Source organism: Lolium perenne, chromosome 1, assembly GCF_019359855.2.
Source record: "Lolium perenne isolate Kyuss_39 chromosome 1, Kyuss_2.0, whole genome shotgun sequence".
NCBI classification, from domain to species: domain Eukaryota; kingdom Viridiplantae; phylum Streptophyta; class Magnoliopsida; order Poales; family Poaceae; genus Lolium; species Lolium perenne.
In genome coordinates, this window is record NC_067244.2 from 187,434,780 (window position 1) to 187,506,868 (window position 72,089).

A 72,089-nucleotide genomic window follows, 5' to 3' on the forward strand; every position below is an offset into this window, starting at 1 on the left:
CCTCTATCGCCGTTTTCTCTTCTTCGGTGGCCTCTGCGTCCCAGGATCGGCGGCGAAGAATTTCCGCACCCCCATCGAAGGGGGCGATGTTATATTCCAACGAGTCAGGGCATTCCTCGTGGAAGTACAACCATTTTTTGCGCCACCCTTGGATGGAGTCGGGAAATTTGACGTCAAAATACTCGACATCAGGGCGAACGCAAATAACAACACCGCCTATGTTGTAGGCGATGTTGTGGGAGCCATTTCGGCGGAGGCAGGAGATGCGCTTCCACAGAGCCCAATTAGGACGGACTCCGAGGAAGCACTCGCAAAGTGTGATGAAAATGGAAACATGGAGGATGGAGTTGGGAGTCAGCTGATGAAGCTGCAACCCGTACACAAAAAGTAGACCACGGAAAAAATTGTGGATGGGAGCAGAAAGGCCGCGGATAAGATGGTCAACAAAGCTAACCCGATATTCCATAGGAGGCGTCGGGTAGCTCTCCTCGCTGGGGAAGCGCAACGCTTCTTTATACTTCATCAGCCTAAGCTTCTTCATCAGATTGATGTCTTGGTTGGAAATCTTGGATCTTTCCCACTCCGAGGTTCCTAGATCTTGCGCCGCCATCTTTGATTCAGGTGTGCTGTGCCTCGTGAGTCTTGCGCGTGGTGGCATAAAGAGTGGTGCTAGCGGCAGAGGGGCAATGCATGAGTGCTGGAGCTCTGGTGTTTGCAGAGGGGATTTCTGGAAGAACAGAGGTGCGGCGCAGTGAAGGGAAGAACGGAGGAAGAAGAAGGTCTGTTATAGATACCTCGCGAATCGGCGCACCGTTGGATGGAGCAGTAACAAACTTGATGAGTTACACGTGGCTCAAGGGGTAAAATCGTATTTTCACTGAGAAGGAACTGGACAGGCGCTACAGTAGGCGTGCCAGAAAAAGCGGAGGACATGTGTCCCCCACTTGCGTAACGTGTCAACATGCCATAGATTTTGGGTCCACAATTCAGTGACATGACAGAGTTCGCGTGTTTTCGATACAGAGCTCGTGGCTATCGTCAGCATTGATGTCACTTTAACAGAGGATAATTGCGACTGCGGTGATGTGAAGATTGATGATAGAAATAAGTGCTGTTAATTTTGCGAGTTTTTGATCAAATACAAGTTTTTGATCAAATGCTCGGGGCTATTTTAGAATGAAGGAAATCTTGAGTATGGCAAGAAAGAAAAGGCGAGAGCCTATGATCAAATGCAAGCATTTGTCCATAGCCTCGGGGGCTACTCCCATCGGGAGCTGTGGTGACCCAGCGTACCACTGCATGGTGTAGTACACAAGTCGTTGACATAACACAAGTGAAACACCGTTCCACTCATATTACATCTCTCAGAGTGGTACAACAGAAACATATGCGAGTCCAAGGTATGTCTATAGAAGTACACACGAACTGTTTACATAAGATCCACACAGCCTCCTACTTTACAGTGTGGTAAAACTTCAAATAAAGCTCCAGAAGAACGACTCGTAGTCTATCTTATTGCTAACTCAAGCTTAAGAGCTAACTGGCTTGCTATAGAAATCTAGCTACTTAGGTGCTAGGATTAGGGAAAGGTTCCCTTCTATCACAAGTCTAGATTTCCATTATAACTGATGCAGAAGTTGACTCCATTGAATTCTTTGATTGGATTCTTCATCTTGTTGCAGTTGACTCCCTTGTCTTCGAGTTCCACGGTAGTTTCTCCTTCGGTGCATTGATCTAAGAAGGGGGTTCAAACGAGATAGAATGAGTACGAGCATACTCAGCAAGTTCATATTAGGAAATATGTGTATCATGCACTAGCTACAGCCATAGACCAGAAAGTCATAGGCCAATGCAAGTTTTCATAAACATTTCTTCAAAAGGTTTATTTTATTCTGAAAACTATGCCCGTCAGTCTTCACAGGTTGACTAGAACTTCGTGGAGTTCCTTTCCTACCGCGTTCGCAGTTCCCTTCCCGGAACAGGGAGTGACAGTCACAATTCTTGATACCCTCTGCAGAGGTGCGTTACTTTACCCCACAAGAGATCTTAACCATGTTGCCGGCCGAGAGTATGTCCCCGTCCACACTTCCTTTGGTGTGAGGCCCAGTATAAGATCCAAGCCAATCACTGCCTTCTCCGCGACCCTGCAAACCCACCCTTTTGTCCAACCGTAAACCTCCAGTAGACTTCCCCCGATAATACGGCTTTACTCATGGTGTACTCCGGACAATCCATCATAGATCGTAGAGCCATCATCACTAACGGATGGGGATTTAAAAGGCTATCCCAACCTACGGCAGTGCCTCCAACACCCTGCCGGCTCTACCAATCCGTTGGCGTGCAAAAGGGAAAAGATACAGCTGACTTCCCCAGAGCCATTATAGATCTCATGGATAACGCGATATGTACGGCGCTAGAATCACTGGACGGCATTGGTAATTAATCCTAGGGTGATATAACCCATGCAATGGAACCTCCACCATATCAACACATACCATGGTTCCATTGCCCACCACATAGTCATATTCATAATTGTAAAATAATACTTTGCTTTTCAATGCATGAGTGATAAGTATAGTACTTTTCATATAGTTTGATACAAATAATCAAATGACATGAGCAAGCGATGAACTTGCCTTTCTTGACTGCAAGATTATGCAGGCAAAAGCTTCGATACGTGAGAACTCCAAATGCTGAAATACCATCATCGTCCGGTAAGGACAATGTTTAAAGAACTGGCAAAGATGCTATAATGCATAGTATGAGATGCAATCGTCCCGAGCGTAACCTAACCTCGATGATTTAGGATGTATGAGTTGTAAAGATTTCTTTAGGGTTGGTTGCATTTTTAGAATGGTTCTCAAACAAGGTTCTTATTAGGGTTTGGTTATATTAGCATCATAACCAAGTGATATAAGACATCATAACAATCATACACATACAGAATAGTGATGGAATAATATGTAAAGAACAGTTGTCAATTTTAGGTTCTACAGAACATGGTTGATGTTTACTTATACTATACTTCAAAAGAATAACTTTTGAAGAATATGTTGTTTAATAAATAATGAGTATTTCAAAGAAGGATTGGGGCTTCTAAGGTTTGATTGACATTTGTACTTCAAAAGAATAACTTTTGAAGAACAGGTTAAATAAGAATATGAACTACTATACATAGGAGCTATGGCTTTCTAGGGTTTACTATTGGATTCATTTAGTTCTCTAATAGGAACTAGTTGGGTTCTTAAATAGAATTGGTCTATACATAGCAAGTATTAGTAAGTTTATTACTATGGTTGATTATGGGTATCATATCAAAGGATGGTTATTGAGATGGTTCCATAGGTTTGCTATTAGATTTACTATGGCTTCACATTTGCTTTACTAAATAATCTTTAATGGTTTGTAACTAAATGGTTTATCATTTACTAAGTAGGGTTGAGTGGGATAGGAACATGTGTTGTGAATTATTACACAAGGTTGATACTAGGGTTCATAATTATAGTTCTACTAAATTATGATGATTAAGGTTGATCCTAATGGTGTGGTATAATGGAGTGGTGATCAATGGTACTAATCCAATTAACAGGCTAGAGTTTGCATCAAGATGGCACTAGTAAATCATATAGGTTTAAATTGGAAATAGAGACATGAAATGATGACTCATGTGAATTGGTTCTATGTTGGTGGATCCTGACTTGCATTTGTTGGTCACATAATAAGGTTCTCTATGTAAAGTGAAATTCACATGATCACATGTGATAAGCAACTAGGGTTTTAGAGTTACTACTAAAGTGTAATGATCACATGGGTTAAATCCTTAGGGTTTTAGGTTTGCAACTACTATGGATGAACACATGGAATAATGAGATCAAGGTTCTCATTCAAATTGAAACTAGGGTTTCTAAATTATGGTACATCTCCTAAAATGATGATTGGAAATATAAATGTGGTAACTAATTACTTTGAAGCATAATTAGTAATGGTTTGGCATTTTATTAATCTTCACAAGACTTAATAATTAGAGTAACTCCTATTTTAGTTTAATTAAGAATCAGGGTTTAATAATTGTTATTAGGGTTTAAAATAATTAACTTGTTAACTACAGATGTTTAAGTAAATAAGTTTTGATTTACCAAAATAATATTGGCTTATAATATTTTCTTGAGTTATTACTATTTAAAGAAAATAGAAAATAGTAATTTGTAATTAGGGTTTATGAATTACCACTAATAATTAAGTTAATGAAACTATGATAAAGAAAATTAATCTTAACATTTTACTTGGTTACTGAATAGTTAAAATTTAATTTTTAAAACTTCACTAATTATTGAATTCAAATTGCATTTTAAATAAATGAAATGGCATAATTAATCAGGTTAAAAATAAGTGAATTTTTATTTTGACACACATTTTTGTTTTATATTTTATTTGAATAGAGTTTATTTTTATGAGCATTTTGATATATTATTTATATTTTTCTGAGTTGAAATGAATTTTGTAAAATTCTTCAAAGTTTCAGTATTTTACTGGTTTTTAATTTAAAACAGAAAACACTACAGATACCGGTTCGGACTCTAGCCACAGACACTGATGAGTGGGGCCAGGTCCAGCGTGGCAGCCACGTGGGAGTGGACCAGGTCAAAATCGAAAAATGGCGCGGGAGCTCACTCCGGCGAGGCAGTCGACCACGGTGGCGACGCTCTCGGGCTCGAGAAGATGGGCGAGTTGTTTCATTCGAACCAGCATGCGAAGGCAAAGCAGATAGTGGCGGCGCCGCTAGCTATTGGTCATCGGAGCTAGGCCGGCGACGAGATGATGTGGCGGTGCTCACAGGCTCACGGTGCGGAGGAGCTATGATGCGTAATTGAGCGGGCCAAGGAGACCAGCAGAACGAGTAGCTCACCAGGAGCACCGAGGGCTTGACGGTGAGGCTTGCGGTGGTCCGAATCGACGGCGGGGACGGTGGCCGGCGTCGGAGAAGATGGCTCGGTGAAGATGCTGAAGGGCTCTGCGGCTCGATTCCTTGCGTAGGATGAACAAGTCGAGGTCGGGGATGACGATGGTGACCACGGCATGGCTCGGGAGTGCTTCAATCACCGGCGAGAAGAAATGGCCGGCGAGCTAGGGTTTCGGCCTGAGAAGAAATTGGAGGGGAAAAGAAGAAATTGAGAACTAGGGTTCGTTCCGGGGTATTTATAGGCCGCAGGAATGCGCCTCGTCACGCGGCCGCTTAAGGAGAGATCGACAGCAGCGAGGAGGACGTCGTGCTGTCGAGCGCCTGAGAGGAAGAGGATGAGGATGAACTCCCTCCTCTCGCTGATATTTTTGGAACGAAGGGGTACGGTGTCTTGGGTTGGGCTGAGCTGGGCTTGGTTGACATGGTGGCGATGATGGGCTGGTCCTGGGCTGCTCTGGTGTGGCTTGGCCTGGTTCGGTGGACAGGTAAGCCCCTTTCTCTCTCTTATTTCAAATTTTCATTTCCTTTTTCTGTTTTTATTTACTGGTTTGAATTCAAATTGAATTCTGTTTTGTTTTACAGGTTCTAAAATATTTGAACATTAATATAATTTGATAATGATGCTTGCTGCATTGTTTTGTTTTTAAACAACACTTATTAATTGATTAAATTTGTGTTGTTGGAAAGCACAAATTAAAAATTCAACTAGATATGAATTTTAGGGTTCATCTCAATTACCCCTTTAAATTTAGGAATCAATTCTGTTTTAAAGGATCTGGAATTGAGAACATGTAAATAGTGAACATATTCTATTTTTGCAAGTGCTTAACCATATTGATTATTCATATATAATTTAGGTATGACTAGGGTTTAACAAATGGTAAAGGAAATGGGATTGGTTCATGATTTTATGTGTATGATAGTTCTTAGGGTTTAAGAAGAGTGGTGATACAACCTCTATAATCATCAATCCAGCTTTGACTTAAATTATCTAGGATGAATCCTATATTCCTCATGGTTAATTCAATTGATCTTGTGGTGATTCTATTTTATAAACTACTATTTCATTTGGTTCCCAAAGCAAATACTTGGGAAGCAAAATAGAATTGAATATTGGTTCACTCTACTTACCAAATGGCATTTAGTTTATAAGTGTATATGGATTGGTTTATACTTGTGATCCATGATACACAAGTTAGGACCTAATATTCTATGTGGTGTGAATTCTACTTGAAAGGTTTAGGGTTTTGCATAAGCTTCACTAAATTGAAGTATAAATAGGCATGAGGTATGGCAGGGTTCTAATTATAATCCAAGTTAATCCATGGGTTGGAATTCAAATGTAGTTTAGGGTTTAAGTAGTGATTACCAATGTGATACACAACTAGGATTAGAATATGAGCATAAGCTTTGGTTATGTTTCACTAATGGCTCTCATCTACAAGATCAAAGGTTGGTTTAAACAAGTAAGATGTAATACTACTCTAAAATTCTCTAGGATAGACATGGCTATGGTTAGCATCTATAATCTCTCTCACTTCTAAATGTCTTGTAATAGCCTAAGGTCCTACTCAAGATATGATGATATGATCCTCTAAATATATGGTTTGCCTAGGGATTCTACCTTGCAATATTCTGTAGCTTGTTCTTCAGGAAATCTGATAAACCTGCATCTTGTGGTATGCCTCCACCTCCTAGCTTCTTCATCTTGATCCTAGCTAATTCACATGGAGTGGCTCTATGTGTTTGTTCCCATGTATCATGGTACTTGATGAGCAAATGGATGAAGGGTGTGGCTCTATTTATAGGCTTGGGCAAGCCCTAGTATCATGACACATAGGTGGTGACTCTTGTGTTGGTTAGATGAGTAAGGTGCTTGGTTGTCATGCCCTCATCCATAGCAATCCTTTGAGCATGAGGTGGCATAGCTTGGAAAGCAAGTCATGTAGATATTTTCATCCTATGTGGCAAGATCATTATCCTCTCATATGATTTATTTTTGGATAGCCAAGTGGCATTTGTTACTAAATATCTTGTGGATGGTTTTATTATTGTGGATGAGTCACTATATCATATTGGATTGGATTTATATTATAATATTGATCAAAAGATCAAGGTTGAAGGTTATTCCTCAAATTTGGATAGTTGGTTTTGATTTCACCAAGGCATGATCATATGAGTTTCAAAATACTCATAGTTAGTTTTATTCATATAGTTTGAACTATAATTCGTAATGTAAACGGATTTAGTTTTATGATATTCCATGTACTTATTAAGTTATGATTTAAATAATAATGTGTGGCTTTTCTGCACTTTAGACCCTGTGGTTTACCTTATTTTGTAATAAGTTTAGAAGCGAATTAAATTACACACAAAGGTAGTTGCTAACTTTTAAGTGTTAATAAGTTAGGGTTTGATTCTTAAAGAATGTGTTGTTGTAAATATAATTCCATTTGATCTAATCCATAGGTCAAATCATCTCTACCCAAAACAAGGTTTTAACAAAGATCACAGTGAAGTTTATAGCGCTTGACTTGATGATCTACTTCAGTTCCAGCAAGTCAAGTGAAACTTCAGTTACTGTGGTAAGTTTTATTTGAAAGCGCGAAAATCCCCCGGATTTTCTATGCATGAATGCAATGCACACTTTGGTGTTCTCTCATTTTATTGCCTCTAAACCTGGGATATTACAGCCTCTCCCCCTTAAACTGAACTTCGTCCCGAAGTTCGAACGCTCTCATGTTTCGGAATGTTGAAATGTCTTGAACAGATCACCATCCTTCAACTCCATGGTGATCACACTAGATATAGTTGAATATATCCTTGGTCCAGATCCTTCCTGGAGTCTTTTTGATGTCTGGCATGGATACTTTCTTAAATCCTATGATTTCTTCCAACACTCTAAGCTTATAGGCTTACTCTCTAAAGATTCTTGGATTAGGACATTTTCTTATTGTGTTAATGGACTTTACTAATGGCTGTGGTGACATCTTCCTATTTGGGTACTTAAAACTTGGTTCTATCAGCTGCGATAATCCAGCTGCGATGTAATATGGCACTATGGTGTACCAGCTGCGATGTCCAAACCTTAGGTTTAAAGGATTGGTTTAAAGTAAGGTATTGTTTTCCCTTACTACCATAACGAAAGTAATGGTACTTCGTAAGGTATTACGATAGGCATGGTCCTGGTTGTTTAATCCTACGAATGGATTAGACTCATTTAGTCCATCCAATCATGGCTTCTAGTTTATACTAGTTATCCTCTTTTTGGTTTCTTTAGGTTCCTTGAAAGGAATCTTTCTAATAACAATTAGTTTTGGTATGGTCAAACCCTTTTTGTTTCCTTAGGCTTTAATTGTCCTCCGATATCTTCTTCCTCCAACTTCATTATCTTGGACTTACCTGAGCCCTTTTTTACTTCTGAGTAATTATCAATTACCCACTCAAGTTAGGGTCTACCCCTTACTTCCTCGAGATATGAACCTCGGCTTCTGGTCTGACAACCTCCTGAGAGTACTTTTATATGGGTAGTTCCCAACAACCTTATAAAAATAAGATCGGACTTCCTCTCAGTTCAGACCTTCTTCTTGGTCCATCATACTCTGAATATCATATTTTAATACTTCTCCTTCAGCCTTCCTCTCCCCCTTGGAGTTTACTAATGATCTTCAAACTTCCTTTCTTCTAATCATTAAACTCCAAGGTGAGGTAGTTGGTTTAAGTCTGGTTTATATTTTGTACCTTTCTAAAGTCTCACGAAGAATTCTTTGCGGTGTATCCACACAGTTGTGGGTATCCATTATGAATCCTCCGACTAAATATTTACCAACTACGAGATACCAGCTGTGAAATACTAGCTGCAGAATCCCCCTTTCTTTTAGGGTGAAAGAAATGTTCAGGCTGTGGGCTATCTGGTACCAGCTGCAGACTACCTAGTACCAGATGTGACTTATTGGATACCAGCTGTGACTATGTTATGGTTTTTAGGTAATATCTACCTACCAGCTGTGGCTACTTTTATAGTTTTAGTCAAGATACACCTCACTTCACATACTTTCTCTTCATGATTATCCTATATCAGCTGCGGCCTTATTATACCAGCTGCGACTTCACTTGTCTATTTTCCTTCTTCTAGGGTTTGTTTTGCAAGATAACCACTTGTTGATACTATGAAAATAGTATTGTAAGTGACTTCACTTGCATTCCCTTCTTCCATAATGAATACGGCTCCACTTCTACTACTCCATATTCACTATTTTTCTCACTTTCATGATACTTCCATGTTGAAGTACCCCTTGATTAAGGATAAGAGTGAGTTTGATTGGTCCTTCCCTTAGAGTATTGTGGTTGCTTCCCACAATTTGACTTCTTTCTTCCAGTGAACCTTCATCTTGTCTTCAAAATCTTCAGAATTCGTCACTTCCTTACACGAATACCTTTACCCTCTAGACCTATAACATCAAGTAAGAGCTTGATATTGCAACATGCATTTGCATATCAAAGTCAAACTTCATGTATGGATCTAGTCAATCAATGAAGATTCAAGAAAATCCAAGAAGATCCAGCTTTGTGCTTATAATACACATCCTTATATGCCTGAATATAATAATTGGGTAAGACATCCCTAAACATCAGGATCAGATGTGTAGTATATAACACCACATAACATAGGTTTAGGTTGTGATACTTAGCACAATACGTGAGTTTCTACTATTTGTCTCAACATTTATCTTAATTGCACATTTGCAATAAGACAAACTTGAAACAAAATGGCCTGGGATAGTTGAAGTTAACCTAGTTTTCTTTTGAAGTACTAACAAAATAGGCTACCATATATATGTGTTATTGAGGACTACTTCCTATAATACAATTAGTTCTAACATGTCTATTCTAAACAAATGATTGTTTAGAATATACCACATATAACTCTAGGATTTCTCTATGTGATATGCTCTAAATAAGCCTTCTTTTAAATTAAGGACTATGGTTCTAATATTCTTGACACAGTTTCCAGGATTTTAAGGCCTAAGCTTTCGAACTATTCCCTAAATCCTACTCCTTATCATCCTTTTGTTATCGTACTTATGATGTTCTACTCCATCATACCATGATTCTCAAGTGAATCATATATGATTACCTAGTTTATTATTGAAAGTAGACTCATGTAACTCCTATCACTCTTCCTTACCTCCTATGATTGACTCATCATAGACATATACTACCTTATATAACTTATCTCCCTTACTTAACATCAGTCATTTGACATTTTTTAATGACTCTTACTTAACCATAACTTGCGTTGGTATACTACTTCCAATAGGATATCTTCCTTGTGGTTGTATCCTCTCTTTGGACTACCATGTATTGTATACCAACCGTGGTCTACTACCACCACTTATCTTAAGCTCCAATGGTGTTCTAGTTATTTGGAATGAAGCAAGATAACTAATTAACTCCATTTAAGAAATATAGATAAGAAAGATTGACTCAAGTGTGTCAGGATTATTCTCAAGTGAATACCCATCTCAAGTCAAAAGAATAGTTGGTTTAGCATAGTTGGCGTAGTTAAAACACTTCCTATAGACACTACCAAACCTATAGGTCTCCTTAAGGGTTTTAATCCTAGGGTCAAAGCATTTGCTCTGATACCAGCTGTGGTGACCCAGCGTACCACTGCATGGTGTAGTACACAAGTCGTTGACATAACACAAGTGAAACACCGTTCCACTCATATTACATCTCTCAGAGTGGTACAACAGAAACATATGCGAGTCCAAGGTATGTCTATAGAAGTACACACGAACTGTTTACATAAGATCCACACAGCCTCCTACTTTACAGTGAGGTAAAACTTCAAATAAAGCTCCAGAAGAACGACTCGTAGTCTATCTTATTGCTAACTCAAGCTTAAGAGCTAACTGGCTTGCTATAGAAATCTAGCTACTTAGGTGCTAGGATTAGGGAAAGGTTCCCTTCTATCACTAGTCTAGATTTCCATTATAACTGATGCAGAAGTTGACTCCATTGAATTCTTTGATTGGATTCTTCATCTTGTTGCAGTTGACTCCCTTGTCTTCGAGTTCCACGGTAGTTTCTCCTTCGGTGCATTGATCTAAGAAGGGGGTTCAAACGAGATAGAATGAGTACGAGCGTACTCAGCAAGTTCATATTAGGAAATATGTGTATCATGCACTAGCTACAGCCATAGACCAGAAAGTCATAGGCCAATGCAAGTTTTCATAAACATTTCTTCAAAAGGTTTATTTTATTCTGAAAACTATGCCCGTCAGTCTTCACAGGTTGACTAGAACTTCGTGGAGTTCCTTTCTGCCGCGTTCAGATTCCCTTCCCGAACAGGAGTGACAGTCACAATTCTTGATACCCTCTGCAGAGGTGCGTTACTTTACCCCACAAGAGATCTTAACCATGTTGCCGGCCGAGAGTATGTCCCCGTCCACACTTCCTTTGGTGTGAGGCCCAGTATAAGATCCAAGCCAATCACTGCCTTCTCCGCGACCCTGCAAACCCACCCTTTTGTCCAACCGTACACCTCCAGTAGACTTCCCCCGATAATACGGCTTTACTCATGGTGTACTCCGGACAATCCATCATAGATCGTAGAGCCATCATCACTAACGGATGGGGATTTAAAAGGCTATCCCAACCTACGGCAGTGCCTCCAACACCCCGCCGGCTCTACCAATCCGTTGGCGTGCAGAAGGGAAAAGATACAGCTGACTTCCCCAGAGCCATTATAGATCTCATGGATAACGCGATATGTACGGCGCTAGAATCACTGGACGGCATTGGTAATTAATCCTAGGGTGATATAACCCATGCAATGGAACCTCCACCATATCAACACATACCATGGTTCCATTGCCCACCACATAGTCATATTCATAATTGTAAAATAATACTTTGCTTTTCAATGCATGAGTGATAAGTATAGTGCTTTGCATATAGTTTGATACAAATAATCAAATGACACGAGCAAGCGATGAACTTGCCTTTCTTGACTGCAAGATTATGCAGGCAAAAGCTTCGATATGTGAGAACTCCAAATGCTGAAATACCATCATCGTCCGGTAAGAACAATGTTTAAAGAACTGGCAAAGATGCTATAATGCATAGTATGAGATGCAATCGTCCCGAGCGTAACCTAACCTCGATGATTTAGGATGTATGAGTTGTAAAGATTTCTTTAGGGTTGGTTGCATTTTTAGAATGGTTCTCAAACAAGGTTCTTATTAGGGTTTGGTTATATTAGCATCATAACCAAGTGATATAAGACATCATAACAATCATACACATACAGAATAGTGATGGAATAATATGTAAAGAACAGTTGTCAATTTTAGGTTCTACAGAACATGGTTGATGTTTACTTATACTATACTTCAAAAGAATAACTTTTGAAGAATATGTTGTTTAAGAAATAATGAGTATTTCAAAGAAGGATTGGGGCTTCTAAGGTTTGATTGACATTTGTACTTCAAAAGAATAACTTTTGAAGAACAGGTTAAATAAGAATATGAACTACTATACATAGGAGCTATGGCTTTCTAGGGTTTACTATTGGATTCATTTAGTTCTCTAATAGGAACTAGTTGGGTTCTTAAATAGAATTGGTCTATACATAGCAAGTATTAGTAAGTTTATTACTATGGTTGATTATGGGTATCATATCAAAGGATGGTTATTGAGATGGTTCCATAGGTTTGCTATTAGATTTACTATGGCTTCACATTTGCTTTACTAAATAATCTTTAATGGTTTGTAACTAAATGGTTTATCATTTACTAAGTAGGGTTGAGTGGGATAGGAACATGTGTTGTGAATTATTACACAAGGTTGATACTAGGGTTCATAATTATAGTTCTACTAAATTATGATGATTAAGGTTGATCCTAATGGTGTGGTATAATGGAGTGGTGATCAATGGTACTAATCCAATTAACAGGCTAGAGTTTGCATCAAGATGGCACTAGTGAATCATATAGGTTTAAATTGGAAATAGAGACATGAAATGATGACTCATGTGAATTGGTTCTATGTTGGTGGATCCTGACTTGCATTTGTTGGTCACATAATAAGGTTCTCTATGTAAAGTGAAATTCACATGATCACATGTGATAAGCAACTATGGTTTTAGAGTTACTACTAAAGTGTAATGATCACATGGGTTAAATCCTTAGGGTTTTAGGTTTGCAACTACTATGGATGAACACATGGAATAATGAGATCAAGGTTCTCATTCAAATTGAAACTAGGGTTTCTAAATTATGGTACATCTCCTAAAATGATGATTGGAGAAATAAATGTGGTAACTAATTACTTTGAAGCATAATTAGTAATGGTTTGGCATTTTATTAATCTTCACAAGACTTAATAATTAGAGTAACTCCTATTTTAGTTTAATTAAGAATCAGGGTTTAATAATTGTTATTAGGGTTTAAACTAATTAACTTGTTAACTACATATGTTTAAGTAAATAAGTTTTGATTTACCAAAATAATATTGGCTTATAATATTTTCTTGAGTTATTACTATTTAAAGAAAATAGAAAATAGTAATTTGTAATTAGGGTTTATGAATTACCACTAATAATTAAGTTAATGAAACTATGATAAAGAAAATTAATCTTAACATTTTACTTGGTTACTGAATAGTTAAAATTTAATTTTTAAAACTTCACTAATTATTGAATTCAAATTGCATTTTAAATAAATGAAATGGCATAATTAATCAGGTTAAAAATAAGTGAATTTTTATTTTGACACACATTTTTGTTTTATATTTTATTTGAATAGAGTTTATTTTTATGAGCATTTTGATATATTATTTATATTTTTCTGAGTTGAAATGAATTTTATAAAATTCTTCAAAGTTTCAGTATTTTACTGGTTTTTAATTTAAAACAGAAAACACTACAGATACCGGTTCGGACTCTAGCCACAGACACTGATGAGTGGGGCCAGGTCCAGCGTGGCAGCCACGTGGGAGTGGACCAGGTCAAAATCGAAAAATGGCGCGGGAGCTCACTCCGGCGAGGCAGTCGACCACGGTGGCGACGCTCTCGGGCTCGAGAAGATGGGCGAGTTGTTTCATTCGATCCAGCATGCGAAGGCAAAGCAGATAGTGGCGGCGCCGCTAGCTATTGGTCATCGGAGCTAGGCCGGCGACGAGATGCTGTGGCGGTGCTCACGGGCTCACGGTACGGAGGAGCTATGATGCGTAATTGAGCGGGCCAAGGAGACCAGCAGAACGAGTAGCTCACCAGGAGCACCGAGGGCTTGACGGTGAGGCTTGCGGTGGTCCGAATCGACGGCGGGGACGGTGGCCGGCGTCGAAGAAGATGGCTCGGTGAAGATGCTGAAGGGCTCTGCGGCTCGATTCCTTGCGTAGGATGAACAAGTCGAGGTCGGGGATGACGATGGTGACCACGGCATGGCTCGGGAGTGCTTCAATCACCGGCGAGAAGAGATGGCCGGCGAGCTAGGGTTTCGGCCTGAGAAGAAATTGGAGGGGAAAAGAAGAAATTGAGAACTAGGGTTCGTTCCGGGGTATTTATAGGCCGCAGGAATGCGCCTCGTCACGCGGCCGCTTAAGGAGAGATCGACAGCAGCGAGGAGGACGTCGTGCTGTCGAGCGCCTGAGAGGAAGAGGATGAGGATGAACTCCCTCCTCTCGCTGATATTTTTGGAACGAAGGGGTACGGTGTCTTGGGTTGGGCTGAGCTGGGCTTGGTTGACGTGGTGGCGATGATGGGCTGGTCCTGGGCTGCTCTGGTGCGGCTTGGCCTGGTTCGGTGGACAGGTAAGCCCCATTCTCTCTCTTATTTCAAAATTTCATTTCCTTTTTCTGTTTTTATTTACTGGTTTGAATTCAAATTGAATTCTGTTTTGTTTTACAGGTTCTAAAATATTTGAACATTAATATAATTTGATAATGATGCTTGCTGCATTGTTTTGTTTTTAAACAACACTTATTAATTGATTAAATTTGTGTTGTTGGAAAGCACAAATTAAAAATTCAACTAGATATGAATTTTAGGGTTCATCTCAATTACCCCTTTAAATTTAGGAATCAATTCTGTTTTAAAGGATCTGGAATTGAGAACATGTAAATGGTGAACATATTCTATTTTTGCAAGTGCTTAACCATATTGATTATTCATATATAATTTAGGTATGACTAGGGTTTAACAAATGGTAAAGGAAATGGGATTGGTTCATGATTTTATGTGTATGATAGTTCTTAGGGTTTAAGAAGAGTGGTGATACAACCTCTATAATCATCAATCCAGCTTTGACTTAAATTATCTAGGATGAATCCTATATTCCTCATGGTTAATTCAATTGCTCTTGTGGTGATTCTATTTTATAAACTACTATTTCATTTGGTTCCCAAAGCAAATACTTGGGAAGCAAAATAGAATTGAATATTGGTTCACTCTACTTACCAAATGGCATTTAGTTTATAAGTGTATATGGATTGGTTTATACTTGTGATCCATGATACCCAAGTTAGGACCTAATATTCTATGTGGTGTGAATTCTACTTGAAAGGTTTAGGGTTTTGCATAAGCTTCACTAAATTGAAGTATAAATAGGCATGAGGTATGGCAGGGTTCTAATTATAATCCAAGTTAATCCATGGGATGGAATTCAAATGTAGTTTAGGGTTTAAGTAGTGATTACCAATGTGATACACAACTAGGATTAGAATATGAGCATAAGCTTTGGTTATGTTTCACTAATGGCTCTCATCTACAAGATCAAAGGTTGGTTTAAACAAGTAAGATGTAATACTACTCTAAAATTCTCTAGGATAGACATGGCTATGGTTAGCATCTATAATCTCTCTCACTTCTAAATGTCTTGTAATAGCCTAAGGTCCTACTCAAGATATGATGATATGATCCTCTAAATATATGGTTTGCCTAGGGATTCTACCTTGCAATATTCTGTAGCTTGTTCTTCAGGAAATCTGATAAACCTGCATCTTGTGGTATGCCTCCACCTCCTAGCTTCTTCATCTTGATCCTAGCTAATTCACATGGAGTGGCTCTATGTGTTTGTTCCCATGTATCATGGTACTTGATGAGCAAATGGATGAAGGGTGTGGCTCTATTTATAGGCTTGGGCAAGCCCTAGTATCATGACACATAGGTGGTGACTCTTGTGTTGGTTAGATGAGTAAGGTGCTTGGTTGTCATATCCTCATCCATAGCAATCCTTTGAGCATGAGGTGGCATAGCTTGGAAAGCAAGTCATGTAGATATTTTCATCCTATGTGGCAAGATCATTATCCTCTCATATGATTTATTTTTGGATAGCCAAGTGGCATTTGTTACTAAATATCTTGTGGATGGTTTTATTATTGTGGATGAGTCACTATATCATATTGGATTGGATTTATATTATAATATTGATCAAAAGATCAAGGTTGAAGGTTATTCCTCAAATTTGGATAGTTGGTTTTGATTTCACCAAGGCATGATCATATGAGTTTCAAAATACTCATAGTTAGTTTTATTCATATAGTTTGAACTATAATTCGTAATGTAAACGGATTTAGTTTTATGATATTCCATGTACTTATTAAGTTATGATTTAAATAATAATGTGTGGCTTTTCTGCACTTTAGACCCTGTGGTTTACCTTATTTTGTAATAAGTTTAGAAGCGAATTAAATTACACACAAAGGTAATTGCTAACTTTTAAGTGTTAATAAGTTAGGGTTTGATTCTTAAAGAATGTGTTGTTGTAAATATAATTCCATTTGATCTAATCCATAGATCAAATCATCTCTACCCAAAACAAGGTTTTAACAAAGATCACAGTGAAGTTTATAGCGCTTGACTTGATGATCTACTTCAGTTCCAGCAAGTCAAGTGAAACTTCAGTTACTGTGGTAAGTTTTATTTGAAAGCGCGAAAATCCCCCGGATTTTCTATGCATGAATGCAATGCACACTTTGGTGTTCTCTCATTTTATTGCCTCTAAACCTGGGATATTACAGGAGCGCTGGTCGCGCATCCGAGAAAAATAGGAGAACTCAAAAAAAGATGACAATATAGCAACGAAGGGCGTTAAAATGGTGAGCCTACAACCAAGTCCAAGTACTTGGCTGTAGCCTCGGGGGATACTCCCATCGGGAACGCTGTTCGCGTGCCCGATGAATTTAGAAACAACATGATGAGTATATTTCGAGTTATACAAATAACTCTTCATATACTTCCATCGGGAAGACAATATAAAAATATACAAGTCATCCGATTGACTCGAATAAATGTTCTATTCCATCAGCCGAAAAAGGCACTCGACAACATATTCTCAGAGTGCCTCAGTCGCGAATAATCTCTGAATGCCGCAAACTTTGCGAAGGTAAGTCCCCGGATCCGTCCTGAGCGGCGTGGCACCGTCTCTAACGGCGGTTTGCTACTTTTTCCGTATCAACAGATACGAAGAAAAATCCTAACGGACGAGTTAGGTACCCTATAAAACATGACTGGAACTCGACATATGGTAAGACCTTAAGCGGCACGTGTCGAGTTACGCCAGTATCCCGAGATCATGTCCAGGAACGTGATCTTGAAGTAGGTTTTTGCTGATTGCCACTAGAGCAGTTAACTAGTACCTGATGCGTCAGATGAACTAGCCCCAATTACCATTATCCCTGTACAATATATGATTGTTTTATCGAAGATATGTGTTAATTCGAAGAAGTTAGATGATAATTATAAAGTTGGAGATTCTCCCTGATTCTTCGATTCAAGCAAAATCTCGGTGGCTACTGACATAGGCATCCCCAATGGGCCTGCCAAAGATGGTACCCGGGGTTTACTGAAGGCCCACGGGTCGAAGAATATGAAGTTCGGAAGCCCAGTTAGTTATTAAGGAAAGATAGAGTTGTATTAGGAAAGTAGAGATTTGTAACTTTATGGGTTGGACTCAGAGAGTCTCCCGGAATCTGTAAACTTGTGTAGTACGAAACCCTCGATTCCACCTCCTATATAAGGGGGAGTCGAGGTACAAAGAGAGGATCGAATCATTGTTAGAACAACCCTAGTTTTCATAAGTAGTCGAGCACTTTTCCGGCTGAAACCCTCGAGATCTACTTGCCATCTACTTCCAACTAAACCCTAGTCTACAATCCGTAGGTATTGACAAGTTAATCCCTTATCAGTCGCTGAGGCGATTGTACTCAACTGTAACTCTTTTGAATATATCTCTTTTCCCCCCGCATAAAAATCTTTAATGTCTAGGTCAAACAAGCAAGCCTTCCTAACCCAATCCACGAGTGTATAGGAGACGCTTGAAATCGATTGTAGGCCCCCACAAAAATAGACACCCTTGTAGTAGCATCCGCCGCTCCCTATGACCACCAAGCCCCGTCACACGTCGAAACAAAAACTTCTTGAATCCCGACAGAAAACCCAACCGCCCTGACTAAATCTTCTCCCTCTCCCTCTCCTTCCTTCAGAGCTATACCGGGCCCATGGACACCAATGGTGATCCCCTTCTCCACCTTGTATGGGAGACCATCATATATAGCCCATGAGATCCATCTATTTGCTAATGCAAGCAAATAGATGGATCTCAAGGATGATCCAATTAAATTTTGGGTCCGAGGTAAGTTCAATAAAACAATTTACTCTAAATTTTTATACCGATATGTAACTGATTTTATTATACTACTGTTTTAATAGCTTCCTCATACACAGTTAGCATAATTAATAAAAAATGAAATATTACTAATATTAAATTTGGAAATACTTTTGTACACCCACTCATGGGTGTGGGTGTTTCCATCACCGTTCATTTATTCCTCGAGATTTGTGCCCACCATAGTATATGGAAAGATTCCTTTCTCTCTCCTCTTTTTATCTGAATCTCAAAGCACAATGGACGATGATGGAAACACCCACACCCATGCGTGGGTGTACAAAATCCACTCTCAATTAAATTATCATTTTTATTACAATGTACATTTACTATTACACTTAGTTATGCTAAGAAAATGTATTTTAAAACAAAAACAATGTTATTTCTACTCTACATTAACAAAATTGTATGCACCTTTTTATTTGCATCTACATTATTGTTTTAATATATTTAATAGTTTGTTAGATATATCTATTGGATATGCCCTAATAAATATCTTAATAAGGAGATTTCTAGTGTACCATTATGTAAAAATATTTATAGAAACTTTTGGAGTACAAACTGGACCCCCGCCCTTTTTTTACTATCTAACGTTTTTTGTGATCGGATTTTTCTTCCAAGTTAGAGTGTGTTCAATAATAATCTGACAATTCATGCACTAGATATTGAAAATTAATTATTAATCACTAAGTATCATCGATATATTATGAATTCTCCAAATTTCTCGTACACACGGCTTGCTAGGCTTATCAAGATGCCTTTGGTATATACAACTTCATTTTCATGTCAATTTTTCAAATAAATGTGCATACTATTAAAAATGAAAATGTAGTCACCATAACTTTCGCTACAACTGAGGAGCTTCCTGATACGTCCAAATTCCATCACTATTTTATATCATAACTTACTGTTATTCATTGATATATTTCATATTTAGGGATGATACTTATATAATTTCATATATTTTGCATGTTTGATGATTAATGAAGAATTAATTGCCGGAGTCAGAAATCTGATGGAAAAAAGGCCGTCAAGATACCATATTTGTGAAGAACAACAATTTCCAGAAAATACCCAGAAACTCCTATTTTTCCAGATGCCGGAGGAAGCCTGAAGGGGAGCATGAGGTGGGCCAGGAGGGGCCCACACCACCTCTAGGCGCGGGAAAACTTGGTCGCGCCTAGGCATGGTGTGGTGGCCCTGGACCACCTCTGACATTGTTCCTTCACGTATTTCATCCCGAGAACCCTAAGACAAGGGGAGCGAACAGAGAAATATTCCACCGCTGCTACGGGGCGGAAAACCACAGAGAGGGATAAGCTCTCCGGCAGGCAGAAATCTACCGGGGAAATTCCTCCCCGGAGGGGGGAAATCGTCACCGTCATCGAGATGGACTTCATCGGGATCATCATCATCTCCACCACCAGCACCATCATCACCGCCATCTCCACTCCGTCCCGCTGTAACATCTTGGGTTTGATACTTGTCTAATTCATAGGGGAAACTTTCTCGGTGTTGATTACTCCTTGTAGTTGATGCTATTGAGTGAAACCATTAAATTAAGGTTTATGTCCAGATTGTTATTCATCATTATATCAACTCTGATTATGATCCATATGATATCTTGTTAGTAGTTCGTTTAGTTCTTGAGCACATAAAGTCATGATGTTAGTAGTGAAACTATATTGAGTAATATTTAATGGTTTGATATTTAAATTGTGGTGTTAATCTTCTAGTGGTGTCATGTGAACGTCGACTACATGATACTTCACCTTTATGGGCCTAGGGGAATGCATCGTGTATTTGGCTACTAATTGTGGGGTTGCGGGAGTGAAACAAACCTAAACCCCCGTTAGGAAAACAGTGCATGAGGGAGTGTAGGATTTGAAAGTTTAAAGTTGTGGTTAGATTTATCTTAATTACTTTCTTGTAGTTGCAGATGATTGCAAGAGGTATAATCACAAGTATGCATTAGTCCAAGTTGGGGTAGTACACTAGCATAGGTTCACCCACACAACACCTACCAAAACGATAAAGATTATTCAGCTGCGCGAAGCGAAAGCACTTGACGAAATTCCCGTGTGTCCTCAGGAACGTTTAGTCATCATAAGTAAAACAACCGGCTTGTCCTTTGCTCTAGAAAGGATTGGGCCACCTGCTGCAATTATTATTACTGTCTTTTTATTTACTCGTACTTTATTTATTTGCAATACCAAATACCCTGAAAACATGTTTGCTAGTGTTTACAGTGAATTCTTGATCAAAACTGCTTGTCAACACCTTCCGCTCTTTGTTAGGTTCGACACTCTTATTTATCGAAAATATTACGATACACCCCCTATATATACTTGTGGGTCATCACTTCCATCAAAGAGAGTATGAGATATAGCTAAACTTTCCATCATCGATTATTTTGGTTTGCTCCGTTATGTGTGATGTAAGGTTTTTGGTGCCGACTTTCTCCTACAAACAATAGATGTTTAATAATCTATATGAGATACTAGTATAATAATGATGAGAATGCTTTATTTAGGACTTTGCATCTTTAATTATTATTTTCTAGATTTAAATTGCTATTTTGGGACAAAAGATCGAAAATATGCTGCGAATCCATTATCTAGGTGCCCTGCTCGTAGAAGAATTCGATGATCTTTCGCTCGAGCCTCGATTGGAAAGAACCCTAGCAAGGTCTCGATGGGGATATGCTCAAGCGGCGAGACCTTCGTTTAAAGAGGGAGGCCAGGCCCTAGTCTCCGTCTCCGCCATGCAGGAACCAATCGGAGTCGGAAAACCGTTGTTCATCTATCAACTTGTTATCGGTTGCTTAATAATTTTTTTTAAAAATAAATCTAGCATAGATGGAAGCTGCCGCTTCCAAAATGTTGCGGACGTTGCTTCTTATTCAGTTGTGGCAGATCTGCTGGAAATATTAGCAATAGATACATCTTGCTAGATGGGTATTCACTCTTTCTAGCTTCCTATGGATGACTTGCAGCAATTCATCTCGGATCTATGGATAACAAAAATAGTCAAACGTTAAAGTATTTGTGTTTGTGATAACCGCTACAATATTCTGAGAAGACAATTTGTAAGTCTTATGTCTACACATCCATTGGTTCGAGCACCTATCCGTTCTCGTGGATCATCGTTTTTTGCTGCTTGAATATTCAAGATTGTGAGGTGGACGAAAAAGAACAAATCAAAATGACAGTCTTTCTTCAAAAAAAAAAAAATGTTACCGGATGTTTCTGAATGATTTAGTCTTACGATGGCTTACATACCCCTGTTTTCTTTTAGCATCTCCAAATATGGAAATTAAATATTTCACGTATGGGGTATCATCTAGTTTTTTCAATGTTTCTACCGCAACTACGAACAAGGAGAGAATCATTCGGGAACACTCCTATGTTTCTTCAAAATGCAACCAAATGGCATGCATTACAATTTGGGCTATTTTTTTGGTTTTTAATGGCCATACTTCTTCAATTGCATAATAAGTGTCGTGATTTTAGTTTAAATCGAAGAAAGTAGAATTCATGATAACATATTTTCCAAAACAAACTAGTCGTGTATTTTGAAAATCCTTGGAAACAAACATGCATGGTGGCTTTGTGACTTTGTCAAAGTGGAGAGTCCGCGCAAGAGAATGTGGGCCTCTTGAAGGCCCCACTCCATGTTAGTGTTTCTTACAGAGGTGGAAAACTAGCTGGAGAGGGTTCTCCAGACTCCACAGTCCAGACGCCACGTTTGTGTTTTCTTCCTCCTTCTTTCCCCATTCTATTCCCCTCCTTGTTCTTCCGCTCCATGAACCTGCTCATGGAACTCCTTCGATAACTTCTCTATTTGTCCTGAAATTCACCTCTCTCGCATCTGATTTCCAACGAGAAGCCTTGAGAACTACTATTGCTTCACAAGAGAATACTAGTAACTTCTTTTGCCGAGCATTTGCGATGGAAAAAAGGCATCCTGAAATCTAATCCACTAGTGCATAGCAAACGCCTGGAATCGATTATATGGCCCCACTGCAATAGACTCCATCGTAGTGCCATCGTCCCTATAAAGTGACCACCCAGCCCTGTTGGCTGTCGAAACACAAACTGCTCAAATCCCTACCAAAAACCCAACCGCCGTGACTGAATCAACCCCTTTCCCTCTCCTTCTTCAGAGTTGTGCTGGGACCATAGACGACGACGTCCACGCTCCGGCGGGCTTCAGCCCCCATCACGGCCTGTCAAACTAAAATTGGACCCGGGGCAAGTTCAATAAAACAATTTACTCTGAACTTTTATAACTATGTATAACCTATTTTATTAGCTTCCTCATTACACGGTTAACATAGTTAATCAAATATGATATATTACCAATATTAACTTATCATTTTTATTAAAATTTACATATATTATTACACTTATGCTAAACATATGTATTTTAAAACAAAACAATGTTATATCTACTCTACATTAATAAAATTGTATGCACCTTGTTTTTTGCATCTACATTAATGTTTAAATATGTTTTTGGATTGTGCTTCCATAGACCCCCGAAACTGAAACGTTTTCCTAAGCGAAATACAATTACGACTGAAATTAACCGATACATATTCGGGATTAGGAGTAGAATGGTTAAGATTAGACAATACCATGATAACCCTTCAGGGGTTTACAATGTTTTGAGATTTGGGGATCTATGGAAGCACAAGTAGTTTTTTAGATACATCTATTGGATATGCCCAAACAAATATCTCAATATGGAGATTTCTAGTGTACCATTATATAAGAAAAATTATAGAAACTTTTGGCTTACAAATTGGACCGTTTGTTTGACTATCTAGCGGTTTTATCGTGGTTGCTTTTTTCTTCCAAGTTAGAGTGTGTTCAATAATAATCAGACAATGCATGCACTAGATATTGGAAAATTACTAATCACTAAGTATCATCGAAATATTAAGAATTCTCCAAATTTCTCTTACACATGGCTTGCTAGGATCACCAAGATGCCTTTGGTATATGCAGCTTAATTTTCATGTCAATTCTTTAAATAAATGTGCATAATACTAAAAATGAAAATTTAGTTACCACAACTTCCACTACAACTAGGGGAGCTTCCATCCAAGAGAGACTAAGATATAGCTAAACTTCCCATTGTCTATCATTTTGGCTTGCTCCTCCAATGTGTGCGATGTAAGGTTTTTGGTGCCTGACTTACTCCTACAAACGAATAAGGCCTTTTAATAGATATTTAATAGTCTATACGAGATAATAGTATAATAATGATGAGATGCTTTATTTAGGACTTTGCCTCTTTAATTATTATTTTCTAGATTTAAACTGCTATTTTGGGCCAAAAGATCGAAAATATGTTGCAAATCCATTATGTAGGTGCCCTGCTAGCTTGTCGAACAATTGGTTCTCTAACTAGAGGTTAGTTTTGCTAGGAGATGGTCGAATTCGATAATCCTTCGGTCGAGCCTCGATTGGAAAGAACCCTAGCAAGGTCTCGATGAGGATGTGCTCAAGCGGACCATCATTTAAAGAGGGAGGCCAGGCCCTAGTTCTCGGTCTCCGCTAGGAACCCGGTAAGAATCGGAGTCGGAAAGCCATTCCTATCAACTCGTTATCGGTTGCTTTTTTTTATTATTTTAAAATAAATCTAGCATAGATGGAAGCTGCTGCTTTTTATCTGCATCTTTGGCCTCTACCTTGTGCACATGGATTCCGAGTCAGCCTCATCTACATGGACATGCTTCGGGAAGGTACGGATGCGTGATAAGGCGTGTCCATTACACGTATGTAGGAGCTCCGGCGCGCGACGTGTCCCGAGGAGGAACCATCGCATGCCTATAAATACTAAGCTCTTCCAAGCTCCTTCCAAGTAAGTAAGCAGCTGATCGATCGAAGTTACTAAGCATTAGCCAAATAGAAGTGATCTTCCTTATATTTCCCAAGGGGTTCTCAGCTCAGCACGTGAAATCAAGATGGCCTCCAACAAGGACAAGGCAAGCTACCAGGCCGGCGAGGCCAAGGCCCACACCGAGGTGACCATCTCTCTCGATCCATCCTTTCCATGGCGTGCTCCGAACGTGTTGTGTCCTGAAATGTTTCCATGGTTGATCGCAGGAGAAGGCTGGACAGGTGACCGGCGCAACCAAGGACAAGGCGTGCGAGGCCAAGGACCAGGCGGCGGACGCGGCGGGGCACGCGACGGGGAAGGGGTAGGACACGACGGAGGCCGCGAAGCAGAAAGCCGGCGAGGCGGGCAGCAAGACGTCCGAGACGGCGCAGGCTGCCAAGGACAAGGCCTCCGAGACCGCCGAGGCCGCCAAGCAGAAGGCGTCCGAGGCGACCGGGGACACCCATGACAAGACCTCCCACGCGGCGCAGGACACCAAGGACTCCGCCGTCGCCGGCAAGGACAACACCGGCAGCGTCCTCGGTCAGGTCAGTGAGCCGCCCATTTTACACAACGTTGTACAAGGCACTTGTCAGATGATAAGTGAGTAGTTTGAGCTGAACTTTCCTGTTTGCGAAATGTTGTTTTATCAGGCCGGTGACCAGGTGAAGAACGCGGTGGTTGGCGCGAAAGACGCGGTGGCGAACACGCTGGGGATGGGGGGAGACGCCACCACCAAGGACACTAGCTCCACATAGATGATCGCCGAGGATCATCACCGACACTTTTCACGATTGTATTGTTTTCCTGAATTTAGCTGTTCTTGGGGCTTGAATCTGCAGATTCCTGCGCGCGAATTTGATGTTGTAAGTTTGCTTCTCGTGTCCCGAATCTGTGTATGTTGGCATCGGTGATGAAAACGTCTGACGAGAGATGTATCTTTGGTGTAATGGTGTTCGTCCACTATGGTGTAATAATAATAAAGTTTGGTTGTTAAACATATATATAGACTACACGCCCACGATTCAGTATGCTGAATTGCTGATATATATGCTGGTTTCATTGGAATGGCATGATATGCTGGTTCCATTGAAATGCATGATGTGCTCCGACTCCGTTCTCGTCTGCCTATGTATCACCACTCAGCGTTGAAATAGGAGGACGGAAAACTGTATATGCAAAATTTGATGCCTCCACAGATTTACTCATGACTCACCCATTCAGCTTTCGAATGAAAAATCCAGTCACCCTTTCAAATCAAACACAGGGGAAACTGTATATGTAAGTTTTGATGCCTCGACAGATGATTGCCCATTCAGCTTCGAAATCAGAGACAAGGAAAACTGTAGATGTGGTAAACAAGCTTGCCTATGAGAGGCTAGTTGAGCGAGAGGCAGGCCCGCAAACAAATTATTGATCCAAGTGACAGTAACACACAAAGCTCAAAGGAGAACTTGAGAAAGAGAAGTAGGAGAGCGGCGACACAGGACATCCTGTGCATGAAAACATTGTGTTTCCTCACGAACCATTAGGTTACAGATTTTCAAAAACAACGAAACATAATGTTACTTGCAGCATGAATCACAATGCAAAAAATAATACGAATCGGAGGGCAACCACGTGCACAGGATGTCCCGTGCACGAAAGAAAGTCTTTCATGAGAGAAGTAGTATATATATGTTTGCAAAAAACTAAGAAATAGAAGATATTGCGGTCTGTTGTTACATTCCTAAATTACAGTCTCGTGTTACACAATGGCGCACGTCTTATCATCATTCGTCTCTGAGCATGGACCGTCTCCGAGGCCAGAGGGCTACCTGATAATAGTAAGATTTTGTGGGAACTGTCGCGGCGGACCGGCTTGATGCCCCTTGGGTGTACACCTTGCAGGTGTTCCGACAATCTCCCATGGCTCATCATCCAGCAGCATGCTACGGAGTACCATGACACCTTCCAGCACCTCCAGCTCCGGGCAACCACTGATGGTTACCTTCCGCAGCATGGAGAAGCCGCTGATCTTCTTGAGCTTGGGGCAGTAGAGCACCTTGAGCTCCACAACCGAAGGGAAATTCTCTAGAGATGCTAACATTCTGAGCTCGCTCAGGTAGAGTGTTCTCAGGTTATACCTGTCGCTGCTAGCAAGTCCTGAGGGGAGATGTCTGAGCATGCAACCCGTGATACTGAGATTATCTAGGGCAGGCATGGCCATGACTTTGCCCTGCTCCTTCTCCCACTCCCACTTCTTCCATCCAGACATACCACGTAGCTCCAGGATCTTCAGTTTAGGGAATGGTCTTGTAACAATGACACCACCGTCATCACCACTTGCAAGTGTTTGGAACTCAGGCCCGACAAGCTCGATGGATGGAGCATAGTCGATCACCAGTTGTTCCAAACTGAGGATTCTGCACAAACCATTGGGTAGTACGGTGCAGTGCTGCATACGCGTGAGCGTAATACCAATCAAGCTCTTGAAGGTTGTCGCTGTGGGCGCCCACAACCAGTTTGGTAGCCGACGACCAAAGTATCCTGACATCAATAGATTCTCCAAGTATAGTGGAGGGCAAAGCTCATCAAATACAGCCTCAATTTGCTCCTGGCCCTGCAACGCAATATGTTCTCCTTCCTCCTCCACCTCATCATCAGCATCATCATTCTTGTGGCATATCAAGGTCAAAAAGATAAGATTCTTCTTGTTGCTAATCATAGCCCTTGCAGCAACTGAACCATCAGGGACATTTTCTAGACCCTGTATTCTAAGAGTCCTAAGATTGGAAAGAGGCTCTAATTCTTCTAAAGTGCACCAGTCCCCAACCATCTTTGCTGGGAACTCATAAACTGAGCACAAATTTGATAACCCACCAAACCCCTTTGGCACAACATCAACATGGGTCCCATCTAAGTGAAGATACCTCAAACGCCCCAGTTTTGTAATGCTATCAGGAAGCTTGTTTAGCTTCGCACATCTGAATACTCCAATGTGCTCAAGAAACTTCATCTTATGGATGTCATGTGGCAGCCTACATATATCTGTGTCAGTGAATGACAAGTATCTTAGGTGCCTCAGATCACACAAATAGTCAACTAACCAGTCACAGTCTGCAAAGCTTATATCCAGTGCCCGTAAACTAGCAAAGCTAGCAACTGAAGAACCACCACCAGACTTAAGGTTGCAGGATACAACTAATGTCCTTAGTGACTCCAGCTTTTCTAGGATATTCCACTCCAATACTGAATCAGAAAGTATAGATAGACGGCGGATTTTCTGGTTATGTGAGAGAAGAATTGCAATGTCAGTTTGCTCCTTTAGAACCACAAGCGCTTCTTCCCTAGACACAAATTGAGCAAACGAATGGACAACATCATGCATGACATAGGCCCGTCCGCTCTCACATGACTCAATGGGCTCTAAAAGGTTCCTAGAGACTAAATCCCGGTGGTACTCAGCTCCTATTTCTTTTAGATTTAGTTGGGCTGGCTCCGACCTCTCATAAGGTTGAACAAAACCTTCACTAATCCACATGCTAATAGCTCTATCCTCTATGAAATCTGAACCCTTAGGGAAAAGTGAGTAGTATAGAAAGCATTGCTTCAGCTCTGGAGATAGATCGTCGTAGCTCAAATGTACTGAATAGTTCAGTTCCTCCTGTGACCCATATTCTTCCCATTCAAGATTCTTGTTCAGAACAATTTCCCATTCACGTTCACTTGGTCGTCTTGTGCTTAAAAGTCCTCCCATCACTTTAATAGCAAGTGGTAAACCATCACAATGTTCAATAGTCTTCATTCCAACATCTTTTAGATGATCAAAATCACTCTCGCTGCCATCCTGCAGCAGTATAAGACTACTTAGCAACAGTTTGCTGTTTACATCCTCATATACATGTGTATGCATATGCTTATTGGTAAATATGATTTATCCTTAGATTCAGTAGTGCTTCTAAAATGTCCAGTCATTTTTTTATAGAAAAGTTCCATTTCCTTATCGAGTCAGGACTTGTGATTAGAATATCATGATGGCTGGTCTACAACATTGCAGGATCTAATTGGCAAGATTGCATTCTGGGAGCAAAACACAAGAAAAGAAGCAGCTAGTAAATAATTAAAGACTATTGCAGAAGTTAGAAATCAGCTTGCAGAGTAGCCTAGACTTTAATAATTTTATGTAGGGGACTGGGGGTGCGCACGCACACTGATTATTAAGCAGTAGCAATATGGAATTAACAGCCAGTAGAGTACTAGAGTTACTCACCTGCGGTTGCGGCAGCTGTTTTTTGAGCAAGCTCCAGGCATCTTCGTGGTCCAGTTTGCTCACATGGAGTTGGTCGCTGCTGGAGGCTCCCATCCTGAGAACGACATCTTCATTTCTTGTGGTTACCAGGACACAGCTTCCTGGTTGTCTACAACCTGCGTTAACGACAGGTACTTGGAACACCTCCTTCCAAGCTCTGTCGCTCCACACGTCATCCAAAACGAGCAGGAATTTGTTCGCTGACAGGGTGTGGGTGAGGCTCTTCTCAAGCATGGACTCGTCTTTCTCCTCACCATGCTTGCCCCCGGCGTGCGTGATTGCTGCTCTCAGAAGCTCCGCCTTGTCGAAGTGTTGAGTGACACCCAGCCATATCCTGGTCATGAACTCCTCTTTGATGGCCTCCTGTGCAAAAATCTTCTTGGCAAGGGTGCTCTTGCCCATGCCGCCCGGACCAACAATAGACACCACCTTCACCTTGGCAATGCCTCTATTGTGGCCGTGGCTGATTAGCTTCTGCACCAACTCCTCCGTATCTTTCTCGATCTTATCCCCCACGATGGCTGATTCATCAAACCCTGGGGTTGTCTTCCTGATCCTGCCGCAATTTGCCGAATCTGTTAGCCTCCTTTGTTCCTCATAGGAACCCAGGTTGACGAAGTTGAACGCCACAGCATCCTTGCGGATGCTGTCCAGGTCCCCGTTCAGCTTCTTGATACGGCCGCCAATCTTGTGTGCAAAAGCGGGGTTCTGCAGGCAGAAGAGAAACGGTTCGAGGAAACCCTGCAGCTTCTTTTTCAACTGTCCCACGAGAGAACGGAAACGGCTGGAGTTGGAGGCATCCCTGCTGCGCTCCTCCGGTCGCTGATCCATGGCCTCGAGCTGACAGAGCTCAAGGATGTCCGTGGCCTCATACATTGCGTCCTTGAGCCTGCCCACCCACACCTTCACGCTCTTGTCGGTGATGCGCCTTCTCTCTGCATCGGCCAGGTAGCCCTGCAGGTATACCAGGTTGGCTTCCAGCTTCTTGATCTCGCCGGAGACGCCCAGCAGCATGCGCACCTCTTCTTCTGCCATGCCCGTGATCATGTTCTTCACATACGGCACCAAAGCATCCAGGATAACAGCCATGGCTCCTCCTGCGTCCTAGGTAGTTTATCCAACCAATTAATTGACATAAAAGTTCATGCATATTAACTGAAGCCTTAAACAGCTAAGTAACGTCTACTTAATCTGTTCACAAACATCAGGAAGATGTAGAAAATACTAAATGAGGGACAAAATAAACAGCTGAATATATACAAAACATGTTCTGTGGTTATACCTCAGTTTGTGGTGAAAGAGAAGATCTCGGTTCTTTGAAAAAGTATTACTCCATGCTGATGGGTGAAATGAGCAGGCCACCAGAGATGGCGGTATATATAGTAGAAAAATTGAGTTTGTTATTGAATGTTGATGATTCGTGCTGAAGAATATAGCTTTACTTGAGCATGAAGCAAGGTATTCCCCACAAAAAAGTACAAAGGAGAAGAAGAGTATCAACCAATGTCCCGCAAAAAAGTAAAAGCACACATATATCAGTTGTGCTATTTATTTTTATTATATCAGTGTTTACTCCATGCTGATGGGTGAAATGAGCAGGCCACCAGAGATGGTGGTATATATAGTAGAAAAATCGAGTTTGTTATTGAATGTTGATGATTTGTGCTGAAGAATATAGCTTTACTTGAGCATGAAGCAAGGTATTCCCCACAAAAAAGTACAAAGGAGAAGAAGAGTATCAAGCAATATCCCGCAAAAAAGTAAAAGCACACATATATCAGTTGTGCTATTTTTTTTAAATTATATCAGTGTTTTTAAGAGAAAACATGTGACAAAGTGACACAATCACATTATAACAAATAAAATGATACACAAATTACATTATAATGTGCTAGTTAATATGGTATGAAACTGATAAAACAAAGTTTGTATCATGTCCAGAACACACTCTTTTCTATGACTCGCCCGTGATCTTAGAAAGAAACAACTGACTCAGAAACCTCGAAACTATCCCAGCAACCTAAACAGCAAAGGAGGTACAACCGTGCAAACGACATCTGCCAGGCTAAACAACGAGGTCTACCTGAAGAACATCCAACCGAAACCAGCTTAAGCCCTGCTACAAGAAACTACAAAAAGGATTAAGCAGAAACTCTTAGAATCCAGCACCCAAAAACCTCTTCTTGGTCTCCATCAATCATTCGCTATCCTGAGGACCATAGGACCCCATCCTTGCCTGAAACAATTGGGTGGCTAATGAGTAGCTTTGCCCCTATGGACTGTAATTTTCTCTGAATTTATCTCTGTAAACCAGACCAGAGGTCTAAAAAGCAATCGAGTAAACTATACCGGTGGGATCCCGAGGATAAACCCCTTGAAGCAAGATTCATTTCTAGCTTTTCATAAAACCCATGATAACACTGAAATCCATACCGAAATAATCAATAACTTCTACAGGAAACCTCTTTACCCAGATCAGAAGATCACTCAAATCATTCGGCGCAAGTTCAAACTGAAGGCACATTTCACCACATTCCATATATATCTAGCAGCTGGACGATGAAAGAATTGCTCCACAGATTCATTCTTGCTGCAGAACATACACTTGGCACTACCAATCCACCCTCTCTGTAATATAAGACATCCTTAGTAGATTTTGACGTCTCGAAAGATTCAGTCATCCATTCAACTTTGAAATGGTAGACAAGGAAAACTGTCGATGCAGATCGAAAAATTCAGCCATCCATTCATATTAAGACAAGGCAAACTGCCTATGAGAGGCTGGCTGTGCGAGAGCCAAACCTGGAAAAGAGTTATTGATCCCAGATGAGCAGCAACTAATGCTCAAAGGAGAACTTCAGGGAGAAATATATTACAATCTCTTGTTGCATTCTTATATTACGGTCTCTTGTTACATTCTTAAGCATGGGGATGGATGCCCACTGATGCCTGGTATCACTGTCAGTTGTCTCTGAGATCTGAGATCAAAGCTACCTGATAATAGTAAGATGGTGTGGGAGCTGACCCTGCGATCCAGCTTGATATCCCTTGGGTGTACACCTTGCAGGTGTACCGACAATCTCCCATGGCTCATCATCCAGCAGCATGCTACGGAGCACCATGACACCTTCCAGCACCTCCAGCTCCGGGCAACCAATGATGGTTACCTTCCGCAGCATGGAGAGGCCGGTGATCTTCTTGAGCTTGGGGCAGTAGAGCACATCGAGCTCCACAACCGAAGGGAAATTCTCAAGAGATGCTAAGATGCTGAGCTCGCTCAGGTAGAGTGTTCTGAGGTTATACCTGTCACTGGTAGCAAGTCCTGAGGGAAGATGGGTGAGCATGCAACCCGTGATACTGAGATTATCTAGGGCAGGCATGGCCATGACTTTGCCCTCCTCCTCCTCCCAGTCCCACTTCATCCATCTAAACATACCGTGGAGCTCCAGGATCCTCAGTTTTGGGAATGGTCTTGTAACAATGGCACCACTGCCAATTCCACTTGCAAGTGCTTGAAAATCAGGCCCAACAAGCTCAATGGATGGAGCATAGTCAATCACCAGTTTTTCCAAACTGAGGATCCCACACAAACCATTGGGTAGTTGGGTGCAGTATTCCATACGCGTTAGCGTAATACCAAGCAAGCTCTTGAAGGCCGTTGCACTGGGCGTCCACATCCAGTTTGGTAGCCGACGACCAAAGAATCCTGACAAGAATAGATCCTCCAAGTAAGGTGGAGGGCAGAGCTCATCGAATACCGCCTCGATTTGCTCCAGGTCTTTTTCCTTAATCTGGCCTCCTCCTTCCTCCTCTTTCTCTTCCTCTTCCTCCTCATTCTTGTGGCAAACCAAGTCTAAAAAGGTTAGATGTTTCTTGTTGCTAATCATGGCCCTTGCGGCAACTGAACCATCAGGCACATTTTCTAGACCTTGTATTTTAAGAGTCCTAAGATGAGATAGAGGCTCTAATTCTTCTAAACTGCACCAGTCTCCAATCATGTTTGCTGGAAACCCATAAACTGACCTCAAATTTGTTAACCCACCAAACCCCTTCGGTACAACATCAACATTGGACCCATATAAGGAAATATACCTTAGACGCCCCAGTTTTGTAATGCTGTCAGGAAGCTTGTTCAGCTTTGTACAATTGAATAGTCCAATGTGCTCAAGGAACTTCATCTCATGGATGTCATGTGGCAGCCTAGAAATATCTGTGGCAGTGAATGACAAGTATCTTAGGTGCCTCAGCTGACACAAATAGCCAACCAACCAGTCACAATCTGCAAAGCTTATATCCAGTGCCCGTAAACTAGCAAAACTGGCAAGTGAATAACCACCACCAGGCTTAAAGTTGCAGGCTATAACTAATGTCCTTAGTGACTCCAGCTTTTCTAGTATATTCCACTCTAGTACTGAATCAGTCAGTTTCATAGATAAACGACGGATTTTCTCATTATGTGACAGAAGACCTCTAATGTCAGTTTGCTCTTTCAGAACCACAAGTGCTTCTTCCCTAGCCACAAATTGAGCAAAGGAACGGACAACATCGTGCATGACGTAGACCCATCCGCTCTCACTTGACTCATCGGGCTCTAACAGGTTCCTAGCGACTAACTCACGGTGGTACTCAATTCCTATTTCTTCTAGATCTAGTTGGCTTGACTCTGATCTCTCATCAGGTTGAACAAACCCCTCACTAATCCACATGCTAATAGCTATATCCTCTATAAAATCTGAACCCTTAGGGAAAAGTGAGTAGTATAGAAAGCATTGCTTAAGCTCTGGAGACAGATCGTCGTAGCTCAAATGTACTGAGTAGTTCAGTTCTTTTTGTGACCCATATTCTTTCCATTCAAGATTCTTGTTCAGAACAATTTCCCATTCACGTTCACTTGGGCGTCTTGTGCTTAAAAGTCCTCCCATCACTTTAATAGCAAGTGGTAAACCATCACATTGTTTAATAATCTTCATCCCAACATCTTTTAGCTGATCAAAATCACTCTCGCTCCCGTCCTGCATCAGTATAAGATTACTTAGCAACGAATATTTGTATAGCTGCTCGTTTATATCTTTATATATATGTGTTTGCATATGTTTATAGTCAATACATTAAAATAGTGCTTCGAAAAATGTTTATAGTCAAAAATATGATACAAATTATGAATGCATGGTGCCTATCCATTATACAAAATTTGAAGAAAAAAATGTATCACCCAAATATACATAAATTGGACAACTTGTATAGCATGATTTCTGCCTCAAAATACACAAAAAGCTTGTAGTTAATAAGTAATAGTTTGCCAAAACTACAAACATTTTACAACCAATATCGATGTTTTGAGATCGCGCCAGTATTTTGGAAAAACTCCAACTGCTTGTATGCAGAAGGAAAATTAAAGATTTTATTATATCCAGATTCAGAAATAAAACTTATTATTGAAATATAAAATTTCAGAAGTAAGATTACAAAATTAAAGTATCACGTGGCTTTTTACTATCAAAGAAAAAATATGTTTCCAAACATCAACTATTGGTAGAGTTTAAATTACATCCTTCAAGTAAAAAATAAGGAAAAATTTAACCCTCGACTATCAAAACAAATAGAGCAAACCCATGTGACGAGTCAACCAAGTATTGACTTGACATGTCACCAAATACATGCCATGTCACCAATTTATGAACAAATATATTATAAAATCCGGCAAAAGGAAAGATGTCCTTACAAAAGTAAAACATAAACTAGAGAGCCGAAATGGCACAATTCAAAACATATTGTTTGCAGTTCTTATCTCAAAACTGAAATTTGGATTTTTACAAAAGCAATGATTTCACCAGAGTAATTGTCTAGGTATATTTTTGTACAAATTAATTTGAAAAATAAATTCGAAAGTATTGTTATTTAAATTGTAAAATATGTTTAAACCTAAAAAACATAAATTTGAAAACCATGAACTACAAGAAAAGAAAAAAGTTATCTTTTGGAGAGTTTATGACTCCTCCTTCAAAATATTTTTAATGATTAGTTTCATTGTCCTTTATGGACTTCTAAAAGGGAGTGTGATGTGAGAGACACATATGTCGCACATTATACATAACCTGATCAAAAGGGTCAAAACTACTTTGCTTTGGTCCAAGATCTGCAATTTGTTTGGTTTTGAGGGTTGAGAACTTCCCCGGTTACTCTGACTGCTGTTATGTCCTAAGGAACATATATTTTTTCCCGTTCAAAAAACTGCGAAAGTTAAACTCTAGTTTATGCTAACTAAACATACTTCATTACTAAATTATAAATCAAAATTGGTAACTAAATATTTGTGCATAATTGTCCAGCCTTTACTATTGTGGATTTGATATTCAACCAATTATTGGTTCATAACGTCATATCTCAAAGTTTCATTTCCTTATCAAGTCAGGACTTGTGGTTAGAATAGCGTGATGTGATTAGTCTAGAACCTTGCAGAATCTAATTGGTATGATTGCATTCTGGCGGCAAAAACAAGAAGAGAAGCAGCTAGTAAATAAATTAAAATTACCACAGAAGTAGGAAAATACCGTGCAGATTAACCTAGACTTTAATTATTCTAAGTGGGTTGCGCACAAACACTGATGATTCAGTAGTAGTAGTACCAAATTGCCAGCCAGTAGAGTTACTCACCTTTGGTTGCGGCAGCTGTTTTTTCAGCAAGCGCCAGGCATCTCCATCATCTAGTTTGCTGACATGGAGTTGCTCACTGCTGGGGGCTCCCATCTTCAGAACAACATCTTCATTTCTTGTGGTGACCAGGACGCGGCTCCCTGGTTGTCTACGACCCGCATTAACGACGGGGACTCGGAACACCTCCTTCCATGCTCCGTCACTCCACAAGTCATCCAAGACAAGCAGGAATTTGTTTGCCGACAGAGCGTCAGTGAGGGTCTTCTCAAGTGTGGACTTGTCCTTCTCCTCACCATGCTTGCTACCAGCATGCGTGATGGCGGCTCTCAGCAGCTCTGCCTTGTTGAAGTGTTGAGTGACACTCAGCCATATCCTGGTTATAAACTCCTCTTTGATTGCCTCCTGTGCAAAGATCTTCTTGGCGAGGGTGCTCTTGCCCATGCCGCCTGCGCCAACGATAGATACCACCTTCACCTTGGTGGTGCCGCTATCATGGCCGGGGCTGATTAGCTTCTGCACCAACTCCTCTGTATCCATCTCTATCTTGTCTCCCACGATGGCCGATTCATCGAACCCTGGGGTCGTCTTGCTGATCCTGCTGCGATTGACCGAATCTGTCGGCCTCCTCTGCTCCCCGTAGAAGCCGAGGTTGACGAAGTTGAACGCAGCGGCATCCTTGCGGATGCTGTCCAGGTCCCCATTCAGCTTCTTGATACGGCCGCCAATCTCGTGGGCGAACGCAGGGTTCTGCAGGCAGAACAGAAACGGTTCGAGGAAACCCTGCAGCTTCTTCTTCAACTGTCCTACGAGAGAACAGAAACGGCTGGAGTTGGAGGCATCCCTGCTTCGCTCCTCCGTTCGCTGATCCATGGCCTCAAGCTGACAGAGCTCAAGGATGTCGGTGGCCTCGTACATGGCATCTTTGAGTCTTCCCACCCACAGCTTCACGCTCTTGTCGGTGATGCGCCTTCTCTCTGCATCGGCAAGGTAGCCCTGCAGGTATACTAGGTTGACCTCCAGCTTCTTGATCTCGCCGGATACGCCCATCAGCATACGGACCTCTTCTTCTGCCATGCTCGTGATCATCTTCTTCACATACGGCACCAAAGCATCCAGGACAGCAGCCATGGCTCCTGCGTCCTAGATCGTTAATCCTACAAATTAATTGACATATAAATTCATGCCTATGCATCCATATACAGATGTGCATACTACTTAAACAGCCAAGTAATGTCTACTTAATCAGTTAACAAACATCAGACAGATGTAGAAAAAGATAAAGAGGAACAAAGTAAACAGCTGAATAGATAGAAATATACAAAACATGTTTTGTCGGTTATACCTCACTTCGTGAAGAGGGAGAAGTATTATTCAGCGCTGATGGATGAAATGAGCATCGGAGACAGCGGTATATATAGTAGAAAAATCCAGTGTTTTATCGTTTGTGCTGAAGATTACAATTTCACTTGAGCATCAAGCCTATTTAGGGAATGTTCATGATTTGTTCTGAAGATAACAATTTTACTTAAGCATCAAGCAAGGTGTCTGCTGGGCACAAGTATCAAGCAAGATGTTCCCCACAAAAAAAGAATAAAGGAAAAGATGAGTGTCAAGCAATGTCCCACAGAAAAGGAAAGCACACATATATCAGTATTTTTTTGTTATTCTATCAGTGTTTTCTTAGAGCATACATGTGAAAAAGTAACACAATCACATTAGATCAAATAAAATGATACACACACAAATAATAGAACATGGAAACATGTTTTAAAAAGTTGAAACTAAAATTAAACTAAGATGTGTAGTTAATACGTTATCCGGAACAAATCAGTTCAGCATGTAACTCCCTCCTTAGATAACCGAACCATCTAGGTTCAGTTTGGCTATGATGAGACCCGCATCTGGTTGAAAGTGTCTGTTAAGTGCTCATAGTTCTTTATTGCAAAATAATAGAAAGCATTCATGGAATGGGCATAAACCTGTCTATAAGGTGTCTATTTACAAATTGTCTACAAATTTATTGACAACAACCTCACACTCTCTTCATTATATTTCTCCACATTACAAAATATCCTAAGTGGAACATCTTACAAACAGTTGATTTCAAATCGTTGTAAATAATTTTTTGGTACAAATATAGTATTACCTCTGTCCATAACTGGATGCCAAAAGTTCGTCTAAATTTTGATGTATCTAGACACTTTGTAGTGTATAGATACATCCGAATTTAGACAAATCTTCAACATCAATTTATGAATTTATGGACGGAGGGAGTAATTTCCATTGTACTGATTTAACATGCTTCCTTCACTGGTTTTTTGTTGTTGTTCACAGTACGCTTCCTTTAACATCATAATGGTACTAAAGTTAGCCAATATATTTCGACTTCTAATTCCTGAGTTACTGTCAGGGGGTTTTTGGATGTGGGTTAGTAATAGATGGTGAAATAACTAAGTTTTCAGTAAATTTCCTTTTGTAACAGAAAATAGAAACAAATGTAAGTTAAGGAAATGTGGCAACTAGATGTCTAGATGTATCAGGCGTGCAGTGCTGTAAATTCAGAAGGAGAAAACATTGTTGCTAATTTCAAACTATTGTTTGCGGTATCTTTGGGGTGTGTGATGGCAGCATACAGCCCTATTACAGGAAACCACAGTGACGCATAACATCAATCATGATGATAATTGACTTGGAATGAAATCATATTTGAAGTTAAATTGGTCACTTACAAGGAATGGAATCATATAAAACATGTAATTCAACTAGTTACTTGTACGTACAACATGCCAAGTTTCAGCAGCTTATCATTAACTTATAATTTCCTAACAAATTTTCAAATTAGCTAAACAGGATTGCTAATTTTATGTTATACTTTGCTTTTCTTTAGCATATATTGAGATGCAGACAATTTGATTTTAGATTTTTTTGTAGGGACACATTCTTAGAAGAATCCATCACAAAAGTTCATTGGACCCGTGAAGAAAGTATCACCCAATTCCCGCACAGTATATGAAGCAAAAAAGTCTGCAAAAATACAATGTGCGTAGTGAATAATGAACTAACCTTTCTGGCCAGCATGTACCTCCAGACCAACTACCATCATAGGCTACCTCCTAGTACTGCATTTCCTCCTCTGCGGAAATGCAAGATAGTTGACTGCTATTCAGAAATGGTGTATCATATATTAAGCAAAATTTCACAATTACCAAACCTAGTGAATCTTTCTTAACACGGAAGATAGTGTGCCCAAGAAGCTGGTTCCTGTAGCATCTTTTATCTTTGTCCACTTTGTTTAGAAGGATATGGGAATCCCCGAATTAAAAAAAATGTTACATCAGGCATCCAACTAATCTTTGAGACACAAAAGGACATCTAGTGGTTGCACTCTAAATAGTACAGATTTATCCCAATGGAGTGTAAGTAGTTTTTGTTAAGAAAAACAGAAAGTACTTTAATAGTAGCAATTTAACACAGAAAAGAAACAGTGAGGTTCAACTACTTGCAACATCAAATTAGGCTTCAATTAGCGCCCCATCTGCCCTAGCACCTGCCAAAATAGTGCAGGAAAGCAAGCCATAGACAAGGTAGGGCACTTACCAGCAATCCAGCATCAGTGCATGGTGGCCGTCTAATTTTAGCACCTTCGCTAATGAAGTCCATAAACTAGAATTTTAGGGATATATGCAAACAGTGACACTCCAACATACTGACCTCATTATTCAGCATGTTCAGATTTAAAGCAGCAGAAAGTAACAGGAAGATTTCAGTTACATAGCATAGGGCCAGATTAGTCTGTGCACATAGTACGAAAAGATCTGTTGGTTAATTAAAATGTAAAAATCTATGCCTTGTTTTGTTGTGCTATTCTCCAATGTGGATCGCTGAACACATTTCTGTTGAATGTCACTATGCCAGGATCACCTGAATTGCAAAATGGAAGCTCTTCGGGTAGTGCAGGGCAATGTTTCAACCCTGCTTTCACTAACTGAGCTAGCAGTTTCTGAAGAGGCCATTTTAGGAGGATTGTACAAAGTTTGTGCTGTTGCAACGGGGCATGGCGCTGTTGACGTAGTTGATCTAGAATATGAACGGCTCCAAGCACACAATAAGATCATAACTAAGGAGAAAGAAAAAGAAGCTGAGCAAGCCTGAGGACTGCATCTTCTGAGCGGTCCGTCATGCAATGGGCACTTCGAAAGAACCGCATTAGCATGCAATAGATGTTGTCTAGCGTCCAGCGATTTAGGACAGATAAACTCTGTTCTTCATATGGGACACCAACGAAGACAAATTTCACATTCTCAAGGCATGGGGCTGCGTCAGAGGCCAACTGCACAGAGGCGTGCGATGAAGTAAGGCTCTCAGGTTTCGGGAGAGAGCAGAACTCAACCGACCTCAACAAGTGGCCGCAGTCAATGGCAAAGCTCCCTGAATCCTGACATGGGGGCGTCAATACCAGCCTCATGGGAGGATTTTTGAACCGGCAGGACACGAGGTGCAGAATTTGAAGCTGCAGCCAAGCAGCAACTACACCGTAGTAGACGGTCACAGTCATGGAGTTGGGCGAGTGTGGTGAGAGCGCCGAACCCCTGAAGCAGCAGGGGCAGGCAGTTGACAAGCTTGAGGCTTCGCAGGTGGGACTCGCCGGCTTTCTGCTGATGCGACCATGGTGGAATCTGTAGACCGGAGGCAGAAATTCGATTGGCTCCTCGACACCCCAGGAATCAACGGCGTCCACCTAGCGGTATATCCAGGGAGAGGTGCTGCAGGCGAAGATCTCGAGCGATAGCTTGTTCACACGCCGGCGCCGGTGAGCTGCCCTGCTAGCCAAGATCAGTCGCTTGACGGAGGCATCCATGTTGCGCATGGCGCGACGCTCGTACCGCCCGGTCATGGCGGTCAGCCCCCTGGAAGATTCAGGAAGCAGCTGCAGCGATGAGGCTTCGCTGTGACGGAGGATGCATCGACGCTCTGAGATCTAGAATGGGCAGCTCGCGGAGGAGGTTAGCCCAGCGCTTGGAGAGCACCGCGGCGGCGCAGGTGCAGGCGAGGAGGAGACCTAGCCGGAGCGGCAACGACGCGGCTCGCCGCGGCGGTGCAGGCGCAGGCGAGGAAAAACTTAGGGGTGGGGGGCGGATGCGGTGGGGCTCGCCGTCTCCGGAGAAGGGGGGTTTTGATGGATGGCTGGGGCGGCGGCAGACCGGCGGAGACGGCGGCTCCGACGAGGAACGGCAAGGCGGCGTGGCTTTTTTTTTTTCTGAGTGGGCGAGGCGGCGGCGCGGCTGACTGGATTAGAACAGTTACTGGGCCGAGTCTAGAAGCTCAAAAAGCCTATTGTTGCCTTGACTTCCTACAGCCCACAACGAAGCCCTCATTCGCCTGCTTGCTTGCTTGCCTCGCCGACCACTAGCTTCTCCATGGCCGACGACGGAGCAGCCGCCGGCGCAGATCACTCCCCTCCTTCTCCGCCTCTCCATCCCGCGCCGCCGAGCGACCCGCCCCTCGATGCAGCTGCCTTCACCCACACCCCGTACTACTGGTAACCGATCCCTCCGCCTTGATTCGTAGTTGCTCGAATTGGTACAACCACCATGGCTCCACCGCGTATTCTTAATTCCTCCCGTCGTGCTCGAACACAGGAAACTATGGGTCGGAGCTGAAAAGGTTTCTTAATTATCAGGATAGATCTTCAGTATCTAGAGATTTAGCTATTAAGATTTACTGATTTGTGTTGAAGATACTCGAGAGTGTGTTTGTGATGTGCTAAATGGAATAGGGACTAGAGACATAGGATGCGATTAGCCCTCGTTCGGGTCTGAAACCCGTATCAGAATGCCTCTATCATTTGTTCTGGCCTAAAACCCCTAACTGTCTACAGTCTGGTATTGTTTATGTACAGATGCACACAAAGTCTTTTATTTCCATGTGTTTTCATGGGCTAAGTAGTCAGGGCCTTTTGAGATGATAAACTGTGTATACCACTATACCTACAGTTCAAAACCTCCATCAAGGCGTAACATATCTCATTTAGTTCCCCTTGAGGGTGGATAAGATTGTCTATTCTTACTAGCTGGAGATGGAGATGTGGAAACATTACAGCGCTATCATCTGTAACAGTTTCTTGTTCAGTTATTTGTTGGATACTCTAGTTTTACGATATTTCTGGGATAATCATCTGTGAGTATGGTACCAATCTCACATGTGAACTACGGAGTATATAACAGTGGCTGGTAAAGAATTAGTCCCTAATGTCATAATAATAATAATGATACTAAAGATAGCCAACATATCTCTGCTTGTAATTGCTAGCTACTGTCAGATGGTTTTTGAATGACAATAGTAATAGACGGTGAAATAACTAATGTTTACCGGTAAAATTTCCTTTTGTTTCAGAAAATAGAAAAAAAAAGTAAGTTCAGGAAATTTGGCAATGTATCAAACATGCAGTGTTGTAACTTGTAAGTTATGAATGCAACACTGGTGCATATTTTCAAACTTCTTTTTTGCGGTATGAAATGTTGTTTCGCCATGCACATCTTTTAGGTCCATTTTTGCAGCCCACATGCCTACTATGATGAGAAATTCCAATGGCATGTAACATCAACCATCATATTTGAGGTTGACCTAGACACTTACCAGGAATGAAATTATGTTTAAACTTGTAGTTTCAAACTAGGTGCTAGACTACAATGTGCCAAACTTTGGTAGAGTGTCTTCAAGTTAAAATATCCTACTTGTTTTTAATTTTATTGAATGGGCTTGCTAATTTCTTGTCATACGTTGGCCTTTTTTTAGCAAATCTGGAAGGTTATTCGGTGGAAATTTGTTGTAATTGACTTTGTAGATTGATTTAATTGATATTAATTGTGACATACTGATGCAAAATTTCTTCGGATGTTATGATTTGTACGAAGCGTGCACATATTGAGGATAATTCTTCAACTACAGTTATTATCTTATTGTTCATATGGGCATGACACTCCTAAACCATTATGTAATGTGTAATGTACAGATTGATACCCCTATTTCATTCACGTGTGTTGAGTTGATGTTCATCCTCTCGTTTCACTCTCTTTAGAGTATTTCTTTCAATTTTATAAATAAGTAGTCAAAATTCAGAGTAGTTTGCTCTTTTTATTCATTGAATAAGAGCTGGGTTTGCTTTCCACTGTGTAGTGAAGAAAATGTGTACTTGCTATGTAAGGAACTGATTAGATCTGGATTTGCTGATCCTGCGGGCACTGACCTTTACGCTGTTTTCATATCAAATGCGGAAAAGAAGGTAATTTTGTTTTATCTTATGTACAGTATTATTTTTCTAGTGTTTTAGTCTGCGTCTGACCTCCTTTTGTTTCAAATCTTTTTGTAGATAGCAGTTCCACTTTTCTGCGTTATTTTTTTATGGCTTGTGATGTATTTTCCTTGGAATTCCAGGTTCCTCTCTGGTACCAGAAAGCAAGTCCCAGTGATGATGGATTTGTCATGTGGGATTATCATGTAATCTGTATCCAGGTAAAAGCTAAATCAGTTTAGTTTTGCATTTATCTTTATCTTTCTACTATGATTGAGCTATACTATATTGTTCTTAATGAACGTGAAGTAAGAAACCTTAATGATGAAAATAAATTAGTAGTAAGGCCGTATTTCAATTTTCATTAAACCTTAGCCCCTGAAAATATATGCTAGTTTGGCTTGTGGAACAACAATTTAGTTTACCATCAAATGTTTGGCATGCCAAATTTTCGTATCACCTTTGTCTACTTGTCATAGACACAAGTACTAGCCAAGAGTCGCCTAATTTATGTGTGGTGGCCAACCAAACTTCCCAATCCTCATGTAGTATTTGGTTTGATAAGTGAATTTTGTCCTTATGGTAGTTTTTAGAATCTATTTGTTTATGTGTGGGCCCTTTTCTAGTTGCTCCGTTATGCTGTATTCTTGTCTATACGATGTAAACGCATACTAAAGGGAAGTTATGATCAGTGATGTGGCATTCTTTTGACATGGAACATTCGTATTCCATTAAGACACGGCATAGTCGCCGGTCACCAGACGGGTTACATTGGAAGGGAAGTTCGTAGTCCATATCACATGGTCTCCGTGAAGTTATGATCAGTGATGTGGCATTCTGATACGTCATTGTTAGTACTCAGCTTATAATATAGATAAATTAAGATTAAGATGTATTGTCAACGTAAAAGCATTGCATTTTGTTCATGGCACCTTCTTATTGTTATGCATATGAAAGTCTAGGCGAAACAAAGGAGAAGTTCTTGATCTTGTTTGGGATTTGGACTCCACTCTTCCTTTCCCTTGCCCATTCCTCCAATATGTTTCTGAGGCAATTCAGGCACTATCATTTGCTGACTCCATCTATCGAAGGTAAGGTTCTGTTACTTTTGGCAATACTCTTGCAGATATCAGTTACAATCCATTTATACAAAGAAAATACATGGAAGCTGTCTGTAGTGTATCTAAAACATACCATGTGGCCATTTATGTGTTACACTTACACAGTTGACATGATGCTGCTATTTTAGATGAAATATGTCATAGTGGGCATAAAAATTGTTTGAAATTTTGGAATTTAGGAATTAGCAATTTAGCATACATCCTTTTCGCGTATTAAATGGCTCTCAATGATCCATAGATGGATCAGATTGGAACATTGGTGAGAGCAAATTGTGATGGTGCCCATGCAAGATTACTTGTAAACTGTGTCAGCCTCCTCATAATAGGTGGAATGGGCGAGCATACTAATTCAAAGTTACTCTTTTTTTGTGCAAATTATTTTATTTTATTGACTGATGGAGGACAGAATAGCCTTTGTTGGTTACACTGACAAGATAATGAAGATGTTGCTATTTATGTTCCCATTCTAGGTTAGATCAAACCTGCTCCGCTGCATCTCTGTGTATATCCAAATAGCTGCACATGTCTGTGTCAAAGTATTGGAGGGCATGAATGATAGTTTGTTTTTGGGGGTTGAAATCAGTACTAACTATCTCCCATCTACTGTTTACAGACTTTTCCGTGTAATCCATGGTCCAGTATTTCTTCGATCATTTGCATCAGATAGAAGCCACATGAAGGACCCCACGGGGAACTGGATTGCCTTACCCCCGAAATATGAACCAATTGTCGCTGAAGGTATCATATTATATGCCTGAACCATCTTATGACAAGTCATTGCAGTCTCTTATTCTCGTAGTCATCAAGTAGTTGTTGGAAAGATCAGTCATGCATAGAAACGTTTACACATCTGGAGATACGATGGCAAGCAGTAGTGGAAACTTTTTGAACATTATCGTCCATGGTTTATTTTAACTTGGATATAACTAGTGTGTTGTATTTGTAACACGTTTACTTATCTTTGTTTCTACCTGTTTCAGACGGAAACACCAATAACCTGAATGAGTACATCGCCATGTCTATGAACGATGTCGGTGACCTGGAAAGTATGGTTAACGATGTCCACTCCAATAAACATGGTGTGGTGACAAACGAAACCTTGCTGCCCAAGTTCTTCTCCCGGTTGCCCGAACGACATCCTTAACAGGAGCTCCTTGAGTTATCTTGATCAAGCAGTGTTAGAATTTTTCTTTTGTGGTGGCCCATTGACTTCCTTTCAGCGGTTGAGGTCTTATAGTTGGTGAGATCTTATGAACCAAATCTTAGTATGATGCTGTGACGGGCCATATATAAAACATTTTGTGTGTGCAGTATATTGCTGTTGTTGAGGTACTCAAGCCTGAAATGCTGAAACAGTTGTGATAGCATTTCGATTATTGAAAGCAACTTAAAATGTTCTCCCCTTGTGCTTTGGATCTTACTATTTATACGAACAATAGGCTTTTCCAAGGCACCACATAATTCTCTCTACTCCACATGGTAACATGGAACCAACATGTATAATTCATTTTTATATTTAAGAGAGTAGATTATAGGAGTTGACATTTGGCTGTCCATATAGGAGTCGGACCCTATATGGAGATACAGGGCGTGTGTTTTAGGAACTCGCCTAAATTGCCACAAGGTGCTTCTGCATATTGGAGCATGAAGCGGGTATAGGATGATCCTTGTGTCATGAAGGGGTGAAGCAACACGAATCGCCCGAGCTCATGAGATGGTAAGCCGGCAAGAACATGTCTTTAGGGTTAGAGAGTATGCCCCTATGCATCATCTACAGTTTACTCTTGGTGTTCCTCCTTTTGGAGATTTGGCGCCAATTTTTGCTACTGAAGCATACACCATTTGAGTTGTACAAACCACTCGTAGAACGGACACGCTCACATACCAATTCCCAGTGCCATCCATGCCTAAAATCACTAAAGACTGAAACTATGGATGCAGTACAATAAAAGAAGATTTCCTAGCAGGCTGAGCTGAAGCCATTTTCTATACTTCACACAGGAGGAGAGAAACACATGTCGTGTATATATAGCAATCAATAGTGCTGTCTTAAATTTTACTTACTATAGCAAGTACATGACTTGCACGACATATTTGAGATAAAAAATTATAGGAAAAAATCTATTTTAAATCCTAAACTCGGAAGGGTTGGATGAAATGAACCCTGAATTTTAAATCCTGTCGTTCGTACCCTAAACCTATTAATCCCAGTCTAAATCAAACCTTGAACCATATTTGGTGGACCAGGAAAACGAAAATCCCGGCCGGGATTTCAGCCTACTCTCATAGACATGTGGACCCTAATTGTCATACGTTTCTTCCCCGGTATTTCTCCTCACTCCCCTTATCTCTGTCTCGCACGGCACGAATCGGAGAAGGAAAAAGGGCTTGCCCCGTAGGGAGAGCTGAGGCAAACGGGCGCGGCCAGGAAGGGAACGTGGGCTGCCGCCGGCTAGATCTGATGACCAGCGCGGCCGCGCGTGCGAGGATCTGTTTCATGCCCATTCAGCTAGACGTAAGACTGAACGTAGTGCATCAATTTCTGCTTGCTGCTAGAAGTCCAAACCATTGTTGTGTGAATGGAGCAGGAAAAGCTAGTGCGTGAGGGAGCTGCGCAAGATTGTTCTGTTGATCAAATAATTATTAGTGCCCTGATCTACTTGTTGTTGCACAATGAAGTAATTAGTACTCCGTCCTGAAGATGGACGCGCCCACACGAGGGACCGCGGCAGCTAGGACCTGGGAGCACACGCCGCTTCCTCTGCCGTGGCTTGGTGACGGAGTTCAGAGACAGAACATTGTGAGAGAGCCAGGGACCATGAGATTGAAATAAATGATCATCTAGGGGGTTTGTTGTAAAACATTGCCTATGTGGCGTTAGTCAACTCAGTCAAACAGGTTCGGGGTTCAATTTAGACCGGAATCAATTAGTTCAGGGTACAAATAAGAGGGATTTGAAGTCATTTCGTCCAACCCATACGAATTTAGGGTTTAAAACATACTTTTTCCAAAATTATAATACTATAGTGTACTATGGTCTGGTATGAATACCTACTAAAGTAGTACTACTTAGTCGTAACATGTACTCGTGTCACCGTCCTTGGCGGCAGAAGTATGGAGTCGTAAGTTTTCCAGTGCTCCCACCCTTTCATCTTAAAACAAATGTATTTTCCCACCCTGTAACACTCCGGCTGTAAAAACTGGCCACCGGCCATCCACGCCGCGGTCAGTTCAAACTAGTATAGTGTATAGCTTCCGGAAACATGCAGCTCAACCACGCCAGATGCTCATCTAACTACCTGAATAATATCAGCTTACTCTTAAACCAACACGCTAATAATAGCTGAAATATAGAAGAACGGCCATTGATCCTGCCTTATTCACCGGTGTGCCCTATGGTTCTGCAGATGGCGTCCATGGGTGCGGTCTCCTCTCCGATGCGAGGTGAGCCGTGGCAGCGGTGGTGGTGACTTCTTCTTACCGGTTGCTGGGCTCCGGTGTCGGGTCCTTGTCGGAGCTCTGTGGCGCGTTGAGGGTGCTCTTTGCGAGAGTGTTCAATGGGTGTGTCTCTGCTTGGTGATGCCCTTCGACTCTAGCTGGCGGCACACATGCGTCGTGGCGTCGTCTCGGCATCAAATCTCCCAAACGTTTTGCACCCGCTAACACCTAAAGTTTAGCCTCTCTTCTAATCCTCTCAAAAACAACTTTTGCGGGGTATGCTTGTTGTGGAATACCCTCACGTTTCGTTCACACCAAATCTTCCAAGTTATGAGCAAGATGAGAGTTAACATGGCCTTGCGGTTTGGGAGTCTTCCGGCCGCTATCCCATTCCACCACTCCTTTATGCTTAACCCGGCCCAAAGGAAGTGTCGATACCGATTGATTGCAACGTGTATCAGTGATTGTCTTCAGTTGCTAGATTAGTGAAGGCAGCTCATGCATGATCGGCCTCCGTACAAACATAATCGTGCGGTACAGGGGCAATCAAACAGGGATCTTCGACCATATCTGAGTACTGAGACTCTGTGTTCAAGCAAAGGCTTTGGTGCCGACTTGGCTGACCGGTAGACTACATACGCTGTCAGGTTACCACAGTTCATTGATGACTCTGGAAAAAATAAATCGGGTGGCTCAAATTTGGTGCCAATGTCTACTTCATGGTGTTGGATCCAATGCAATTTTGATTTTTTTCTCCATGTGTTTTAAAATGCCACGATTAAAAGGCTTTTGATAATTGTTTGGTTTGAGTTTCCTTGACTCAACACTATGGTATTGTTGCAAGGCCTACCACTGGCTTGAAATGTCCTCCATGACTCAAATATATTATTATGTATACAATGTCGGGACAGAGTGACATGCATCTTGTTCTTACTTCCACACATGTTCATTCTTACCTACTCTCCTTGGACGCTCGTAACCTACATGTACTTCTTTCACACACACACAAATCCATTGATGATTTGTCAAAAAATGTAATGTAGATCTAAATCAAGGTAATATACCCTTTCCACGGTATGCCCTCTTCTGTTGGGCGGCAAAGCATAGATTGCATTTCATTACCTTCCCTCACATGTACACTTCTATGAACAAACCAAAAATCCTCAAAATCCTGGCATTGTTCACCAGATTCACGACATAACTTACATTATAGAAACGTCCTATGTCACGTTAATGAATGCATTATTGAGTCCACATCATGAGGCATACAGCTGGGCAAAAACATTCACATGGAAGGGACGGCAATGTGCACTTGTCCCACACAGTTCATGTGATGAATATGTTGGCCATGAATGCACCATTCAAAACAGACAAGAATGACTCACCAATCAAAATTTGCTGAAGGACAAACACGGTGTGTTCACAACCGAAATGTTAATGCCCTAGTTCTTCTCCCGGTTCCCTGAATGACATCCTTAACAGGGGCTCTTTGAGTGATCTTGATCATCCCAGCATTGTTAGAAGTTTTATTTTGTAGTGGATCTTGGACACCCTTTATGCGGTTGACGTCTTATAGTTGGTGAAATCTAGTATGATGCTGTGTCGGGCCAAATAGAACATACCATTTTTGTATGGACAAGGTTTTTCCGCTCCCGAGCTCATATGCTCCTGCTCCAATAATTATTTTAGAAAAAATAGCAAGTGGAATAAAAAAAATCTGAAATTCTAGTACAATGAACATGACCATGTGTTACGATAGCATACCAAAAATCACCAAGAAAAGATACATATATTGGTATGTGCAAAAAAGACAAATCTGATTATTCCAACAACAAAAATTCAAATGCTCCAAACAACATCAAATTATGTTATTTTTGCATAGACCCCACCAAACATGTCATTTCTCACCACAATGTTGCTTGTAGTTAGAACACATTCTCATGTTCTCCGTAAGAAAATTTTGGGCAGGAGCATATGAGCTTGGGTTAAGATTTGTGATGTCTACTTCCCCCTCCTTTTCCTGTAGACAGTGTTGGGCCTCCAAGAGCAGAGGTTTGTAGAACAGCAGCAAGTTTTCCCTTAAGTGGATCACCCAAGGTTTATCGAACTCAGGGAGGAAGAGGTCAAAGATATCCCTCTCATGCAACCCTGCAATCACAAAGCAAGAAGTCTCTTGTGTCCCCAACACACCAAATAGGTGCACTAGTTCGGCGAAGAGATAGTGAAATACAGGTGGTATGAATATATATGAGCAGTAGCAACGGTGCCAGAAAATAGCTTGTTGGCGTGTAGTTGATGGTGGTGGTATTGCAGCAGTAGTAACGCAGTAAAACAGTAAACAAGCAGCGATAGCAGTATTTAGGAACAAGGCCTAGGGATTACACTTTCACTAGTGGACACTCTCAACATTGATCACATAACAGAATAGATAAATGCATACTCTACACTTTTGTTGGATGATGAACATATTGCGTAGGATTACACGAACCCTCAATGCCGGAGTTAACAAGCTCCACAATTAATGTTCATATTTTAGTAACCTTATAGTGTAAGATAGATCAAAAGACTAAACCAAGTACTAACATAGCATGCACACTGTCACCTTCATGCATATGTAGGAGAAATAGATCACATCAATACTATCATAGCAATAATTAACTTCATAATCTACAAGAGATCATGATCATAGCATAAACCAAGTACTAACACGGATGCACACACTGTCACCATTACATCGTGCAGGAGGAATAGACTACTTTAATAACATTGCTAGAGTAGCACATAGATAAATTGTGATACAAACACATTGCAATCATAAAGAGATATAAATAAGCACCTCACTATGCCATTCAACAGTGAATAAGTATTCTGTGAAATATAGCCTAAGAGACCCACACGGTGCACACACTGTCACCTTTACACACGTGGGACAAGGAGTCTCCGGAGATCACATAAGTAAAACTCACTTGACTAGCATAATGACATCTAGATTACAAGCATCATCATATGAATCTCAATCATGTAAGGCAGCTCATGAGATTATTGTATTGAAGTACATAGGAGAGAGATGAACCACATAGCTACCGGTACAGCCCCGAGCCTCGATGGAGAACTACTCCCTCCTCATGGGAGCAGCAGCGGTGATGAAGATGGCGGTGGAGATGGCAGCGGTGTCGATGGAGAAGCCTTCCGGGGGCACTTCCCCGTTCCGGCGGCGTGCCGGAACAGAGACTCCTGTCCCCCAGATCTTGGCCTCGCGATGGCGGCGGCTCTGGAAGGTTTCTGTGGGTTTCGTCCAACGTATCAGAGTTTTCGATCCAGGGGCTTTATATAGGCGAAGAGGCGGCGCAGGAGGGTCGAAGGGGTGACGACACCATAGGGCGGCGCGGCCAGGGCCTGGGCCGCGCTGGCCTATGGTCTGGGGGCCCAGTGCCCCCCCTCTGGTCCTTCCCGGGTGTTCTGGATGCTTCCGGTGAAAATAGGAACTTGGGCGTTGATTTCGTCCGATTCCGAGAATATTTCGTTACTAGGATTTCTAAAACCAAAAACAAAGCAGAAACAGAACCGGCACTTCGGCATCTTGTTAATAGGTTAGTTCCAGAAAATGCACGAATATGACATAAAGTGTGCATAAAACATGTAGATAACATCAATAATGTGGCATGGAACATAAGAAATTATCGATACGTCGGAGACGTATCAGCATCCCCAAGCTTAGTTCTGCTCGTCCCGAGCAGGTAAAACGATAACACAGATAATTTCTGGAGTGACATGCCATCATAACCTTGATCATACTATTTGTAAAGCATATGTAGTGAATGAAGCGATCAAAACAATGTATATGTCATGAGTAAACAAGTGAATCATAAAGTAAAGACTTTTCATGAATAGCACTTCAAGACAAGCATCAATAAGTCTTGCATAAGAGTTAACTCATAAAGCAATAATTCAAAGTAAAAGCATTGAAGCAACACAAAGGAAGATTAAGTTTCAGCGGTTGCTTTCAACTTGTAACATGTATATCTCATGGATAGTTGTCAACATAGAGTAATATAACAAATGCAATAAGCAAATATGTAGGAATCAATGCACAGTTCACACAAGTGTTTGCTTCTTGAGGTGGAGAGAAATAGGTGAACTGACTCAACATGAAAGTAAAAGAAAGGTCCTCCATAGAGGAAAAGCATCGATTGCTGTATTTGTGCTAGAGCTTTGATTTTGAAAACATGAAACAATTTTGTCAACGGTAGTAATAAAGCATATGTATCATGTAAATTATATCTTACAAGTTGCAAGCATCATGCATAGTATACTAATAGTGCCCGCACCTTGTCCTAATTAGCTTGGACTACCGGATCATCACAATGCACATGTTTTAACCAAGTGTCACAAAGGGGTACCTCTATGCCGCCTGTACAAAGGTCTAAGGAGAAAGCTCGCATTGGATTTCTCGCTATTGATTATTCTTCAACTTAGACATCCATACCGGGACAACATAGACAACAGATAATGGACTCCTCTTTTATGCATAAGCATGTAACAACAATTAATAATTTTCTCATTTGAGATTGAGGATATATGTCCAAAACTGAAACTTCCACCATGGATCATGGCTTTAGTTAGCGGCCCAATGTTCTTCTCTAACAATATGCATGCTTAACCATAAGGTGGTAGATCGCTCTTACTTCAGACAAGACGAACATGCATAGCAACTCACATGAAATTCAACAAAGAATAGTTGATGGCGTCCCCAGTGAACATGGTTATCGCACAACAAGCAACTTAATAAGAGATAAAGTGCATAAGTACATATTCAATACCACAATAGTTTTTAAGCTATTTGTCCCATGAGCTATATATTGTAAAGGTGAATGATGGAATTTTAAAGGTAGCACTCAAGCAATTTACTTTGGAATGGCGGAAAATACCATGTAGTAGGTAGGTATGGTGGACACAAATGGCATAGTGTTGTTTGGCTCAAGGATTTGGATGCATGAGAAGTATTCCCTCTCGATACAAGGTTTAGGCTAGCAAGGTTGTTTGAAACAAACACAAGGATGAACCGGTGCAGCAAAACTCACATAAAAGACATATTGTAAACATTATAAGACTCTACACCGTCTTCCTTGTTGTTCAAACTCAATACTAGAAATTATCTAGACTCTAGAGAGACCAATTATGCAAACCAAATTTTAGCAAGCTCTATGTATTTCTTCATTAATGGGTGCAAAGTATATGATGCAAGAGCTTAAACATGAGCACAACAATTGCCAAGTATCACATTACCCAAGACATTATAGCAAATTACTACATGTATCATTTTCCAATTCCAACCATATAACAATTAACGAAGAAGAAACTTCGCCATGAATACTAAAAGCTAAGAACACATGTGTTCATATGCAACAGCGGAGCGTGTCTCTCTCCCACACAAGCATGATGTAATCCAATTTATTCAAACACAAACAAAAATAAAAGCATACAGACGCTCCAAGTAAAGCACATAAGATGTGACCGAATAAAAATATAGTTTCAAGAGAAGGAACCTGATAATTTGTCGATGAAGAAGGGGATGCCTTGGGCATCCCCAAGCTTAGACGCTTGAGTCTTCTTGATATGTGCAGGGGTGAACCACCGGGGCATCCCCAAGCTTAGAGCTTTCACTTTTCTTGATCATAGTATATCATCCTCCTCTCTTGACCCTTGAAAACTTCCTTCACACCAAACTTCTCATAAACTTCATTAGAGGGGTTAGTACATAATCAAAAACTCACATGTTCAGAGGTGACACAATCATTCTTAACACTTCTGGACATTGCTCAAAGCTACTGGAAGGTAATGGAACAAAGAAATCCACCCAACACAGCGAAAGAAGCAATGCGAAATAAAAGGCAGAATCTGTCAAAACAGAGCAGTCCGTAAAGACGAATTTCTAATAAATACTTCCGTTGCTCAGATCAGAAAACTCAAAACTAATGAAAGTTGCGTACATATCTGAGGAACACGCACGTAAATTGGCATATTTTTCTGATTTTTCTACAGAGAAAACAGCCCAGATTCGTGACAGATAGAAATCTGTTTCTGCGCAGAAATCCAAATCTAGTATCAACCTTCGATTAGAGGCTTCACTTGGCACAACAAAACACAAAACTAAGATAAGGAGAGGTTGCTACAGTAGTAAACAACTTCCAAGACACAAATATAAAACAAAGTACTGTAGCAAAATAACACATGGGTTATCTCCCAAGAAGTTCTTTTCTTTATAGCCATTAAGATGGGCTCAACAGTTTTAATGATGCACTCATAAGAAATAGTAGTTGAAGCGAAAGAGAGCATCCAGAGGCAAATTCAAAACACATTTAAGTCTAACATGCTTCCTATGCATAGGAATCTTGTAAATAAACAAGTTCATGAAGAGCAAAGTAACAAGCATAGGAAGATAAAACAAGTATAGCTTCAAAAATTTCAGCACATAGAGAGGTGTTTTAGTAACATGAAAATTTTTGCAACCATATTTTCCTCTCTCATAATAATGTCCAGTAGCATCATGAGCAAATTCAACAATATAACTATCACATAAAGCATTCTTATCATGAGTCTCATGCATAAAATTATTACTCTCCACATAAGCATAATCAATTTTATTAGTTGTAGTGGGAGCAAATTCAACAAAGTAGCTATCATTATTATTCTCATCAAGTGTAGGAGGCATAGTATTATCATCATAAAAATTACTCTCCATAGTAGGCGGCACTAAAAGACCAATATCATTATAATCATCATAAATAGGAGGCAAAGTATCATCAAAGAAAATTTTCTCCTCAATGCTTGGGGGACTAAAAAGATCATGAAAACCAGCTTCCCCAAGCTTAGAACTTTCTATATTATTATCAACAATGGTGTTCAAAGCGTTCATACTAATATTACTACCAGCATGCAAATAAGATTCCATAGGTTTTTTAATTTTCGCATCAAACAATCCATGTTTTAAATCAGGAAATAGAATAAGAAGATCATTCTTGTCCATTATGCCAAACTAGTGTAAACAAGAAACAAAAAGTTGCAATTGCAGGATCTAAAGGAAATAGCTTCGAGTACTTACAATGCGCCTGAAAATAGCTTGATAGCCGAGGTCCGGAGTGTGAGTACCTTTTACCTTTCCTCCCCGGCAACGGCGCCAGAAAATAGCTTGATGTCTACTTCCCCCTCCTTTTCCTGTAGACAGTGTTGGGCCTCCAAGAGCAGAGGTTTGTAGAACAGCAACAAGTTTTCCCTTAAGTGGATCACCCAAGGTTTATCGAACTCAGGGAGGAAGAGGTCAAAGATATCCCTCTCATGCAACCCTGCAACCACAAAGCAAGAAGTCTCTTGTGTCCCCAACACACCGAATAGGTGCACTAGTTCGGCGAAGAGATAGTGAAATACAGGTGGTATGAATATATATGAGCAGTAGCAACGGTGCCAGAAAATAGCTTGTTGGCGTGTAGTTAATGGTGGTGGTATTGCAGCAGTAGTAACGCAGTAAAACAGTAAACAAGCAGCGATAGCAGTATTTAGGAACAAGGCCTAGGGATTACACTTTCACTAGTGGACACTCTCAACATTGATCACATAACAGAATAGATAAATGCATACTCTACACTTTTGTTGGATGATGAACACATTGCGTAGGATTACACGAACCCTCAATGCCGGAGTTAACAAGCTCCACAATTAATGTTCATATTTTGGTAACCTTATAGTGTAAGATAGATCAAAAGACTAAACCAAGTACTAACATAGCATGCACACTGTCACCTTCATGCATATGTAGGAGGAATAGATCACATCAATACTATCATAGCAATAATTAACTTCATAATCTACAAGAGATCATGATCATAGCATAAACCAAGTACTAACACGGATGCACACACTGTCACCATTACATCGTGCAGGAGGAATAGACTACTTTAATAACATTGCTAGAGTAGCACATAGATAAATTGTGATACAAACACATTGCAATCATAAAGAGATATAAATAAGCACCTCACTATGCCATTCAACAGTGAATAAGTATTCTGTGAAATATAGCCTAAGAGACCCACACGGTGCACACACTGTCACCTTTACACACGTGGGACAAGGAGTCTCCGGAGATCACATAAGTAAAACTCACTTGACTAGCATAATGACATCTAGATTACAAGCATCATCATATGAATCTCAATCATGTAAGGCAGCTCATGAGATTATTGCATTGAAGTACATAGGAGAGAGATGAACCACATAGCTACCGGTACAGCCCCGAGCCTCGATGGAGAACTACTCCCTCCTCATGGGAGCAGCAGCGGTGATGAAGATGGCGGTGGAGATGGCAGCGGTGTCGATGGAGAAGCCTTCCGGGGGCACTTCCCCGTTCCGGCGGCGTGCCGGAACAGAGACTCCTGTCCCCCAGATCTTGGCCTCGCGATGGCGGCGGCTCTGGAAGGTTTCTGTGGGTTTCGTCCAACGTATCAGGGTTTTCGATCCAGGGGCTTTATATAGGCGAAGAGGCGGCGCAGGAGGGTCGAAGGGGTGACGACACAATAGGGCGGCGCGGCCAGGGCCTGGGCCGCGCCGGCCTATGGTCTGGGGGCCCAGTGCCCCCCTCTGGTCCTTCCCGGGTGTTCTGGATGCTTCCGGTGAAAATAGGAACTTGGGCGTTGATTTCGTCCGATTCCGAGAATATTTCGTTACTAGGATTTCTGAAACCAAAAACAGCAGAAAACAGGAACTGGCACTTCGGCATCTTGTTAATAGGTTAGTTCCAGAAAATGCACGAATATGACATAAAGTGTGCATAAAACATGTAGATAACATCAATAATGTGGCATGGAACATAAGAAATTATCGATACGTCGGAGACGTATCAATTTGCATTTTCGTTTTTGTATGCAGTTTATTGAGGGAAATGAGCCTAGCTCAACTGGAAGGGGGAGTGGATGTACAAACCTAGCACCTGAGTTCAAATCCTCACGGGTGTGAATTTAGGTTCCTATTTATACTTGAGGCCTAGGCTGGTCCTGGTACTCATGCAATTTATCTTGAGGACTATGATTTAATCTTATCCAAGATTAAAAATCTTAGTACTCATGCCAAATAGCTGTGTGCATCCCTAGTTGGTGCAGATGCCGGGAAGTGAAATTCTTCATGTATTGAACTTCAAGCAGCGGAACGTAAATCCAGAGCTTCCTCTATTAAGAAAAATGCTTGGCTGAATAAAAAGGCTAAGGTGACTAAATCTCCTATTGTTTTCAAAAGAAGCAGAGGTCTAAAAGACTTAGCTAAACATTTACACATAATATGTTCTAGATTTTGTTGCCATTTCTGAGACGGGTAAGCGGAATTACTCAACAAGTTTTCTAAATCGTCTTTCAGGCGGGGAAGACTTTGCTTGGGTATACCGCCCACCTCGATGTCGTTCGGGTGGCCTATTAGTCGGGGTACGAACTTCTACAATGGAAATTTTAGATAATTCTAGAGGTGACTTTCATATAAAACTTCACATCGAAACAAATCTGATAATTTCATATGGAGCTTGGTTTCCGTCTATGGGGCTACCCAGGATGTGGCAAAACCTGCTTTTCTCCGTGAGTTGGTTAATTTAGCAAAGGACAATCCGCGCCCGATCATTATTGGGGGAGATTTTAATTTGCTACGATACCCTCAGGAGAAGAGCATGGGCCAGTTCGATACAATTGGCCTTTTTTATTCAATGTCGTCATTGATAGCTTGAATTTGAGAGAGGTTTCAATGGTTGGGAGGCAATTTTCTTGGGCAAATAGCCTCCCAGAGCCTACTTACGAGAAGTTAGACCGTGTATTTATGGACTCAGCTTGGGAATTAAAATTCGCTCTTGTCTCCGTACGGGTCCTTCCTCGTATAGAAGTTTTGTTGGACCATCCTCCAATTCTAATCTCAACCGGGACACCATCCTCTCAGCGTAGACGTCCATTCAAATTTGAACTTTGATGGTTACAACGGGAAGGTTTCTCAGATATGATTAAATATATATGGGACAAACCAGTTGCTGGGAACACCCCAATCCAAAGGTGGAATAATAAGATAGGCTCCACGCATAGATACCTTGGAGGGTGATCTAAGCACATGACTGGGCAGCTCAAAAAGGAAAAACTCAGCCTATTATCAAAATTAGATAATCTAGAGGCACTTGCCAAGGTACGACCATTGACTATGCATGAGATTGAACTTAAAAGTCAATTCAATGCAGCCTTAGCTGGTCTACTAAGGGAGGAGGAACTCAAATGGTACCAAAGATCCAAAGCCAAATTTTTACTAGAAGGAGATTCGAATACGAGATACTTTCATAGTGTAACTAATGGCAGGCACAGAAAGAAACTCATCCATTCTCTAGTCCAGGAAGAGGGTGTGATTGAAGGCCACGAGCAGCTAAAGTCCTATACTACATCGTATTATAAAGGTATGTTTGGCGCCTCTGAGGAATCTGATATATCTATGGACGAGTCCAGGATTGATGATATTCCTCAAGTGTCTCGATAAGAAAATGCGCTTCTGACTTCTCCCTATTCTGAGGAAGAAATAAGGAAGGCGGTTTTCCAAATGGAACACAATAATGTGCTAGGACTGGATGGCTTTCTAGCAGAATTTTATCAAAACTTATGGGACATAATTGAAGTAGATTTACTGGAACTCTTTAGTGAACTTCATAAGGGACAACTTGAATTGTTTCGTACCAATTTTGGTGAAATAATTCTCTTACCAAAAGTGTTTGATGCGGAACGGATTCAACCTAAATGTTTGCTTTAAGATTTTCACCAAAGTTGCGACTATTAGACTTAACTCGGTGGCTGATCATGTGGTGCTTCCATCTCAGACTGCTTTTATGCAAGGTAGATACATCCTAGATTGTGTTTTCACTTTGCATGAAACAATACATGAGATGGACCGTAAAAATTTGAATTGAATAATACTCAAAATCGACTTTGAAAAAGCCTATGATAAGGTTAAATTGTCTTTTCTTAAGTAGACACTCAGGATGAAAGGTTTTTACGAAGAGTGGTGCGGTTTGATTAATAACTTTGTTTGTGGAGGAAGTGTTGCCATCAAGGTCAATTATGACATTGGTAGATATTTTCAGACAAAAAAAATGTTTGAGGCAAGGCGATCCCCTATCCCCAATGTTATTTAACATTGTGGTGGATATGCTTGCTATTATAATTGAGCGGGCCAAAGTTGATGGCAAGATTGAAGGGGTAGTTCCTCATCTGGTGAATTTGGGCTTATCTATCCTCCAATATGCCAATGATACAATTTTTTTATGGATCATGACTTGGACAAAGCAAGGAACCTGAAGTTAATTCTCCCAGCCTTCGAGCAGTTTTCAGGTCTTAAGATAAATTTTCATAAAAGTGAATTGTTTTGTTTCGGTGAGGCCAAAGACGATACCAACCTATATGCCGACCTTTTCGGATGTGGGCTTGGGAGTTTTCCAATTAGTTATCTTGGCATTCTGATTCATTATCGGAGGCTGACGTTGGCCAAATGGAAAATTGTGGAGGAAAGACTTCAGAAACGCCAGAGTAGTTAGAAAGGCAAATTATTATCCCTTGGTGGAAGATCGGTTCTCATAAATTCAGGTGACAAATATAGTACTGTATATGATATGTTTCTTCCAGTTGCCCAAAGGAGTCTTACATAGATTGAATTATTTCCGATCAAGATTCTTCAGGCAAGGGGATAATGAGAATAAAAAATATCGGTTGACCAAATGAAGTGTTGTTGCCATCCAAAAGATCAAGGTGGACTAGGAGTTCATGATCTTGAACTTAAAAACAGGGTCTTGCTAGGAAAATGGCTGGCTAGGTTGTTAACTGAGGATGGCCGATGACAACAACTATTGAGGAAAAAGTATGTGGGCTCAAAAGCGATATCTCAGGTGATATGGAAACCTGGAGATTCTCACTTTTGGGCTGGCATTATGGCAACTAAAAATCACTTTTTCCCTTTCGGTTCCTTCTCCATTAGGAATGGGTTTGAGATAAGGTTCTGGGAGGATAGGTGGTTGGGTTCAACTACTCTTCGAGAACAATATCTTGCTTTGTATAATATTGTTCGGCATAAGGAGATACTTTACAGAAGGTGATGTAAACTTCTCCACCCTCTATGACGTTCAGGCGCGATCTTATTGGTTTAGGCTGGCTACATGGAATGAATTGCTATTTAAATTAGCTTCAATCCAGCTGGTTCAGGGTGTCGATGAATTTCGCTGGAGTCTTACCAAAAATGGTAAATTCTCGGTCAGCTCCATGTACAAAGCTTTAACTATACCTATTCAACCGGTAGTTAATAACAAATCCATCTGAAAGATGAAGATACCTTTGAAAACAAAGGTGTTTGCATGGTATCTTCGTCGGGGTGTGATTCTAACTAAAGATCACCTTGCCAAGTGCAATTGGCATGGCTGTACGAAATGTGTTTTCTGTCATGAACAAGAGACAGTAAAACACTTTTTCTTCAGTTGTCATGTTGCTCGGTCTATATGGTCAATCATTCACATAGGTTCTACCTTATATCCACTCCGTAGTGTTGCAAATATTTTCGGCAATTGGCTAAACGGGGTTGACGCTAGGTATAAAACGCTTATCAGGATGGGTGCGATTGTTGTTGTATGGTCGCTTTGGCTATATAGAAATGACAAGATTTTTGATGACAAAAATTCTTCTCTTTTGCAGGTTGTTTACCGCGCTACAGCTTTGCTCCGTTCATGGTCACCGCTCCAGCGTTTCGAGGATCGCGACCTCTGTACGGAGGTGTCTACACAATTGGAGAACACGGCGAAGGGGTTTATTTCTCAACATGGGTGGCAACATAATAGGCGTATTGAGGCCAATTAAGCTGTTCAGAGATTGTATTCTGTTTTACCTTTTGTTCGTCTAGGACCACGTTGTTTGATCTTTTTGATACTTTGAATGGCTGTGTGCATCTCAGTTATGCAGAGGCTGGATGTAATGCTTAAAACTTTTGAGCAATAAAGCACCCTTTATTGAAAACATGCAATTTATTGATGTTGTTGAGGCACTCAAGCCTGAGATGCTGACACTATTGTGACATCATTTCGATTATTGAAATCAACTTAATTTTTCTCCCCTATTTACAAACTATAAGCTTTTCCAAGGTACCACATAATTCTCCTCTCTATGCCACTTGGTGACATGGACCAGCATGTACAATATATTTTTGTATTTATTTGAGTAAAATATAAGATACGCCATTTCGGTGTTCTCCTAGAGTTGAACTAGGAAAAAAACGAGGAGCCTGGTTTAGGGACTCGTCTAGATTGCCACAAAAGTGCGACATCGATCGTACAAGCACGTAGTAGGTACCCCGGCGCATCAAGCTACATGGCAACATGAATCGCCCGAGTAGATGAAATGTAGAGCCGGCGAAAACATGTCTATCAAGCTCAAGAGCATGCCCATATGCAGGATCCAGCGTTTGTTGTTCATGTTCCTCCTTTCGGAAACGATGCACGGATTTCTGCTATTGAAGCACACACCATTTGAGTTGTATAAACCATTCGTAGCATGGACACGCTCACATACCAGTTCCCAGTGCCATCCATGCCTAAACTATAGACTGAAACCATGGACGCAGTACAATAAACTAAAATAAACTAAAGAGGACTTCCTAGCAGGTTGAGCAGAAGCCATTTCCTATACTTCTCACAGGAGGAAAGAAACACATGTTGTATGAGTCGTATATATAGCAATGAATTTTACTGTGACATGTACATGACTGGCGCGATGTATTTGAGATAAAGTTATACTACTATAGTGTACTATTGTTTGGTCCGAGTACCTAGTATCTACTGTCGCATCAGTGCACATGTGTACCGAGCCATTGCCGGGCATGTATTTTCGTACCTACTTAGTATAACATTAGGGTTGTACAAACTGGCCATCGTCCATCCAGCGTTGTTCTCAATTCCAAATAGTAGCGTATAGCTGTGAGAAGCATGCATCTCAACGGTGCCAGCTGGTCTTCTAACTACCAGAATAATGCCATCTTATTTGTAAACCACCACGCTAATAAGAGCCGAATTCATTCTGGAAGAAGATTCAAATACGAGATATTTTCATGGGATTGCCAATTTCCGTTACAGGAAAAACGCATACAATCTCTAGTACAAGATGAGGGTGTGATTGAAGGACATGAGCAACTCAAATCCTATATTACTAGTTATTATAAGGGTCTATCTGGTCCGCCAGATGAGAGTTCCTTCTCTGTGGATGAATCCCAAATAGCAGATATATCCCAAGTGTCTCATGAGGAGAATGCGGTTTTAACGGCTTTTCACTCGGAGGAGGAAGTTAATAAGACTATTTTTCAAATGGAAAAGAACAAAGCCCCGGGTTCAGATGGTTTCCCTGCTGAATTTTATCAGACTTTTTGGGATACTATCAAAGATGACCTTCTACAAATGTTCGGTGTTTTACACGCTGGACAGTTAGAATTATTTCGTCTAATTTTGGTGATGTTATCTTGTTACCCAAAGTTAAAGAGGCAGAAAGGATCCAACAAGACCCATTTGCCTCTTAAATGTACGTTTCAAGATATTCATGAAAGTGGCCACTATTAGACTGAATACAGTGGTTGATCATGTGGTAAGGCCGCCGCAAACCGCTTTCATGCAAGGACGCAATATCCTAGATGGGGTTGTGGTTCTACATGAGGCGGTTCATGAACTGCATACCAAAAAGATGAATGGGGTAATCTTAAAACTTAATTTTGAGAAAGCTTATGATAAAGTTAACTGGTCTTTTCTCCATCAGACACTCAGGATGAAAGATTTTTCACCAGAGTGGAGAGCGTTGATCGATAATTTTGTGTATGGAGAAAGTGTTGCGATTCGTGTCAACGATGATACAGGACGCTTCTTCCAGACACGAAAAGGTTTACGTCAAGGCGATCCTCTATCACCACTTTTGTTCAACATTGTGGCGGATATGCTCGCTATATTGATGGAACGAGCCAAATTTGATGGTCAAATTGAAGGAGTGATCCCACATCTTGTAGATGAGGGTTTATCAATCCTTCAATATGCCGATGATAAAATTTTATTTATGGAACACGATCTCGATAAGGCTCGAAATCTAAAGCTGATTTTGGCTACTTTTGAGCATTTATCGGGTCTCAAAATAAACTTCCATAAAATTGAATTGTTCTGTTTTGGCGACGCTCAGGAATCAGTCGTCGAATATTCGAAACTGTTTAGTTGTGGGAAAGGCCAGTTTACTATCAACTATCTGGGTATCCTGATTCATTATCGGAGATTAACGATGGCTTAGTGGAAACTAGTCGAGAAAAGACTTCAGAAGAGACTTAGTAGTTGGAAAGGTAAAATGCTATCCCTTGGAGGAAGATTGGTTCTCATTAATTCAGTACTCACCAATATGGTGTTGTATATGATATCCTTCTGCATATTGCCAAAATGTGTATTACACAAGCTCGATTATTATAGATCGAGATTTTTTTTGGCAAGGGGATAGTGAAAAAAATAAATATCGCCTTGTCAAGTGGTCTGTCGTATGCCGACCTAAAGATATGGGTGGGCTAGGAGTTCATGGTCTTGAAGTCAAGAACTCAGCCTTATTAGGTAAGTGGCTTTTTAAGCTACTTATCGAAGATGGCGTATGGCAGACCATGGTTAGAAGAAAGTACATCGACGACAAAGCGCTATCCCAAATCCTTTGGAAACCGGGAGATTCGCATTTTTGGGCTGGCCTAATGACAACGAAGAAATTTTCTTTAGATATGGTACTTTCATTATTAAGGATGGGTCGCAGATACGGTTTTGGGAGGATACATGGCTAGGGAATAGGCCTCTCTCAGAACAATATCCAATATTATATAGCATTGTTCGTTGCAAAAGTGATACCATTGCATTAGTAGTGGCAACCTCACCTCCGACTATGATGTTTAGACGAGATTTAATCGGTCTGAGACTTCTTGCATGGAACGCCTTACTATTCCATTTGGAATCCATCCAGTTGTCTGAGGGGAAAGATGAATTTTGTTGGAACTTACAATCCAATGGAAAATTCTCTGTAAGTTCATTGTACAATGCCATTATCCAACCGACAATACCAGTCGATAAAAACAAGAAGATTTGGAAGATGAAGATACCGCTCAAAATTAAAAAAATTGGCTGGTATTTGCATCGAGGAGTAATCCTAACCAAAGATAATCTTCTGAAACGCAACTGGCATGAGAGTACGAGGTGTGTTTTTTGTCTACGCGATGAGACGATTAAACACTTGTTCTTCCAATGTCGTTTTGCCAGATCTATATGGTCATGCATCCAAGTAGCTTATGATCTGTTTCCCCCGACTAGTGTGACCAACATCTTCGGTAATTGGCTCCACGAGATCGATCACAGATTTAGAACGTTTATTAGGGTGGGGGCGTTTGTCATTATATGGTCGCTATGGCTGTGTAGAAATGACAAAGTTTTTAATGTTAAGAATTGTTCTCTCTTGCAGGTTATCTACAGATGTACCGCTACTCTCCGTTCATGGTCTGCGCTGCAGAAGGTGGAGAACCGCGACCTATTTATGGAGGTCTGTACACAGTTGGGGGACACAACGAGGGATACTTTTTCCCTACATGGGTGGCAGCATAATCTACGGATTGGGCCTCCGCCTTCACCTTAGGCGTTTTACATTTCCTCATGTCTGATATGCAATTCGTTTTTTTAGCTCTCCAGAATATTGAGACTTTTTGAACGGCTGTGTACATCTTAGTTATGTAGAGATTGGGTATAATTGCTTTTTATGAGTAATAAAGCGTCCATTATAAAAAAAAAGCCGAAATGAAGAATGGCCATTGATCCTAGCCAAATTCCAGCAGGATTAATATATCTCCATCAAGCCAGGCAGGCAGGCCTTATGTCGATTAACAAGATGAGATTTTCGGTGTGACAAAAACAAGATGCAACAAATTATTGATCACGGTTCATTGTCCATTAAATCATAGAACTGCAAGTATTTATGTGACGTACCAAACGGGCTAATGATTCACGGTGCTTAGTCGCTGGCACAATTCAGAGCATGGCCTGGTCCATGGTTTCCAAGGTGCTGCTTTCTCCAACGCACCGGTCAGTGGCCTGCATGTACGTGTAGAACCAAATGCAACGATACAAGATTTTGGACTGACGAAAATTCTGGTGCTTATCGATTTCTCTTTCTCCTCGCACACTCGGGCAGCTAAAGAAGAACGGCTTGAGGGCTCCTTTAATTCATAGGATTGGAAAAATACATGAATAGGAAAATTATAGAATTGAGATGTCATGCATACTTTGAATCCTATGGAAAGATGGAGTGTTTGATGGTGGCAAAGGAATTTTTCTATAGAATATGTTCCTATGAATCAAAAAGCATGTGTAGATTTTTTTTTATATAGGATCCAAATCCTACACAATTTCTATAGAAATCTTATAAATCAAAAGGGCCCTGAGTGTCTGTTTCTACGATAGGAAAGAATAGACCGTGACAGCTCCCTGAAAAAACTACATGTTTCTAGCAATAGCGCTCACGATGGAAGGCGGAAAATATTTCAGGCATGGTATAAGAATATGAAGTAAAAAACTACTTGTAGTTGTCTTCTGGTTACTACCAGTAATCAAAGGATAATATTATCTCATAAAATGAGGAACTTCTCCCCACATGAGGTGTAAAAATGATAAAGCAACGACACGTAAGTATATAACCATGGCGATGAACCGACGAGGATATCGTTCACAAGCTACTTATCATGTAAGCATACCAACATGAATGGTTATACGTATATGGCATTTGAATTGATGGTTACATATTGTTTTTGAGCTGTGTTACGGTGATTGGGCGGTACTACCGAGTACTACCCAGTACTACCGCCATGATTTATTCTAACCGTCCGATCTAGCCACTTAATTTTGCAATATAATTTAACGTTCGAGGGGTATTGTGGTAACTTTGCATGGCAACCGCCCCACATCGCGCGACCACACCTGTAGCTCCATCTGCCTTTCCCCCGATCCTATCCTCTACCTCATGGGCGATCCCTGCCACCGCCGATCACCGCGGCCATGGAGACCGTGTAGCCGAACCCCTGCCGCGGAGCACCTGCAGCCGTTTCCCTGCCTCTGCCGAACACCTTCCGCTGCGGCAACCCTTCCACGGAGCCCCTGCAGCGACGGCGCCCACGGCCGGACACCTCTGCCGCGCGCAGACCAGTGGCCTGCGACGGAGGTGTATTCGGAGCACCTTTAATCGTTCCCCTGCCGCCGCCGAACACCTTCCGCTGCGGCACTCCTTCCGCGGAGCCCCTGCAGCGCTGGCGCCCACGGCCGGACATCTCTGTCGCGCGCGCGGACCGCTGGCCTGCGACGGAGGCGGATTCGTAAGCCTCGTGGACGCACACTTCGGCAGGTGAAACCCCGCGCCGGCGTCGCCCCTGCACCCACCGCCACCTCCGCGCCGGTGGTCTCCACCTGACAGTGAAGAGCACCTCAATCACATCTAAGGTACACATTCCACCTAAATTGCTCGATTCTTGAGTAACAGTAAGCCCAGTTGTTTTCCAGTTGAAAGTGCTTGGTATGTACTGGATGATGATCAGTGATGGTGTACCTCCTTTCTCCTCAAAGTAAATGGAATAGCCTTGTTTAAAAAATGATTCTATCCCTGCAAGTGCAAAAATAGAAATTGCACAAGAACTTTGTAAATTGAGTTACAACTTTGACAACTTAAGAGAAGAAAGAAGAAATTTAAAACAGGAGGCACAAAAGGGAAGTGACACAGTTGCTTGATTTAAACATGAAGGCAGCAGTGCAACATAGTTGACAGTACTCGGGTAGTTTTTCATGTCATCTGTCCCATAATAGCACCATAAGGAACTTTGTTTCCCAACCATGATAGCTCACCGCTTTAGACCGTCCAGGGGCATGTGGTAGCATGTAAATCATCACACCAGGATCCGTTCCTCTCTGGATGCTAAGCACACCATTTATCAGCGCCCTTTCATAGACAGTGTAGTGCTGCACAAACATGTTTTCGGGTAAGAATAAAAGCAATCTCTAGATATAACAACAAACTGGCAGAACCTTGTTAACTAGCTGGCAGTGTTTGCGCTGCAATGTGTTTGCCTGATTTGCCACTCATTTGCCATATTGCCTGATTTGAGTTCTCCAATCTATGTCCTTTCATTATTTGAAAGTGTGACCAACACAAATTGATTGAATTTATGTTCAGATAAGGGTGATAGGCTTTTGCAAAACATCCTTCGAAAGAAGTGGACCCTCTATCTAGTCTAGAACTATAGATTTTTGTTTGTTTGCCTCCTCAGAGCCCCCTCCAAAACACCATTTTGGATTGGTCTGAGTTCTTACTGGAGTTCCGCTTCCACACATAATCCTGCATGTATTCCTTAGAGCAAGTCTAGGAGTTCTTACTGGTTAGTCTGACACATGTCTTTTCAATTCAGCAAAATCTTCCATGTTTGCACACTACAACTAACATACAGGTTTCTGCTCTACAGAAGAAGGCCTACAAAGCTAGAATGGCATAGCTTGACGAAGGCAATGCTGCAGGCGATGACATCCAGGTAATCAGTGATATAAATGATGCCAGCAAAAAGGAAGAAAGCCCTCCAGATGATGCCAACAAAAAGGAAGAAAGCCCTCCAGATGATGCCAGCAAAAAGGAAATCAGCCCTCCAAAGCCAATTGGCAGCCAAAAGCGGGAACGTGGGCGTCCAAGGAAGATTGAAATTCCTAAACCTACCTGTAAAGGATCAATATACATTAGCCAGAGATGCTGTCACTGGGCTTGCGGAGAGAACAGCCCAGCAAAAAGGAAATCTGCCCTCCAAAACCAATTGGCACTCAGGAAGTCAAATCCTAGGCCCCAACAGGTGAGCCCATACAAGGATCTATGAAGCTCACAGGGAGTGGCTGTCAAGGGTAGTTTCAGACGAGCTGCTCTTATAGCATGTGACAATTTAGAAACAGTCATATTCTTCAATTTATGGCTATACTTAACTTTTGCCATGTTCTCATATTGCTGGTGAACTTGTAATTTAAAGTTCGAACCGATCTAGAGTGTTGTTACATTCTATTTTGAGACAGCTGTTTCGGATATCTTCATTTAGATCAGAGATGTAATCTATCTGAATTTGAAGAGCACACTGATCATACTGAAGACAACTTTATCTACTCGTGTTTTATCCTGATCAAGGATCATCTAACATAGCCCTTTCAATTCATGAGTTATATAATAGCTAGGACTAAGATAAGAGAATGTAGCAGCGAGTTACACAGCCTGCTGTTCGGCAACTAACATCCTAATGCAGAATGAACACAACAGTTTAAACTTCACAGAACCACTGAAAATGGCAAAGTTCAGCATGCTATACTTTGAATACTGGACCTCCAATATGAAAAGAGAACCAAGCTAGGATAAAAAAACACAATCCTAAACATAGATAAGCACCGAGATCCAAACTATCCATTTGCTAGGAAATAATAAACAGATGCAAATAATAACTGAGCAATGATCATAAACATCAGCAAAACAACTAGTACAATTCTGAACACTGATCCTCTGAAGTCTGAAACGACTAGGGTATCGCTCTTGCCCGAGAAGCTGTCGAGTCAGAGCTTGAGCAAGTCGCGCTCGCACACTACATGGTCGTTGGCCCAGCTCGGCCGCACCACGTCCTCGAACTTGCTGGACGCCGCCTCCACCCCTTCGGCGAGGTGGGGGACGGAAAGCCGACGGGAGTGCTTTCCGCCGCCGGAGATGGAGTCAACAAGGTGCACGGCGCCTTCTAGCTTGTCACGCTGCAAGAGCCGGCGCAGAGTGCAGTGCGCCGTCCAGCTAGCCGCGCTGCACGAGGCCGCGCAGTATGTTGGCACCGCCGTCACTCCGTGCTGGGGCGCTTGGCCACGGCGTCCTCGCTCGCTCAATCGGAGATCACGCCGGCGGCGCTCGTCCGCGTCACCCTCGCTCACGCGAGCTCACACCATGCACCCCTTCGTGTCAGCGCCGAGAGCGTGGAGAAGAGGCAGAACGCCGGAGGTGGAGTCGGAGGTGGGGAGTCGCAGCATGCCGTCCTTGTCGGATCTTAGCACGAAAACGGTCTAACCCCTATTCCTCGATCCTTTTCCGTGGTGCCGCTCACAATGATCAATTTGAGGCTAGGGGTTAGGGACCTTTATATAGTGCTAATTCCGGTTTTATTTAAACCGTAATTCCGCAGATAAGTATTCCAGATATATCTGTTTAAATAAAGACTCCAGGCTAACAAACCAACTACGATCATCGTTACCCATCTAGGAGCCTTAATCTGCAATGTCCCATAAGCACACGTGTGTGAGTCACGTGTTGAATTTGAAACAAACACTCAAATTCACAGGCTTTAATCAATTCATATAGCCAACATATGAACAACCTGGCTTTCTTGATAATACTGTGCCCGGGCTTTATACATAGTATAATTCCAGTATAAATAATATACTGTGTTCCAGTGTACTAGCAAATGGCTTCCTTAAACATATTCCATTTAAGTACAACAAGCGATATTCAAATGCAATGGTAATATTCAACACAGAAATTCCAGGGAATAAATAATGTAGTATAAATGTTGCAAGCCACACTTTATAATTCCTACAGTCCTAGGCGACGAATCTCGTGCGGATCTGCACGGCATGGAATGAGGGTCGGACGCCGGCCAGCACGGTCCCGGAGTGGCGGCCGGAGAGGGCTGCCGGAGAAGGGGATTTTTTGCACAGGTTGGGGGATGTCTGAGCGAGCACGAACGGGCAGCGAAGAAGTATGCCGGTGAGGAGAGGGACGCGTTGGGAGGGGAGATAGCGCGGGCGTCGGGGCGGCGACGCGGGGAGGCGACAGGGCGGCCACCTCCACCATGGCGCGACGACATCGAGCGGCGACGCGATGAAGATCAAGTTCAGATGAGGAATGCCATCTGAACGCGAAGTTACGAAACTACCCTTCTATTAAATTAAAACAAACGAGAATTCCCAGTACTTTCCAGTACTTTCCGGTACATAATTTCTAGTACTTTTTAGTAGCACTGATTTTTCCACAGTTGGATCAACTAGCTTGAACGGCTCCTAAATTTCCCAATCACAGTAAAAGTTGTAATTGTTTTTTTTATCACCTGTGGGAAAGATAGAAAATCTTATAAGCAGCATGTAACAGTGGTTGTCTTTTTTTTTTTGATGGAACAGTGGTTGTCTTTGTTAGTGGGTCCTGTTCATGCATGATCAGGGCCGGTCTCCGTACAAATCTAATGACCCCGATACAGAGGCAATCAATCACGGATCTTCGACCATATCTGACTACTGAGACTTTGTGGATTGTTCCAGCAAGTGCCTTGATGCCGACTTGGCTGGCTGGTAGACTACACACGCTGTCAGGTTACCACACTTCATTGATGATTCTGAAAAAAAAACTGTAGCTCACATTTGGTGCCAACTGCCAATGTCTATTCATTCGTGTTGGATCCAATGTATTTTTTAATCTTTCTCTTTTGTGTTTTCAAATGCCACGAATCAAAGGCTTTTCATACTTGAGTTCAACTGCCACTGTATTATTGTAAGGCCTACCACTGGACAGAGTATCATACATCATGCATAATGTTCCTGCTACGCATGTTCACTCTAACCTACTCTTGTACCACACTCGTAACCTACATGTACTTCTTCCACACACACAAAAACATTGCTGATTTGCAAATAATGTAATGTGGATCGAAATCAAGCAAATAGACTGTACTGTTCATAAGTATGCCCTCTTTTGCTGTCAGGGAGCGGCGCAACGCAAACGGACGCTGAGCGACCGTTTGCGTCCGCCGGAAAAATGTGCCTGGTACCACCTCTAGTGGGGCGACGCAAAGCGATCGGGCCATTCGCGGCGACACAAACATGGCCCAAATATGCGCCTCGGATGCGTCTCTGCAGACGCTGCGCGGACGCGCAAAGTGTTCGCTCGCGTCTGGCGGACGTTTCGTCTGGCCCGCCTAGCAGTGACCTAGCGTCGATGCGTCTTCTCCGCCAGTACTGGCGCCGAGGCGTCGCTTCGGCAGTCTGCGGCCGCGTAAATGGCGATGCCTCGCATGGTGCGCAGCTGTCGCCTACCTCTGTGCACGAAGTAATGGCGATGCCACGCGTGCCACGGCCGTTGCCCTGCCTCCGATCTATATAAACAGGGGTGCGAGCATCTCATCTCCTCCCCACAAAACCCTAGCCGCCGCACAACCTCAACCGTAGCGCCGCTACCGCTCAGCCTCCACCAGAGCCACCAGGAGCAGCGCCGGCCTCGGCCAGGCTGCCGCGCCTCCACATCCACCTCCCCCGGCCTCGAGCTCCGACGAGGAGTTCGACGACGACGACAGCACCGACCTCCTCGACCCGGTCAGGGACGCCGAGACCCTGGCTGAAGCGGAGAAGGAAGCAGAGGAGGAGCGGGTGACCCATGCGGCGGTCGACGACGAGATGGAACAGCGCAGGGTGTCGGCCGCTGCAGCCGCAGAGGACTCTGACTCCGACATATCATGGTCTTCCGATGACCCTGATGCGCCTACCCCGGAGGAGAGGGCGACGGAGCAGAGGGCTATAGTCGAATCCTTCGAGACGCTCAAGAACGTCGCCGCCAACGGGAGGTTACGGAAGTGCTTGCTAGAGGACGCGATGGCGCACCGAGCCCTAGCGGCCGCACGGGAGACGGCGGAGAAGCAGACGAAGGAGCGACGCAACAACAGGGCCATCCCGTCAGGCAGCAAGTAGTCTAGGCTTCTAGAACTACTTTGTATAATTTCTATGCTTTCAAATGTACTACTTTCTACGCTTTCAAATATGTTGCAAATCTAAAAATGGATCGGCCCGGTGAGAGCACACCTAGACGCAAACGAACGAGCGGATAAAATATGTTCGCGGGGCGACGCAAATGAACGCTCGCGGTCACTTTTGGGCGTCCAAAATGCATCACCCCGTTGGAGATGCCCTCATACGAAGCACATGTGCATTTCTTTTCCTTCGCACGTACCCTTCTATGAACAAAGAAATATATCCCCAAAATCCTGGCCATGTCCACGAAAATTTTGAGATAACTTACATCACAGAAACGTCTCATATCAGGGCATCTCCAGCGGGGCGACGCATTTCAGACACTCAAAAGTGGTCGCGAGCGTCCGTTTGCGTCGCCCCACGGACGCCAAAATGACCGCAAGGGGCGAAATGTCCGTTTGCGTCGGGGGCTACCTCCAGCGGTCCGACGCATTTTGGACATGCAACTGTTTTTTTGTGTGCTACTTCTTTACAGTTTATAGTTGAATGATCAAGTTTTAAACGTGAAAAAGATGTACTCATGATGTCATGTTGGTCCAATCGAATAGATTATAGCATAAACAATTAACCGGATACGTCAATCGACTAGATTCAAACATATTTAACATACAAATAAGAAGAAATTTAAAAACATATAAACTAAAACTATTTTTTGGCCTTCTTGTTCGAAGGCCCTGCGTCGTCGTCGTCGTGGAAACTCCTCCGCCTCTTGCTTGTCACCTCGTCGTCGGAACTGGAGGACGACGCGCCCGTCGAGGACTTGAAACTGGAAGAAATGGCGTCTTCGTCGTCGTCGTCGGTGAACGGATGACGACGCGCCGCCCGCGCCAGCGCCCTGGACTTCTTCCTTGCCGCCGCCTT

At 41.7% G+C, this 72,089-nt stretch overlaps 3 protein-coding genes, 1 long non-coding RNA gene and 1 pseudogene across 7 annotated transcripts; 2 read left to right on the forward strand and 3 right to left on the reverse strand.

The window, feature by feature from the left end:
• The first annotated feature begins 24,485 nt into the window (after window positions 1–24,485).
• LOC127315982 (uncharacterized) lies at window positions 24,486–25,524 on the forward strand (annotated as a pseudogene).
• A 605-nt stretch (window positions 25,525–26,129) lies between these two features.
• LOC127316013 (putative disease resistance protein RGA3) lies at window positions 26,130–30,151 on the reverse strand. The gene is made up of 3 exons (XM_051346441.1): window positions 30,096–30,151; window positions 28,775–29,917; window positions 26,130–28,351 (listed from the first exon to the last, which is right to left on the reverse strand). The coding sequence occupies exons 2-3, from the start codon at window positions 29,900–29,902 to the stop codon at window positions 26,336–26,338; spliced, it is 3,144 nt and encodes a 1,047-aa protein (XP_051202401.1). The 5' UTR covers window positions 29,903–29,917; window positions 30,096–30,151; the 3' UTR covers window positions 26,130–26,335.
• A 567-nt stretch (window positions 30,152–30,718) lies between these two features.
• On the reverse strand, window positions 30,719–40,709 carry LOC127315991 (putative disease resistance protein RGA4). Of its 4 annotated transcripts, none has more exons than XM_051346435.2 (4): window positions 38,679–40,709; window positions 36,810–38,600; window positions 35,468–36,621; window positions 30,719–33,825 (listed from the first exon to the last, which is right to left on the reverse strand). In XM_051346435.2, exons 3-4 carry the CDS (start codon window positions 36,593–36,595, stop codon window positions 31,804–31,806), a joined length of 3,150 nt encoding a protein of 1,049 aa, XP_051202395.1. In that variant the 5' UTR covers window positions 36,596–36,621; window positions 36,810–38,600; window positions 38,679–40,709; the 3' UTR covers window positions 30,719–31,803. The 4 variants fall into 4 exon arrangements, with proteins under 4 accessions (XP_051202395.1, XP_051202385.1, XP_051202389.1 ...); XM_051346429.2 differs by having other exon boundaries at window positions 30,720–33,825; window positions 38,531–38,600; XM_051346425.2 differs by having other exon boundaries at window positions 36,810–40,709.
• Window positions 40,710–40,829: 120 nt separating this feature from the next.
• On the forward strand, window positions 40,830–45,277 carry LOC127316021 (protein N-terminal glutamine amidohydrolase). Its single transcript, XM_051346448.2, has 6 exons — window positions 40,830–41,006; window positions 42,644–42,749; window positions 42,902–42,979; window positions 43,716–43,849; window positions 44,493–44,617; window positions 44,860–45,277. Exons 1-6 carry the CDS (start codon window positions 40,885–40,887, stop codon window positions 45,021–45,023), a joined length of 729 nt encoding a protein of 242 aa, XP_051202408.1. The 5' UTR covers window positions 40,830–40,884; the 3' UTR covers window positions 45,024–45,277.
• Window positions 45,278–66,150: 20,873 nt separating this feature from the next.
• LOC139831132 (uncharacterized) lies at window positions 66,151–68,658 on the reverse strand. Its single transcript, XR_011745783.1, has 2 exons — window positions 67,789–68,658; window positions 66,151–66,546 (listed from the first exon to the last, which is right to left on the reverse strand). It is a non-coding gene; the product is annotated as an uncharacterized lncRNA (long non-coding RNA).
• Window positions 68,659–72,089: the final 3,431 nt, after the last annotated feature.

What these genes read in the sequence shown, in the direction of transcription:
- LOC127316013 (XM_051346441.1), bottom strand. Translation starts at nt 29,902, where the DNA reads ATGGCTGTTATCCTGGATGCTTTGGTGCCGTATGTGAAGAACATGATC. An exon ending in AACAGCTGCCGCAACCGCAG is followed by an intron (nt 28,352 to 28,774) that starts GTGAGTAACTCT and finishes ATACTGCTGCAG; the next exon opens with GATGGCAGCGAGAGTGATTT.
- LOC127315991 (XM_051346435.2), bottom strand. Translation starts at nt 36,595, where the DNA reads ATGGCTGCTGTCCTGGATGCTTTGGTGCCGTATGTGAAGAAGATGATC. An exon ending in AACAGCTGCCGCAACCAAAG is followed by an intron (nt 33,826 to 35,467) that starts GTGAGTAACTCT and finishes ATACTGATGCAG; the next exon opens with GACGGGAGCGAGAGTGATTT.
- LOC127316021 (XM_051346448.2), top strand. Translation starts at nt 40,885, where the DNA reads ATGGCCGACGACGGAGCAGCCGCCGGCGCAGATCACTCCCCTCCTTCT. An exon ending in ACCCACACCCCGTACTACTG is followed by an intron (nt 41,007 to 42,643) that starts GTAACCGATCCC and finishes TCCACTGTGTAG; the next exon opens with TGAAGAAAATGTGTACTTGC. An exon ending in ATCATGTAATCTGTATCCAG is followed by an intron (nt 42,980 to 43,715) that starts GTAAAAGCTAAA and finishes TGCATATGAAAG; the next exon opens with TCTAGGCGAAACAAAGGAGA.